This window comes from Calidris pugnax, unplaced genomic scaffold (genome assembly GCF_001431845.1).
Source record: "Calidris pugnax isolate Ruff unplaced genomic scaffold, ASM143184v1 scaffold93, whole genome shotgun sequence".
Classification (NCBI taxonomy): domain Eukaryota; kingdom Metazoa; phylum Chordata; class Aves; order Charadriiformes; family Scolopacidae; genus Calidris; species Calidris pugnax.
This window is the reverse complement of record NW_015090807.1, coordinates 412,886-484,974: the sequence shown is the minus strand read 5'-3', so window position 1 is coordinate 484,974 and position 72,089 is coordinate 412,886. Positions and strand designations below refer to the sequence as shown.

Here is a 72,089-nt window from a genome sequence, read left to right as displayed (position 1 = left end):
AATTAAATAGTCACTGGTCACAATGTTGCTTCGTTTGTTCGCATGACTGCATTATGTAAATTCTTATAGGCTCTATGTACTCCCCACGGTGCTGTTTATCAGGATCAGGATTATAATTTGCTGTCCTTTGTAACAGTAATTTATGATATGATAACATCACTGTTCAGGCAGTTATGTTGGGCTTTTTATGTGGCATTGCTGTCCTGCCCATACCTCAGGCACCGTCTCTCAGGATTTATTGATAATCACATCCAATCTATGGGAGAAACGCAGGAGAGATACTTTTCCCAGCTCTTTTGCCTCCTTTTTCTCCTTTGGGCCAGGTACAAGAGCTTTTGAGAACTTTGAATATCCTTGGGATATTCAAAAATATCTTACTGGTCTTATTGCTATGTTTCCTGAATGCGTTTCAGGTATTGTTTAGGGTTAAACAACTGTGCAGTGATACCACCCAGAGATCTGCCACAAGGCTGTATAATCATGGGTGGCATGGAATGTGGGAGAATATGGGCAGGTATCTAGAGAACTTCTCACCTCCAATGGTCTGGGACCTCACCTCCAAACAGCTACAGGACCCTGATAAAGTAAAAGAATATTTGAAAGGAAAATGCTGTGGCTGTTCCAGAGAGGCACAACTCACTGCACTGGGTTGAGTCCTGGCCAGTGTCTACCAAATACTGCTCAATATCATGCAGCACCCTCAGGGGAAAGAGAAGGAAACCAGAGGGACAGGCACTGCAGCTACTCCAACCTCTGCGGCAGGCACTGGGACTACTCCAACCTCTGTGAGAAGCACTGTGGCTACTCTAACCCTGGTGGCAGGTACCACACCTGAATCAGAAAACCAACCTGTGCCGATATCTATCACCTCTGTAGAGAAGAAGAAGTACATGAAGATATCAGCTCGCTTAGTAAGGGATGACGATGAGCCAGGGTCATCACGAGAACAGGAGAAAGAGGCAGAACCAGAGATAATCACCCGATCCCTATCCCTGAGCAAGCTGCAGGATATGTGAAAAGATTTCAGCTGCCTTCTGGGTGAGCATTTTGTCATCTGGCTGCTCCCATGATGGGATGATGGGGCCAGTAGCTTGGAATTAGATGGTAGGGAAGCCAAGCAGCTGTGATCCCTGTCTAGGGGAGGGGGCACTGACAAGGCAATTGGGAAAATGACCCAAGCTCTCAGCCTCTGGAGGCGAATCCTGTCAGGTGTGAGGGAGAGATGCCACTTCAGTGAAGATGTTGTATGTCGTCCAACTAAGTGGACCACCATGGACAGAGTTATCCAGTAACTGAGGGCAATAGCCATGAAGGAGATGTTTTATTATGACCCAGACAATGCACAGTCACCCGCATGAAGTCCAATGCACAAGGCTTGTATTGCAGAAGTTTGTATGGAGTGCACCATCGTTGTATGCCAACTCATTGGCAGTGATGGAACAGAAAGGCAAAAAGGGACCAGTGGTGGATGGGGAGGGCTGGCTGATTACAGCCATTGAAGAAAATCTCACTTTATCCTTCATCTTGGCTGTGCAGAAACTGTCCCAGAAGGTCCAGCAACTCAAAGAGAATAATGTCCTACTTCCCACCTGTATATGGGCCAGTATCTCAGCTATTAGGACCAAGAGTTTCTCTACTCAAGAGAGAGAATACAGAGGGCACACACCACAAGGCACCCTGTAGTTTTACCTGTGTGACCACGGGGAGGACATGAGGAAATGGGATGGACAACCTACCTCAGTTCTACAGGCATGGGTACATGAGTTGTAAGAACAATCACAAAAAGGAATCCCTCCAGGAAAAGTGCTGCCCAGGCAGGGTACAGGCCACAGTTTGCTTTCACTTGGATGGACATCAAGTACAGCTGGAATTGACCGCCCAAGGGGTGGAAACACAGCCCTACTATTTGCCATGGACTGACCCAGACTGCATGGGAACAGAGTGAAGCTCTAGAACATCTGCAATGCATTGATGACATCATCGTATGGGGCAACACAGCAGAAGTTTTTAAGAAAAGGAATAAAATAGTTCAAATCCTTCTGAAAGCTGGTTTTGCCACAAAATGAAGTAAAGTCAACAGGAGATCCAGTTTTTAGGAATAAAAAGGCAACGTGGATGCTGTTAAATGTCAGTCATATTTCTGATCTAGCAAGTAGACTGTGGGCAGAGGGAACAAGTAGGAAGAAAGAGAGTGGAGGTGAGAAGTGGAATGACATGAGAAGACTGACTGTGTACAGCTGCATTTGCACTCACTATCAAAATTGGTAGGTCAGAGTCCATCACATGGTAGCTGTAATCCATTTCCCTACTGGGAAACACAGCACGAGTCTGAAGCAAGTATAAACCTCATACATATAAGCTACATCATCGTATGGGGCAACACAGCAGAAGTTTTTAAGAAAAGGAATAAAATAGTTCAAATCCTTCTGAAAGCTGGTTTTGCCACAAAATGAAGTAAAGTCAACAGGAGATCCAGTTTTTAGGAATAAAAAGGCAACGTGGATGCTGTTAAATGTCAGTCATATTTCTGATCTAGCAAGTAGACTGTGGGCAGAGGGAACAAGTAGGAAGAAAGAGAGTGGAGGTGAGAAGTGGAATGACATGAGAAGACTGACTGTGTACAGCTGCATTTGCACTCACTATCAAAATTGGTAGGTCAGAGCCCATCACATGGTAGCTGTAATCCATTTCCCTACTGGGAAACACAGCACGAGTCTGAAGCAAGTATAAACCTCATACATATAAGCTAGATGGACAGAAGCAAATTAATGACTCAAAGGTTTCAATTACAGTAAACACAGGCTCCTTGCATCTCTATGCCCACATATGAACATAACTCATTAGTACATAAACGTCATGCTAAGGTTGCTCCTCTAGCTTATTGCCTTAAGGTATCATATTGTGCAAAATATATACATTTAGGTAAAGGCAAGCGTGGTTCAAAGATGGACAGAAGCAAATTAATGACTCAAAGGTTTCAATTACAGTAAACGCAGGCTCCTTGCATCTCTATGCCCACATATGAACATAACTCATTAGTACATAAACGTCATGCTAAGGTTGCTCCTCTAGCTTATTGCCTTAAGGTATCATATTGTGCAAAATATATACATTTAGGTAAAGGCAAGCGTGGTTCATGTTGTCAGTGGCAGTTTCTTGCAGTTAACTGCTGATAGGCTAGCAAGTTTATTTAAAGTCAGTGGGAAAGAAGGAGCTGAGGCCTATAAACCATGTTAAGACTGTATGAACATGTTTTATGAATCATAAATAATTTTCATATTCTGAATCATCTTTGTGAATGGAAAGACGTTTCTTTTCTCCCTTCTAAGAATCATGTTCCTAATTTCCTTGAGAAAGATAAGATTAGTACTCACTATTTAGCCTCATACAGATATTCAGGTAGCCTTTTCATTGGGTTTTATTTTCCTATGATCAGTACATAGTAAAGAGCATCATTTATTGTCATTAGTATTGAGTTTTGTGATCAGTAACAACCCACAACACTTTGCTCTACTTGTGACTGGCACATTCATTGATGTGATTTACAGTAGTTCTTTATGTGGATGGCTCTATCAGGTATACATCTTCTTATCAATAATAACTGGGACAGAGCAAAAAGAATGAAAAAAACCTGACATTCCAGCTAGTTTTCTGCTCTCTGGACAAAAACCTGCCCACCACTCTCACTGTTCACTGGGAAAAAGCAGGTATTTTCAAAAAAAATCACCTTTCAGACTGAGACCAACAAAAGAAGAATACACATCTTGTGTGAGAGGACACCCAGGGTCAGTTTTGGATGCACAGAGCAGAACCCAGTCAGATGCTGCACCATCTGTACAGAAGAAAGTGCCCTTAGATTTAAAGTTCTATTAAAATGCTCAAATGTGCATTCAGCACACATAAATTCATAGTGACAGAGATATTCAGTCAAGTTACCGTGATTCATGTTAATCTTAATCTTCTATATTTTTAGGGTCAGGTATGATCAAAAAAATTAAGGTTTAAAGCTATCACTGTAGATGAATCCATTTTGATCACAGAGCTCCTCTAATGTAATTTGGGCTATGGCTGGGCCATGTGCTAACCCTGAGTATGGGAGAACTGTGTCCTCACAATCCCAGTTGTGGATCAGAACAAATACAACTGAATGTATGGACCAATATACAAGTGGGGTTTCTCCAGACCAACGCTAACGCTGTCAACTGAATTAGTTGGTGGGGCACAAGAGGAGGGCTCTCAGAGTAATTTTCTAGTTTGGGGTTGCTCCACTGCATGAACCAAAGCATGGTAACTGCTGAGGATCAGAAGACTTACTTTGGAAGTGCAGGCCTAATCTGAAGGAAAATATTAATGTAGCTGCACCCTAAAGGATCACAACTCTTACTGCTTCTAAATGAACATCTGAAGGCTGAGCTGAACAAGATTTGTTTTGATCCACACTCTCCAGAAGAAACCTAAATGTCACATGCCATCATCCTTCAAGTTAGGAAATTATGCCCTCAGCTCTTAATAAGAAAATAGTTTTCCAGGTATCAGAAAGGCAAGTGCTGAGTTCTAGCATACAATAAGCAAATCTTACTCAGTGGAGTTCCAAATATGCAGTTGGTTTTCTTTATTACCTTCAGTTTGGACTCTGGCACATGGCTTTGGATATGGCATATAGGATCCTTTCTCAATCAGTTTTGATAATTTTTTTTCCCTAGCATATAGGATCCTTTCTCAATCAGTTTTGAGAATTTTTTGTTCCTAATTTTTTTTTTTCCTTCTGGCAGTAGTCAGCTTAACTCTAGTTTTCCTACATTTTTAAACCTGCCAGGAAAAACAAGAATCTGAGTGCTCCCAAACTTTGTAATTTCTTCCATCACAGAAGGATTTAAAGAACTTTAACTATTAAAGAGGAAACATTCTGTGAATCAAAAACCTCCTTATCCTCATGCAACAACTTGAATATCTAAGAAAATAACAAGTTCCAGCTACTTTCTAGGCGCTTTCATTTTTTAGAGCTTTCGGTGTCAATTATCCTCCCTGGGGCACTCCGTGCCAAAGTTACATGTGTCTACCTTCCTTTTGGACCTGGCAACACTGAGAATTTCTCTGTGAGGAGAGAAGCTTTCTTCCTTTCACTTAGAACCAGCCTTAACTTCTTTATACTTCCCTCAGTGCGGACTATGCCAATTTGATGACATAAGCAAGAAAATATATTCTGACCCGGGACATTTTTCTAATTTGCTTTAATGAAAAGCTCCATGGATTTTACAAGAAAATACATCAAGTGTTTTATTGAGCCCTTTTTTTGGTAAGAATTACTAGAAAAATGTTTTCCTTTTAGAGAACTCCATTCAGCACTGATGAATTTTTTCCTGTTTTTTATGAGATATTTCTATAAACAATTACTGGTTTATACAAGATTATATCTTTAATATTTACCCAAAGTGTGTCAAGCAACAGCTTTCTGAGAGATCTGTCACACTCAAAGAACAGTATCTTCTATTCCAAGGGAGGACTGCTTTATTTAAACATGAACAACCATCGGAAGTATTTCAACAATACTCCTATATTTTCATTATCACAATCATTTTCAAAACACAGCATTTGCTGTTGTTGTGTTCATTTCACACAGGTGAGCCATCATTGTGAAAGTTTTAAAATAAGCCATCAGATCAAATATGATCCAAATGTGAGTTTTCTAAACACAAGCTTTAACAAATGGGAAAATCAGTATAAAAGCTTCTTTAATGTGTTTTTAAATGTCAGTGGGAACAAATGAATATTTTATTACTTGAAAGATGAACTCTTCAGCATTCAGCTAGGATTATGTAACTTTAAATTGCATCTGAGCACAAGTCTTCCACCAGTGCCTAGGCAGTAGAAATAGCCTAACTTGGGAATAAAAAAGACAGACCCTGAATCCCAGAAGCCCAGTATTGCCTGTCACAAGGAAACCACAATCAAAAAGGGTTCAGGAGCTGCAAATGAAGTGGCTTTATAAACAATAAAGTATTTTGGAGAAAGCTCCAGGGTATGGTAAATGTGTCTGAAGAACTAGAAGGCGAATGTCTGGAATAATCAGCCTGCAGCACTTATTAAAAGAAAGTATGTAAGAAACTATGAAATCCAGGCAGAAAGACACAAAGCCTAAATAATGTAACATCTTGGAGAAACTGAAGATAACAGCTCAGGAAAGGACAGAGGATGCTAACGTGTATGGCAAGATTCCATAATCTGGAAACTGGAGTAAATGAAAGTGTAAGAGTTGGTGTTTTGGGTAATCTGGTAAATTTTGCAAAGTGAGGCTGACCCTCTACTAAAGGAAAAAAATCAAATATGATAGCCTTGACTACACTGAGCACTGCAGTATAAAAAGCTAGCCACTAATGCACTAGGAACTAAAAAGGGTGTCAGGACAAGCAAAATGAGTGCCTTGCTATAGGATAAATCCTTGCAGAACCCAAGACCCCAAAACCAAATGCCTTTGATGAAGAATTAGGATATGGACCCACACATAAATTATAAGCAAGATTATCTTGCTGAGAAGAAATAAAACCAAGCACCTTTGACTGGAGGGACACAAAAAAGAGTCATGAAGAGATACTGTGATACCTGGGACAAAGAGTAACTGCAAGTTGATCCAAAAGAATATTAAAGAGGTAGATGAAAGAGAAGATGGGTGAAACCATATGTTGCATCTGACATGTGAAAGCCAAAATGAAAAAAAAAATGTCTGACCATTTCTCAGTCTGGAAAACCTGAAGCCTTGTAACAGAAACTCTAAGTCTTTTGCATTAGAGTAGGACTACAAATACATATTTTCATATTGAAAAGACGGTCCCATATGTATAAACAAAAGGAAGAAGAATAAAAGCAGGTTTTCCATTTACATCTTTTGACAACCTTTGGGTGCATGAAGACTGGAAATAGGCTTTCCTAACTATTCAGGAAAAGTTGAAATTAGTAAAAAATTCTAGAAAGGATCTTTTCTGTAGGAAGAAAAACTTTAAAAGAAATGTGTGAGTAAAGCCATGGAGACTGTTTCAGAAGTCCATATTGAAGATGTGCACTGTGATGGACCTCGGAGTCCCTGTCCCCTGACTGCATAGATAGAAAAGTTAATGAGTGCTGCAGCCTCTTTCTAACATATAGCCCCTGATTTTATTATGTAAACCAAGGCATGAGAGAAAATGACAGAAGTGATGATGTCCAGCCAAGTCACACCCTGGTGTGGAACAGGATAGAGCTAGAGCTCTCATCTGTATTTGTGAGCCCAAAGGCAGTCCCAGACTGACACACAGATGGAAAGACAGAATCGGCCAAACCTTCTGTACGTCCACAAGGCAGCAAGCTTCATCAGTGGTGAAAGCCTAGCACCATTTCTCAGTCCCAATATGACTAAACAGCTAACTCTGTCATCTATTTCTTCTAGATATAAGTCTTATGAGGAGAATAAGTCTTATGAGGAGAGGCTGAGGGAACTGGGGTTATTCAGCCTGGAGAAGAGGAGGCTGAGGGGAGACCTTATTGCTCTCTACAAGTACCTGAAAGGAGGGTGTAGAGAGGTGGGGGTCGGTCTCTTCTCCCAAGTCACAGGCGACAGGACAAGAGGAAATGGCCTCAAGTTGCGCCAGGGGAGGTTCAGGCTGGATATTGGGAAAAATTTTTTCACGGAAAGGGTTCTCAGGCATTGGAATGGGCTGCCCAGGGAGGTGGTTGAGGCCCCATCCCTGGAGGTGTTCAAAAGACGGGTTGCTGTAGTGCTGGGAGTTATGGTTTCGTGATGATGCTCCTTGTTTGTTGTGTGGGTGTCTATTTTTGTCAGTTAGGTTGACGGTTGGACAAGATGATCTTTAAGGTCCCTTCCAACCTAGAAGATTCTGTGATTCTGTGATTCTGTCATATTGAAGAGAATATGTGATTTTGTCCAGAGCACAGGCTTTTGGGACTACTTGTTGATTATTTCTGCTGCAGCATTTACAATTAAAAGATGGTCAAAAGTGTTAGGATTTTTTCAGACTTTTAGAGAAATGGTACTCCTTTGACTGAGTGAAAAATTGTGAAGGGAGATAATTAGGCCAGAGTCCCTTATAAGGTAACTATATGTGTCTATCCCAGAGTACCGAGCTATCAAATAGCCCAGCGTGCTATGCTAACCCCAGAACTGGAATCAGTATCATTGCATCCTCATGGCGCTGCACTCAAACTAATTAGCTGGGCGATGAGAGATAGGGCTTTTTCAGCTTGCCATGTGGTTTATAATATATTATAGCCTAAGCTAAAGGCCTCCACTCTGCTTGCTTCTGGAACATGTGTCTCCTTTAGCCTGCCGGGAGTTTGTCATGCTGCCTCCTGTGGGGTGCAGTAAGGCCCTGAGCAGACACCCCTAGATGACTGGGTAAGGCCTTGGAATGGAAAAAGGCCTCTAAGAGGGAGTGCAAGAAGAGCACGAGGTTGCCTGCACATTCAACTGGAGGCACAGCTCCATTTCATGACATTTCAAAGGCGAAGAAGTAGATAATGATCTGTGTGTAGCTCTCAGCACAGCTGGCTCCTAGTCTCCTCACACACTGGCAAGCGTCTGATGCTGGTAAAAAAGATACCAAGAACTGTCTGTATCCTTATCTTCTCCCTATCAGTGATGTAACAGACAAGCAGAGGTATTTCATGTTACTACATGAAATTTAACTGGAGATCACAAATCCTAAAATGTCTTTACCTGCCACTCCCATAATTTCTGCATGGTATCACCACTGAGTGCCAAAGCTGTGTTGCTCTATCCTGACATAGTTTTATTTTATTTTCAAGGTAACCTTCGCTCTGAATTTTCTTATTTGGTAATACTTGGATTAAGGATTAATTTCAAGACCTCTGTAGTATATTTTGTCCTAAATTACTGTTAGGTGCACTTACCTGCATTGTAATTTAGGGTTTGGAAATTATAGAGCCCTGCAGTGCTGTGATTGTACGTGATCCTTTCTTCACAGTCAGACAGAAGAACTCACCACCTACACACTATGGTAAAGAACAAAATGAAACACCCAAGCTCTATGCTTATAGTGTGTATAGGTTAATTCCAAAACAACTACAGCCCTTTTATCATGCATAAGAATTTATAGAAACAAGAGATCAGTGTAAATTCAAGTAACAGAAGGAGGTGGGGTTGCAGCCCAAGCAGCCAGATTTATCTTTGAAGTTGGTCAAGCCTTGTAATTGGCTCCGCTTTGAGTGGGGGATCGGACCAGATGAGGTCCCTTCCAACTAAAATTCTTCTGTGATTCTACGATTCCAAAAGATTCCAAGAGATTGTAGCACCCAGTCTGGTAAGGTGAGGGGGAGATAAGGGAGTGAGGAAATAAGAACGGGAAACGGAGGTAATGAAAAAAAAAGGTTAGCCTCTTTAAGACAATATGGAGGGTTGATTTATTTCAAATTCTATCTACCGAATGGATTGCAGTACTTCAGACAAAATTAATGGAATGAACTGCTACAGTTATCATTCTTATGATATAGCAGGGAATGTGAAGGTGTTCAGCTAACAGAAATAGTTACACTAAATGCAGTTGATATAATATCAGGGAAACCTGGATTCAATTGAACAAACTCACAGTACAAAAGATTATTTTATGCCGTACTAGTTTTGGCAAAACCCTGTCCTGCATCAAGTAGGAGGGGAAAAAAAAATTAAATTAAATTTCAGCTGTGCCCCAAATGCCAGATCCAGAGTATGGCCAAAGAACAGAGATCCTGACCCGCTGTCGAATGAGTACAACTGTTAAAATGCCTCACAGAAGAAAAACACTCAGTTTGATTTCTTCTACGCTTGAGCTTCAAAGTTCACCAAATCAATCTCAATAAGGTTTGCAAAGGTCTTTGACTTCTAGGCATCTAACTGCTTCAGCTTCTGATTGGAAACCCTGGCTCCCTAAGCAACACATTCAAGTCTAATCCCGCTAGTTAGTCCTGCTACGAACAGAGATAAACGTAATTAACACCCCAAGTGACAGAAAGCTGCCTCTCTCCTTAGGAGAGGGATCAGTTTTCCCCCTTAGGAGGATCCTAGTCAGGAGGAGGGATGTATTTTCTAATCCACAATTGAAACCAATCCTCAGGTGGGAACATCCTACCAAGCTGGCAGCTCATCTGGGCTTCTGCACCCTCAGTCCCATAGTCACAGGAAATTGTGGAAGAGTGTGTATCTTCCATCATTGCTCTGGGTATCCAATTCCTAATCCTATAGAAAACTCTGCAAAGGATATGTCTTTAACTTTCTCCCTGCCACAACCAGCATCAGCAGCTCCCTGTATCAGTACACCTGATTAAATTTGTCTCTAGGGTAAAAAGCCTGGGGCTTCTGGTAGGGTAACAGCAAATGAGCTCAGAGCTGTGGAGGAGTAATATACATTGATGACCTGATCACAAGACCATAGTTCTCTGGGCTATCCCAGCAGCACAGAGTTTGCCCAGGCAGTAGCAACCTGATGGCCAGCAGTCACCACATACCTTGTCTGCACTCAAAGGCCTCACCCAGTAACTATCTCTGGCGTCAACTGAACAAGCAGGAGGTTTTTGACTCACTCTTCTTTCAGTCCAGGCTACAAAAAATAAGGGATCTCAATTCTCTGCTCTCTTTCTGCTCTGAAGATGCCTCTTGCCATTCTGCATTGCCCTGCTACAGGCATCCACAGGAGACTTCACAGGAGACACAGTCTCTTAGATCATCATGCTGGCAATGGCATTGAGGTAATGGGTCACTACTAGGTGGATCATCATCTTCAGAACTTGACTTCACCCATTTCTGTCATCAGATAGTTGAGGCAGAAATAGCTCTGTCACATTTCTTCCTTTACTGAAACCTGTTCTTGAGAACCTGGGCACTGTGGGGTCATAGGAAGCAGAGGAGTGCCCTGTATTTGACAGGCTTGCTTCTCCCAGCTCTGCATATTCCTGTGAGGAAGAGGTGCCTCAGCACTGATTGCTCCAGTCTTCTGATCTTTCCCTGCTGTGCCAAGTTGCAGTAAATATAATGCAACATATCGATCAAAGAATAAAAGATCCAATAAACACCAAAAAACTGCAGACTTTTAACAGTGATTATATGACCGAGGAAGAGATTCTATTTTGTTTCACAGCTGAAAGCACGAAACGGCTTATTTTGTACAGAATAAACATGGGAAATATATTAATTATTTTGAATGTACAAAATCAGAAACACTAAGCTAAAAAGAAATCACTTTGGAGAAAATACCATTGATGGAGGATGCACTGCTTATTTTAACAGTTATTAAACTGCTTAATAGAATGACAGCAAAAATTATGAAGTTATTGTCCTATTGTGAGCAATAAGGCAAGAACTTGTACAGTTTATATCATTATATAGAGAAATGACTGTTCTTGTTCATGTGAGCTAGATGTGGATTGTGTGTAATCAGTCCCTGAGGACAAATTATGAAGTTTATGCAAGACAAGGGTAACTAAAACAGAAATACAAGTGAGAACTGACCATGAATTCAAAGGTAGCAAATCATAGGGTATGTTATCTAATTCCTAAGCAAAAGAAGTTAGCAGACTTCAATATTTCAATATGAAAAACTAATATATAAGATAAAGAGAAAAAGTGAAGCATGACATGAACTGACACAAAAGGAAACAGCCACAAGTAATGTTGATATGTGGATACAGTCTAATGAAATTCACTGATAAAGTGAAGAAACATCATCAACACAAATAATTAATGAATATCAATTAGATTTAATACTAAAAGAGTCTATAGCCAAGGCTAATAGAAATGAGAAGAAATTTCATTTTTATAGAAAAGTGTAGTTTTGTGCTTGGGAACAAATAACAACACTGTGCTAAAACCTCAATAGTTTTACATGACAGAAGAGAAAACCAAGATAAACTCATCAAAGTCACACTTTTTATGAACTGCTGACCTGAGCTAGTTATGAGAAAAACAAATATAAGCTTAAGCTGCTATCAAGAGATCTGTTTTCAGTAGAGGCATGAAAAAATTTTTGCTGTGTAAGATCTCAGTGCAACTTCATCTGGAATACTATATAAAATTATGAATTGAATCTGAAAAAGATATGAAGATGGACTCCTGGAATGATTAAGAAAGAGATTCTCTACACAAGAGAAAGCTTACAGAAAACCAGCCATTCTAGTCCAATAAAATCAAAGCTGAAATGGGATAAGATTGCTCTCTACAAATGTAGCCCTGTGGGAATGGATTATTGGATAAAAAGGCAAGTACTGGCAGAGAAACAAAGGTGAATATTGGTAAATGCATTTAGACTGCAAATTAAAGGACAATTAAAAGAAGGTTAGAAGAAGCAAAGTACAGCTGTGTTAAAAATGGAACACAATCATTTTACAAAGGGACTTCTGTGACCCAGAACCTGTGATAGCTGGGCACCAGGACCATGAGCCCATTAGGCTCTTTTTAGTCCCATGTTTATAACAGGGCTACCTGTCCTATAACTTTGTTCAGCCAGTTTGTTGTCCCTAATTGAGCAACAACTTTCACATCTTTAATATGTGGTTCCTTTCCACAAGTCTATCCTGCATGAAATTTGTTCCTTTACTGAGCTGTTTTGTTTTAGTCATATGATCCAGCCAGCCACATTTCTTAAATGGTATGATGACCTAAGCCTCACACGATCGAGTTGTAAATAAGCCTCCATCCTTCCTCTTAAAGGATCGCTTCACCCTACAGCACTCCTCACAGATAGCAGCCATTCCTAGCAACTCTTCCTTTCACCCTTTCACAGGTTGCTCAGGATACTCAATGTACTAAAATGCGATATGCCAAGATACAATTATATCAGAAAATTTCAGGAACAAAGAGAAAAAATATCAAACACAAATATCACTAATATTGAGCTTATAGGGCTCAGCACGGTAGCCAGTACAGTCAGCCATTCCTAGCAACTCTTCCTTTCACCCACAGGTTTCTCAGGATACTCAATGTACTAAAATGCGATATGCCAAGATACAATTATATCAGAAAATTTCAGGAACAAAGAGAAAAAATATCAAACACAAATATCACTAATATTGAGCTTATAGAGCTCAGCACGGTAGCCAGTACAGTTAAAAGGGATTTCACTGAATTTCACTGAATTTTTAGAGTTGGAAGGGACCGTAGAGATCATCTAGTCCAACTCCCCTGCTAAAGCAGGACCACCCAGAGCTTGTCAGAGCATGTTACTCAGGAGCATCCAGGCGGGGCTTGAAAATCTCCAAAGAAGGGGACTCCACACCCTCCCTGGGCAGCCTGTTCCAGGGCTCCGTCACCCTCACCGTGAAAAAGTTCTTCCTCATATTCAAGTGGAACCCTTTATGTTATGTTTATGTATTTTAATCATTTTTTTCAAAATAAGGAGTATGAAATTGTTTCATACATTGAATCTCACAATGGGTATTTCTGCTGCTTTTAAGTGACACAGCAAGAATGAAAAAGGAAAAATGATTTTTGTGTGTAGTCACGCAGCAAAAGATAAGAATCAGCGAACAGGAACCTTATAAAGTTCAGCAAAGGCAATCACAAAGCCCTGCACTGGGGGGGAATAACCCAATGCACAGACTCGGGACTGAACAGGTAGAAATCAGCTTTGCAGAATAGGCCCTGGGGATCTGGGTGGACAGCACATTGACCACGGACCAGCAACGTGCCCCCATGGTGGACTGCAGCAGGAGGAGAACTGCCAGAAGGTCGAGGGAGTGGATCCTTCCCCTCTGCTCAGCACTGGTGAGACATTTCTGGAGTCCCAATACCGGAGTGAGTCCAGCGAAGGTGGCTGTGAAGGTGATCAAGCAACTGGAGCGTCTGTTCTGTGAGGACAGGCTGAGAGAGCTGGGACTGTTCAGCCTGGAGAAGAGAAGACCCAGGGAGATCTTACTGGTGTGTAAAAGTACCTGGTTGGGGAAGCGAAGAAGATGGAGCCAGACTTTTCTCAGTGGTGTCTCGTGATATGAAAAGAGGCTGCAAACAGAAAGACAGGAAATTCCATTTAAATAAAAAACCCTCTTTTAAAATTATTATTATGAAGGTGGTAAAACACTGTCACAGGCTGCTGAGAGAAGGTAGAGTCTCTTTGGACACTCAAAACCCAACTGCACACAGCCCTGATGAATGTGCTCTAGGTAGTCCTGCTTTGAGCACGGGAGGGGACAAGATAACTTCCAGAGGTCCCTTCCATTCTATGATGTAGCAATTTATTAATCTTTAGTGATTATACATTATAATCCTAACAGTTGCTACCAAAACCCAACCAATTAGCACATTAGCATGGAAAACATACGCAAGATAGCAGAATGCATTCAATTGGAAATAATATATTTGTTACCCATCCAGTTTGTACAATATTTAATATGCATTAACTATATTCAGGATTAAATGTAAAAAACACTCAGAACACTAAATAAATATGTTCAATCAGTTAATTCATTAGAAAAATACAAAAGCGGCACTTGATGAAAACCTGTATTACTTCTTTGGAGAGAAAAAATCAAGTTTCCTCTCATGAGGTGTTTGCTCTGTTTTGAATCCAAAGCTATCTCTAAATATTCTAAGTAGCTTTAAAACACAGCCGAAATAGGTTCCTGGACTTCTGCTAAACTGGTTTAACTAGTTTTGATCATACCCTTATCTTTGAACCATAGTACGTCAAATTAGAAAACAAACAGTTTTAACTGTATTATTTACAATAAATTTACTGCCAGAAATGTGTTACAACAGTACATTTGGTGGAGTTTAAGTTTACTGTGTTCCCAAGATATAATCTTATGGACTAATATAGCTAATGTTAAGGTGAAGATTGAGCAGCTCTCTAGTATGTGACCTGACTGACTGTAACTTACCTCAAGAAACCATTTTTCAGTGCTAGATTTCATATAGTTCATTGCTTGACAAGAAATTAATCTTAACAGAGGTGTCTCAGCATCAGTGGCGTCTTGCAACTTAGATGACATTGCTCAATGGCTGTAAATCTCTTCAGTGGATATTAGTGAAGACGATTGACTCCCAAACTGAGCCAATATTGCCTTTTCTTAATGTTACGCTAAGTATGGCCAGTAGCAGACACTTAAGGAAACAGAACAAAAGAAACAAAGGCAGCGTTTTGCTCTCCTTGATATTCAACTTTTGTCTTCCAGTGCTACTGCGATGTCATAAATAAATGATCAGGAAGCTGCATATGGCATTGTGGTGATGCCTTTATCAGTGTCAAATATTATATTAGAATCACAGTAGCACAGTAGCGCCTTAAACCATATATGGTTCCTGGTCTGTACCACTGATAGCATGAAGTAAAATTCAGACAAAAGAATATGTCACAGATTAGTTAATTGCAAATACTAATCTTACACTCAGTATTCTGGAGCCATTGCTATCTTTTTTTGCTATTTTTTGCTATTGCTGACTTGTGGCTCTATGTAAATAAATAAGTTCATTACAGGAAGTTCCACAGTTTCTGAATGTGATCTCTCTCCTACTTCTTCTGCTATTTTCCTAATTTTTAATTTCTAATCATGTTCCTAATTTTTTAATTTCTAATCATTCTAATCAATGACTCTCATGAGATTCTAGAGTCATCTTAGGCAGGTGGAAATATATTAAAATATGCTGCTGTATCTGCTGCCATATCATTTAGGGACAGTTTCCAGGCTCTGGCCAGAGATGCTGGCAGAATAACCATTTCACAATAGCAATGGGAATCACTTCAACATAACATTTGCTTCATCATGATGTACTTTCCTAAGGTAGGATTTGCATTTGTCCATACTTGAATGTGTGTTACAACCTGGTATTTTCAGCAGAGATCCACCTGGACTTGTGCAAGGCATTTGACACTGTCCCACATGACATCCTGGTCTCTAAATTGGAGAGACATGGATTTGACGGATGGACCGCTCCATGGATAAGAAATTGGCTGCATGGTCACACTCAAAGAGTTGCGGTCAACAGTTCGATGTCCAAGTGGCAACCAGTGATGAGTGGAGTTCCTCAGGGGTCAATACTGCAACCAGTGCTGGTTAACATCTTTGTTGGTGACACAGACAGTGGGATAAGGTGCACTCTCAGAAAGTTTGCCGATGACACCAAGCGGTTGACACGCTGGAGGGAAGGGACTTGGACTGAATTGAGAGATGGGCCTGTGCGAACCTCATGAAGTTTAACAAGACCAAGTGCAAGGTCCTGCACCTGGGACATGGCAATCCCAAGCACAAATACAGGTTGGGCGGAGAATGGCTGGAGAGCAGCCCTGAGGAGAAGGACTTGGGAGTGCTTGTGTCGACCGTGCCACATAGCTTGGTGTTGTCAGCAAACTTGCTGAGGGTGCACGCAACAAATATCAGAGTGGTCAAAGTCCCCCATGATGACCAGAGTCTGTGAACGCAATGCTGCTCCTGTCTGTCTGTAGAAGGCCTCATCCACCTTGTCGCCCTGGTCAAGTGGTCTGTAGCAGACCCCTACTGTAACATCACCTGCCCCTGTGCTCCCTTTAATCCCTTTAATCAGAGACCCATAAGCTCTCTGTTGGGTCTTTGACCCATAAGCTCTCTGTTCAGAAGCTCAACATGAGCCAGCACAGCCCAGAAAGCCAACTGTATCCTGAGCTGCATCAGAAGTGTGGCCAGCAGGTCAAGGGAGGTGATTCTGCTCCTCTACTCCACTCTATTGAGACCCCAGCTGGAGTAGTGCACCCAGCTCTAGGGTCCCCAGCATAAGAAGGACCTGGACCTGTTGGAGCATGGCCAGAGGAAGGGGCTGGAGCATCTCTCCTGTGAAGACAGGTTGAGAGTGTTGGGGTTGTTCAGCCTGGAGAAGGCTCCAGGAAGACCTTATAGTGGCTTTCCAGTACCTAAAAGGGGCCTACAGGAAAGCTGGAGAAGGACTTTTTACAAGGACATGTAGTGATAGGGTAGGGGGTAACGGCTGAAATACAATAACTTAATAAATACAATACAAAAAATGGTCATCATAAATACACCCTTTATAAACACCTGGTGGCTGTTAACGCTTATCAGCATGAGCACAAATTAAATATTACAAGAGTGTGTGTTTGCTGAACAGAAACTGCCTGTGTGCGTATGTCTGGCAGCACAGGAAGTACAATTTTTGTGGACTAATCTTTTCATGAAATGGGTTGCATTTAGCGAGACATAGAAGTGAGCATCCATATAGCCCTCACAAGGAGCTAGCTTGTGGCAAATACATGCCTTAGTTTATGCAAAAATATGAGCAGCTGACTGGAGTAAATATACATGGCTATTGTTTGAATAAAACAATAAAACAGTTCTGTTTCTGAGGTTATGCACAGAGAAACAAAGTTCCTGTATGAACACGGTGTCCCTGTAGCATGGCTGTCATTTCTAGCGATACTTCAGGGTTTTGGTCTGGCACTTGTCCTCTCTCACTTCTGCCAGTAACATTTTTCCAGTATCCAAATCAGGAAGACTGGGGAACCTACTCCAGGCAGTGGATGCAAAATTAAAGATTTCTGTGAGTTGGTCATTAAAAGGCACAAAGTTCTTACAACTGTTGGTCTCGCTTAAAAATGGAGAGACACAATGAAGTTATCTCTGGAAGTCTCCTATGAATGAAATAACTTGCTAGTATTGCTTAGAAACATGGACCAATTTAGACATGAACTGGATCTCTTTTTTCTTTTTCTTGATTGTGAGTATGTAGGCGTTTGTTTCGTACTCTCACAGACGACAAACTAAGATTTGGCATTGCACGAACTTGTAGTTTATTACCTATAGATTTCTACAACCTTGCGTCACACTACCACTTTTTGTTGGGTAATAGAATTTCAAATACTTTTTTTGTTAATATTAGCTAATGCAAGTCCATGTTGGGTTTTTTAATAATTTATTCAGCGTTCCCAGACTAGACCATGTTTGTGTTGATAACTTCTCCGTTTTTTCTGTGATGAAAAATTCACAATGCAACCTTGAATAACCAGTTTGGTAGGTTCTTTGAGAAGCAACACTATATTTCTACATTAACATGCAAATGCATTGTGGTACTATGTCACTATGATATTTTCCTGCTGATAAATACTTTAGGAGGGATAAATTAACTGTGACTTTGAAAGAGTAATCTCAAAAAAGAATCAGATCATTATGTCTCACGGTATGCCTGCAATTTCTGAGGCTCTTGAGATCCTGAAGAAGTTTTACAGCATTGTGAACTCACGCTGTATCATTGTGATACTCTGCTTTATCAAGACATTTTGTCCTAGTGCAGTATAAGACCGATTCAAACAGATAATAGTATGTTGCAACATGTTGATATTTTGACTTCACTGAACAGAAATGTATACCGCACTCATGATCAAGACAAACGGACAACACTGGGCTCTGAATACTCTGTATTTATTTCATGTTCTGATGGCATCTAAAATGATTTTGTGACACGGTGCTCTGCTGTGTTGCCATTAAGTCAGCTTGTGGTAATGCACATATTTGATGTATGATGATGACACGGTGATCTTTTCATCAGAGGTATGGAAGCCATAGAACCCGCAAAAATGAAGAAAATCTGTAATTTTCATGCTGTATTTTGCCACTCAGAAACCATACTGATTAGGTATTTTCAGACTACAGAATACATGCTTTTACGTGTTGCCATTAAGTCAGCTTGTGGTAATGCGCATATTTGATGTATGATGATGGCACGGTGATCTGTTCATCAGAGGTATGGAAGCCATAGAACCTGCAAAAATGAAGAAAATCTGTAATTTTCATGCTGTATTTTGCCACTCAGAAACCATACTGATTAGGTATTTTCAGACTACAGAATACATGCTTTTACATGCACTTTTTATTTTTCATTTTACATAAATTTTACATGTATTTTTCTTGTTTTCCCCTGTTCTGCCAAGAAACTGCGTTTAAAATTCTGATAACAAAACATGCACTTTTTATTTTTCATTTTACATAACTTTTACATGTATTTTGTTTTCCCCTGTTTTGCCAAGAAACTGCATTTAAAATTCTGATAACAAAATTGCTTAATTGTTATTATAAACAACAATTTATATTAAGTGCATCAGTTAATGCACTGTCAGTTCATTATAAATGATCATTAATGAACTTTGACAATCATTGGATGATATGGTATTTATTATAGACAAGGTTTAAAGCCCCACCATTTTTTAGCTCTTTTCAAAAATAAGACTGGGCAAAAGACAACAAAGTAGTAAAGCTTCCCAGCAGGAACATGGGAGATTTGCACAGCCTGAGTTGGTTTTCCTATATGACAGATGATGGGATAATGCTTCAGCTTCAATGAGCGGGTTATTTTCCAAGGAATAGTGTCTTTGAAAAACTGTCCACTAACAATTATGATAACGAGCTTAGAGTTACGTGATTCTAACTCTTCTCTGTCAAGAAGTACTTAGGTACTAGGTTTAACTAGTATGGAGTAGATAAACCATGAGTGTACACATCTAACAATAAGGATAAAATAAGTTATTGAATCTCTGTGGATTATGTGAGCACAGCTCCCATTCTCGTGGCCTGGACCAGGCAGAAGCTATTCTGAAAAAGTAACATGCTCACGCAGTTGCATAAGCAAAGGCTGTGTTTACAATAATTCTCATATACTACTTAATATGCACTGTAATCTGAATAAATATGGGTTGTGCAAGCTTATATAGGGTGTTTCCAGACTTTTGAATGCTCGATATTTTTTTTTAAGCTGATGCGTGTCCATCTGTGCAATATTCAGTTGTGAAACGAATGGCATATGGTGACAGGGCATGGCATAATGGCGCGTTGCTGTGTAGCCCGGCAGTGTTTGGTAACAAACGGTGAGGCAAGTGGGGTGCAATCGTTTTTGTAGCGCAGGTAGGATTTGTATCACTAAGTCGTCAAAGAACATTGACATTGCGCATCCAACGCTGCATGGGGGTCCTCAGGCACCAGGTGTGAAATTCCCCTGCAAACTGGAAGTGCTCTCTGTGGAGGCTGTGGTTGCCTTTTTGCCCATTTCAACTGGAATTGACTGGAATTCGAGGGTCTAGATATTCAACAGAAACCAGTGAAATCCCTGTGGCAATTGATGGGTATCTACCTCAGGTGTCGGTGGCACAAAGCAGCCAAGTCGTGTGTGTCGCCCCCCAACGCCACACACACCACCCCGGCCGGCCTACTCCGGTGGTCGCCTCCGATGCGTGAGGCGGGGAAGCGACGAGCCGCCGGTTGCGTGGGCCGGGAGCCAACGGGGGAGAGGCCTCACAGGCCGGTGTCGGCGGCCGTTAGCGGGGGTCGCGCGCCCCCTCCCGCCCGCCTCTCAGGGCGGGGGAGGTAGGGGCACGCGCGCGCTCCCTAGGCGGCGGCGGCGCCAAACCCCAACCACTCCGCTCCCCCCGCACTATCCGCCTCCACACGGGCCAGCCCCCCCACCCCCCGCCCTTGGGCGGGGCTCCCGGGAGCTGCCAATCCCCGTCCTCCTCGTCCTAAAGAGCGGCACAGGCGGCAGCCAATAGGCGAGCGGGTACCGTCTGCGCAACGGCCAACGGGAACGGCTCTTTCAGGACCGCTTGTCCGAGCCCCTCAGAGCGGCGGGGGACGGCGCGGGCAGCGGGGCAGCCAGGCGCGGCCGGGGGTGCCGCCCGCAGCAGGTTAGCGGCCACCCGGGCTGCGGCGGGGAGCCGGGGGGAGGCCAGGGAGGACTGCGGGCTGAGCGGGTCCATCCCCTCCTGTGAGGTGGGCGCGGAGGGAGCCGGCCGGCGGCGCGCGTTTCCGGGAGGCTGCCGGGGAGGGCGGGCGGCGGGGAGCGCTGAGGTGCGTGGTGGTGGCGGGCAGGCGGCCAGGCCGGAGGCGCGTTGCAAGGCAGGAGGAGCTCTCGGTTGCCAGGATCGATGCTTAGAAAAAGAGCGGGGGAGACCCTTTCGGCTAGGCTGAGAGCCCCGGGGTCCGCGGCGGCCCGCTCCACCTGCCGCTGGGCCCGGAGCCGGAGGGTACCACCCATCTCCCCCTGCTCTCCCGCCCGGCGCTGGATGGGCCTCTCCTGAGCAGCAGTGCGCCGGCTCTTCCTGCCAGGCAGCTCTGCTTCCCCCAGCTCCGGCCGTACCGCCACGGTAGTTCCTCTTTCTCAGAGCCCGTGTCATTGTGGCTAGTGCAAATAGACTTACAGGAAAAGGCCACGAGTTTCTCCCCCGCTTAGAAGAATGTATGGGGAAGAGAGGCGAAACGGCCTGTCTCTTCAAACAGGAGTCTCAGTTCAATGGGTCCATGCGGCAAGAAATAGTAGATGGAGAGCTGTGATAACTCTTAGGGTGTGCAGCAGCCCCTGACTGTGGGTAGAGGCTTGGAGTCCTCATGGGGCAGGAACCGCGTGGATCTACAGAAAGACCGTCTTGAGTGAAGTTTGAAGTGTGGCTAATGGCAGATACGCTGGTAGCACTCTTGTAATTGAAACCAGCTTGAATCCCATGGAAATAGAAACCTTTAATTTCATTTAACCTACCTAAGAGCTTTAGCAACTGAACGTTTTTGATATTTTAATAACTGTTTCAATAATAATTACACCAGAACTGGAGCATGTAGGAGTTCTACTATCTGTGATATCCATTTGTACTGTAGCAAATAGAATTTCTTGACACCCAGCTTCTCCAGTTTGTGTATCACATCTGTGCTTCATAACCATTATTTCAGCAATTTGGAGATCATGTATTAGGTATACATGTTTAGGATCTTTACTCTTCTACCCTGTTTTTATACCCTCCCCTCAAATATAGATCCCTTAAAAATCAGGCATTTCCCCACCCAAAACCTCCCACAACTGTGTATGAAAGACTGACTTTACAGGTTTGATGTTGGTTGGTTTTTTCCTCCTAGCTATTGCAGAACTGCGAAATAATATGTAAATCTAGATCTGTATCTTTTTACTGCAAGTACATAGTCTTTATTTACCTTATGCTGGACTGCAGATCTAATGAAGCTTTACTAGAGACAGTAAAGTCTCTAGTAAACAGTAGAAGCACAGTGGGGCAGTTATTTTCCATTAAATGTGACTATCTAATGTAGAGGGATGTTCTGGACAGAAATATTTTTTTCTTCCTATAGTTCCAAAAAAACCTCAACCTATCCACATCTTAATCATCCTGAGCAGCTAACACTTGTCAGTAAAAAGTTAGCATTGAAGCAAAACTGTAACTTTTATAGTAGCAAAGGATTTCTGTTCATTTGGTATTTAGTGTTCCTTACTTTGAAAATGCACATGATACCTACTAGCCAGATGTGAGCAGAGAATATCACTAAATGTCAGTTTTACAGTGCAGCTCCTGATTCTCCTGTGATCCTGCTTAAGAGAGTCATCTTTGAAAGCTGGAGTAATAGATGTCTTGAAATACCTGTACTGTCATTTCTTCTGTGAATGTGGAATCAGTTCATCCATAGAACCGTAGCTCCTGAGAGGCCTATATGCAGAGGGACCTGTCACCTTCCTGTTTCTGAGTTCTACCTCTTGTAGGAAGTTGCGGTTCCTCACAAGCACGGTGCTTCCACTGCTTGGAGGGAATGTATAACAAACTAAAATTGTTATACAGCAATTTAGAAAGTTTAAGCAAGTGCCAGAAAACGTACTAGGTGTCATTGAGGGCATGGCTGTATCATTGCAGTGACTCCACGTTTGGTTAGTTTCTCCAGCCAGAAATTGTGCTTGTGTTTTGTGTATGTGTTTTGGGTTTTTTGTCACACAACATTCAGTGTTTGAGGAGAGTCTGTGTTCAGTACAATATGCCTGTTACTTGTCTGCAGGAAGCAGAGCTGCTGGGTAACTAAAACAAAAACTTCTGAAAAGGAACCAATATCATCAAAACTTGTGCTTGGTTAATTTGGTTGCCTTGTCTGTAGGTGGAGGACTTACCTCATGTAATCCTTTAATGGTTAGACATTGTTAGTACCTTTATTATGTCTATAGTGTTTCTCCCAGTTGCTAATTCTGAGCCTTGCAGTAATACAGTCCTCCAGCTATGCTTTATTTAGCCTCAGCACTTCTAAAGTTTGGACGCTGCAAACAGTCCTAATAAATACTGTCCCACTGAATAGACTAGATATTCCTATTTGCTTTTTTTCTTCTGAGTGTCTCCAACCCTGGGTTTATTGTGGGACCCTTTTTATAAAACTGTTCTTCTTTGGAAAGCTTTTTCCAAACTTTGTTGAAGAAGGTGTGACCATATTAGATTACTTTCTTCCTTTGGGTGTGATTAGATGGACTGTGCTTAGTAGATCTTGCTAAGCTGCCATTTGGTGTTGGTAGCTACATATTCAGTACATCATGTCAACCTTTACATGTCATGGTTCAGCTTGATCTTTGTAAATTTGTAGGGCTTCTAGAGCAGTAGGTATAATTGATAGATTCAAATAACACATGCATTAATGTAAACAGACCTTAAGGTTGGAGCCCTAAGCATCTCCAGTGATCAATATGTAGTGGAGTAAATACCTCTGTCCTTCTGAGAAGGAAGAGAAGAGGATTCATGCATCCTGTTTAGTTAGTGTTCACTTGTATTTGTCATTTTGTAGGACAAGTAGGCAATCTGTTAGTAGGGTTTGCTTTAACTGTGTGTGTTTAAGCTATTTTTAAAGATAAGGAAGTTGTGAAAATGGGCATTTATTTTTTTGACAGGGTTTTGTTCTACATGTATTGGAAAAAAGGAAGGGCATACTTGTGTGTGGTTTTTGTTTTTGTTTTGCTTTTTTTTTTAAACATGATTAGGCTTCAAATGCAACTTGATAGAGCAGTTGTCAGGTAAACTCATTATTTTTAGGTTTCAGAAGAGTTAGTGGGAATTTCTGCAGGAACATAATAGAAGAAATACCTTTATTTGCATTGGAAAGCCATTGGATAGCACCATGTTAATATGTTATATTTGACTGCAGTTTCAGATAAAGAATTTTGAAATGGTTCACCTAAACATTAAGAAATTAGGTTCTTGTTATAGTTATGGATGACTTAACTGTAGGATTTTAACAAAGGGTTTTAAAATCTTAGGTCTTTTTACAGCTATCACTAGCTGTGACTATACTTACTATGGGTTTGCTTTACTACAGAGGCACTGGAAGTTGGGATTTGGTGAAACATGATCAAGAGTATTTGAGATTTTTCCTATGGACATAGAGTTAGTGAATAGTATTAAACATTCACATAGATCTGTCAAAAAAAAAAAAAAGGCATTTTCCCTGTAAGTCTTCCTTCAACTACCTGAAACTTTTCAGTTGAGAGGAGGTGAGAGGATCAGCAAGGTTGATAACTTTGGATTTTTATTTATGTGGGGTTTTTTTGTAATTGTAAAAGGTATGGGAAAGTATGGAAGGTATCTGGAGGTGTTGGTTCTTAGGACTTCAAATTCATTGTGTAATGTCTGCTGTTAAATGAGACTCAAGCCTTCTGGCTCCATAATAATTTTAAACAAAGGAGGAATAAGAGTTGTGGTTTTTTTGTTCTTGATGAAGTATTCTGGTTGTAAATGCTTTGCTAACAAACTTAATCATACATGCCAAGGCAATTCTAGTAAAAGACTAGCTCAGCTTATCTTGTCCTTCCGATGTTTTGAACCGAGTGTAATTGCAAGTATGCTTTTTGGATAGTTACCTTTGCCCTTTCTGATCAATATGAGGAATGGGTTTTAATTATGTGGATTTGTCTCTTAATGGTGACACTAGACAAACCGATGAGCTGCTCCAGCGTTGTTTGTGTTCCTCCTCCTGCCCCTTTCCCTCTACTTGGTTTTTGGCTTTCTCCTCTCAGTACAATGACAGTATCACAGTAAGGACTGGAGCAGTAATCCTTGTGCTGAGGCTTTTCCTAGTGATAACCTGAACTGGGTATCAGCATACTTGTATGAAGGCTAAATTGATGCCCCTGGCTTATTTTTCTTAATGGCATGAATAAGAATTAAGTGATCTTGTAGCTCTAGCAGTTTATGTAGTAGACAACTGTGAGCATTGCTCTGTTCATTATGTAGGTAGCTTCTTCACACAGGTTTTGTTCTCCTTTCAGGGTTAACTGAAGAGTTGTGATTTATGCAACTACCTTGATAAACACCGAGGCTTTATCTTGTAGTCCTTTCATAACCAAATCACAAGTAAAATTTCTAATGCAGATTTCTAATTAACTTAGATAAAATGATCTGGAACTATGATCCTGTGCAGCAAATCTTGAACCTGCCTCTTGTTTTCTTAAAATGTGTTTGAAAAATCTCTGGAAATAAGTGTTAAACGTGTTTCCAAATAGACTGGAGATGAAGTAGAGTAAATGTTTTTATGTGGTATGTACTTTACTGTCATAACTTAATTTCTGAACTGATATGCCTTCTGTGCAATTTGGAGAAGTGAGGTTAATTCTGTCAAAAGAGATTCCCCTTCAACATGCAATTCAAGACTAAGCTCAAACAGTAACCAATTCAGAAAAACATCAACTTACAGCCTAATAGGGGGATAGTAGAAACCTTTACTTTGTTTTAATTAATTTTCAGGAGAGAGGGGGACTTACTGTAAAATAAATGGAATTACAGTAAATCAAGGGACCACTCCAGTACTTTGTGACTCAAAAAAATTACTCAAAAGTAATTTCAAAGTCATCTGATAGAGAATGCCTTTGAATAAGAGCATAAAGGAATGGAAATTTGTAGTAAAATCAGAATTTTGGCTGACAGACGGTGTGTGAACGTGTGCGTCAGCAGTATCTGTGTAACCTCATGCATCAAATACTTGTAATGACAAAGTTCTGCTGAGATCAAGTCAGCAGTGGCACACATGGAGGTCACGTTCCCCTCAGGAAGACTAAAGGATAAGAAGAGGTTAAAGACCTCATGATTTCAGGCACAGCCCTGGCTTCAAAGTATCTTGCTTTCACAAGCCTGTTTTCAAATGGCAAATGAAATAGTTTCTGGGCTGGGCTGAATTCTACTAATAAATTAATGAGTGGTCATGGGTTAGTTGGTCCAAATTCACTGTCTTCCTACAGGAGCTGAGTAAATGCCGTGCTTGTTTTTTGGCACTGTTGTCTTCAGGGAGGTTACAGAACTACTTTGGTGTCTGGTATCAATCTTGATCTTGGTATCAGAATGCTGGAGTGCTGTTAAATAGTTCATATGCACTATTACTTAAGTCTCGCCTAAATCAATTCAGTAATGCTCCTTACCTTGAATGTATATACTGCCAGAGGTACTATTGTATCCAGGAGGAATGTAACTTGAGGAGCATACAGTCCAGGAAAAAGACTTTCAGTATCTAGCATATTTCTGTAGTTAAGAATAGTGAGGAGCAGAATTGTTTTTTTAAAAGCAAGTCTACCTATTTGTGGACATAAGGCTATCTATACATTTACTTATGTAAACTCTGACATCACAGTATTAATTACTCTAACTGGTATGGTGTTTCAATAGATAAATTACTTAAAGTGGACAAATATCTTAATTGCTAGTAGATTAGACTCTTTTAATGTCTTCAAGAGTGAAGAATATAACTAGTTTGAAATGTCTGTTGTTATTTTTCAGAAATTCTCTAGTATACTGAGTGTCAGCCACAAGTTTGCCATAGTCCACATACAGCTTTGGGTCTTCTGGTGGAATTTATACTGCAGCTGTGACGATGTAGGCATAATCTTTCAGATTAATTTAGTTTTGTTGTGTTTCACTTGTTTGTAGAGATGGTCAATAAAGGTATGTAGGTATACACTGCAGCTACTTGTCTGCAAAGTGTGTAGTGAGACACTTGCTGTCTGGCATACTACCCAGCGTAAGCCAAAGGCTGGCTAGCTAATATTAAATTAGTGGACCCATTTTGATAGTTCTTCAAAACTTAGTTGTTCTAATTAGCTTCCAAGCCTGGCAATGTCTTTTCCAGCTCCTGGAGATGTGTTAAATTGTCTTGGCAGGTTTATCCTGCAGGGGACTGTGGCTTGCAGCTAGTAAAGAAAATGACCTTGCAGAGAGTAGATAAGAATGTTGATGAAGTCCAAAACACAGACAAGCTTGTCTTTCTCCTAGCTGTAGGAAGAATTCCAAATCTTCCAGGTGAGTGTGAAGTTTGGAATAGTTATGCTTTAAGGATATCTCACACCAAAAGCTTTTTATAACGGGAAATATTCTGTTCTATCATTTCAGTCTCTACTAATCTTCTAAAACAGTATCTTTCACAGATAAGGTTTCTCAATGGATATAACCTTGGACCGTGAGGACAAACAAACTGCCATGCTTTGGTGACACGCTAGATAGGTATTGTCCAAATAGGGCAGATCGTTGACCCTTGTGGTGGTTGAAAATGTGGACATTCTGCTGATAACATTCATTGATTTACTTTTTGTGGCAATACGGCACCAAATAAAATGAGACATGGTATCATGATATGACCCAGACTTGTCTTTCTGGCAGTAACCTTGTTTAGATGAGTTAAATATTACTTCCTTTGTTGACTGAATCTCTCTGATTTTTCCAGTTCCTAGATTATTTTTTTTTTTTGGCTCGCTGTAGTATCCTTGCAATGTGGCAATTAAAGCTCTATATGAGGGGCTTCTGTCATGATTTTTGTCTGGTGTGGATGCATGTGTGTATGTTTTTTAAAAATACTTGGTGCATTTAGATTTGATGACTAGATGGAATTAATTTCTTGAATATACATTCAAATAATGTTTCTTCCACTTTTTAGACTTCTTTCTATTGTACTGCTGTTAGTACTAGGTTCAAGTTGTTGGAGGGAAGGGGGAAATCAGTTTGTCAGGCTGTATTTTTGCAGGACTTTGTGAGTAGTTGCTGATGCTTGATACAATGGGAAATACATGTTTTCTATTTCTATTTCCTGTGAGTGATAATCTCAATATGATTGAATCTGGAGAGAGGGTGTTGTTGACCTGATGTTTGCCAGTGATAAACTAGAAAACAGACCATTTAATCTCTAACGAGGACATACATGCACGCTCTTTAAAGTTGCTGGATTTAGCTTTTAAACATTCAGTGGAACTGCAGCAGGTTTTCTTAGTGCTTGGAAAGCAGGTCTTTTAAGTATCTTGTTCTGTGTTTGGACAAATCTGAGAATTTATCTTTTTCCTGTTAAAAACAGAATTTCCTTGTTTTGAGAGTGGGAAACCTGTGTTTGAAGCAATGAGTTAAATATTGCTGCGGTGGCTGTGGAGGCAAACAGAGTTGCCGTTGTTTGCTCCATAATAGCACTTGCTCAGCCTTGGACACTAGCATTTTTTTACAAGATGGGGAATGTTGGCTAGGATCCTGGAGTGTGGGGTGGGATGGTGTGGTGGTTTTGTTTTTTTTACTGAAGTTGTATCCTGGAGTGTGGGGTGGGATGGTGTGGTGTGGTGGTTTTTTGTGTTTTTTTATTTTTACTGAAGTTGCTTAGGAGCTCTTAATTTATCAAAGGACAGCACTCTTCAAATAAGCAGTGTCTTCAAAGTGTCACCGTTGGTTGGGCCCTGAACCTGTGAATTTAGAAGTATCCTGGTGTCAGTTTCCTGTAGCAGCTTAAGGGACACTTCCTCTACCAAAGGCTGTTTATCCCTGCAAGTCACCTGGTAATTTTGATTATCCCAGTTCTACAGCAAGAATCCTTTACACAGTTCTTACTAATACTTTCAGCTGTCAGTTTTCTTTTTTTTCTTCACTGTTATTAGCTCAAAAAAACAGTTACAATACAGGGAATCAGGTATTCCAAAGTGTGCATTGGATGATTTTGTGTTTGATAGGAGTTACCCAGCTGCATGTTTGAAGAGGTAGCTGTTAACAAGTCATTGGAAAATTAGTGAAAATATATATTGCTGGTTAATAGCAGCTATCCAAGCAACGCAACAAGTTCCACTTTAAAACAGGATAAAATGATTGCTGGCACTTAAATATCAACCTTAAAACACAAAATTTGATTTGGCTATATTGTCTTGTAAGGTAGGTATCTTTTTCTGGACCTAATCCAGCCTGTTATGTGTAAATTTCCACTGGGAACTATGTCTATTTCTTAACTGTTTTTTTTGTTGTTGTGGTGGGGTTTTTTTAAACACAGTTACGATGTAGTTCTTCACTAACTTGCTGCCATAAAGAACTTTAAAAGGTAATACAGGTATTATGTTATACCTGTGTGATAAATCCCTCCTGACCTTGAAATTGGGAGTTGCCAGCTATGCTGTGCTACCTGGCATGTGGAGATGCATTCTCAGAGAAGGCAGGGAAAAGTAGGTGGAGAATGGGAACATTCTTTCCTTTTCCAGCAGTTGAGAGAGCCCTTCTTTCTGGTAGGTCAAACATAGGCTGCTGATTTCAGACTTTGTTCGTTCACACCTAAATTCTGTACATATTTTTTTTTTACCCTTAATTCAAATTTGGTGCTTCTAGGCACTTCCTTCACAATCCCGGTATTTATTGCTGTAACTTTGGCAGCAACGTATCCTTCTGTAAATGTCACAAATTCTGTTTTCTGGCTGGAATCTTCTAGAGGAATGGAAGTAGAAGACAAACTTATTGTGGAAAATTGTTATGAATAAAGTTTACCAGAGGCTGATTGTCAGAGAGCAGGGTAAAGGGAAATGGTGTTGAGAGTTTCTCACAGGAAACATTTCTGTTAATCCTTATGGAAAAAAAAAAGTTATCCTGCATAGACTGCAGGCATATAGTTGTTGCTGCCTCTCACTTGTGAACGTGAGCAGTTATGTATGTTCATGTTTGTTTTGTGCTTTTTGTTTTTTAACTGAAACCATTTAATCACTATACTTAATCATAGCTTTGGATCTGGATATTTTGTATGTCTGGTATTCTGCAAGTGTTTCAGGAGAATAATATAATTATATTTTTTTCTGATACCAACCTCATACTCAAAGGACTATGGTCAGAAAAAACTGAGGCAGGAAACTTTCTGATCTATTCTGGCTTCTAGCTTTTTTTATGACCTTAAATATTATCAGATTTCTTGGTTAGCTAAAAAGCTGGACCATAGCAACACAGATACTTCTGCTGGCAGCATTTTTTTCATTGCTCTAGCCTTTAGAGAGACATGTTGTACTGTAGCCCATGTACTGGGTGTTGTAGCAAGGTTGCTGTGTTTATGTAGTCAAAGACTGACTCTGCCCACATGAAGAGGTTTGGAGACTGAGGTTACCGCATTATATGAGTTCTAAAATACTTGCAGAAAGTGCAAAATAAGCCTGTAGTTGTTCACTTCTAACGTACAAAATTTTCTATGTATTTCCTGCTGTGTTCCTGCTTGCAGTAGCTTGCTGTTTCAAAAGAGCTAAGCATGTTTCAAAAGAACTAAGCATGTTTAGAAGTTGTGTTCCTTTATTCTTGGGTAGTAGATGAAGAAAGGCTCTCATCCTGTTCAGGTGTTCAGGGTTGTTAATTCTTCCTTGCTTAAGAAACACTCCATCTGTGTTTAAGGAAACTAATTTTTGGTTTGGTTTTGTTGTTGTTGTGTGGTGGTTTTTTTTAGTGTCGTGGTCTTACAGAATCTGTCCCTTTTGGTCGTTTTTGGTCATAATGGTTTGTGTGTGGATCTGCTAAAGGAGAATATACTTTCAGTACATCAGTTTATTACTTCTATAAGTCTAATTAGAAAGATTGGTAAAGCATGCTGGAATTGTATCCATGTGCTATAGTCTTCTACAGTAGAACTAAACTTTAAGTGTTACGGTAAAGATGCTGGTATATTGGACTTAACAGAATGACTTAAACTTTTCTATAAGTCTAATTAGAAAGATTGGTAAAACATGCTGGAATTGTATCCATATGCTCTGGCCCAAGGCACAGGTGAGTTCTAAAGGTCATGGACCAAAGACCACGTTAGTGTGAGAAACAGCAGTATATTTGTCCTTAGAAATTCTTTTAGTTTCCAATATCTAGAATTTGAAGAGGTTTGGAGACTGAGGTTACCGCATTATATGAGTTCTAAAATACTTGCAGAAAGTGCAAAATAAGCCTGTAGTTGTTCACTTCTAACGTACAAAATTTTCTATGTATTTCCTGCTGTGTTCCTGCTTGCAGTAGCTTGCTGTTTCAAAAGAGCTAAGCATGTTTCGAAGTTGTGTTCCTTTATTCTTGGGTAGTAGATGAAGAAAGGCTCTCATCCTGTTCAGGTGTTCAGGGTTGTTAATTCTTCCTTGCTTAAGAAACACTCCATCTGTGTTTAAGGAAACTAATTTTTGGTTTGGTTTTGTTGTTGTTGTGTGGTGGTTTCTTTTTAGTGTCATGGTCTTACAGAATCTGTCCCTTTTGGTCGTTTTTGGTCATAATGGTTTGTGTGTGGATCTGCTAAAGGAGAATATACTTTCAGTACATCAGTTTATTACTTCTATAAGTCTAATTAGAAAGATTGGTAAAACATGCTGGAATTGTATCCATATGCTCTGGCCCAAGGCACAGGTGAGTTCTAAAGGTCATGGACCAAAGACCACGTTAGTGTGAGAAACAGCAGTATATTTGTCCTTAGAAATTCTTTTAGTTTCCAATATTTAGAATTCAGCATAATTTCCAAGTGGTTGATTAAGGAAGGGGAAAGAAATAATAATTTGTCCTTAGAAATTCTTTTAGTTTCCAATATCTAGAATTCAGCATAATTTCCAAGTGGTTGATTAAGGGAGGGGAAAGAAATAATAATTGTCATAGTTAACTTACTGAAGCAAAACCTGTAACACTCTTGAGCTTTGTGCTGGATTTGAGTAGCAATCCCTTGCCCTTCATTTTATTAGGAGGTATATTTGGCTAACTCAAATCTTTAGTTTGTGTGAGAATTCTAGTCGCTTATTTGGGAGGAAAAAGCCCAATGGAGTTAATTGATGAAAAAGTTGGAAACCTGTGTAATCTGTGAAACTGTATGCTTTTTTTGTAATCAGTATAAACCAGCAGATCTCATGCTAAGCAACTAGCTCTACCTTCTCTCTGGCCTAGCATAATTTATAGGAAGGCTCAGCCCAAGGCTGACAGGAAACTTTGCTGACATAGGCAAAATACCAGGGTCATCAGTTGGCAGATGCCTGGCTCCCTGTCTTCTGTCAACGTATTTGAAGTATCTACTTGTGATTATATTTTGATGATACGACCTTTAGTTTACATGGAACAGCCACTTAGAGTGGTAAAGGGCCATGCACATAGAGGTAAAAATAGACTAAGTTGAACTATTTTGCTAGGCTGAGTGTCTAATTCCTTAAGATGCTGTTAACAGGGGCACTTCACAAGAAGATCCGGGATGACTGTAGTGACCTTGTGGGACTCTCTTGGAATGTGGTGAAAAAACCCATCTTCAAGTACTAGTTGTAGTGGAAAAAAAAAAAAAGGCTGTTAAGCATTTCTTTCAGGTGTGAGATTGAATGTTTGCATCTGGTCTGTTTATTTATATCTTCTGTAAATCTGAACTACTTCAAGTTCTTTAATATACTTCTGTTTTTAACTTTTGTTAAGGTCATAATGGTTTCCATCCCTGAATACTATGAAGGAAAGAACATCCTCCTGACGGGAGCTACAGGCTTCATGGGAAAAGTGCTTCTGGAAAAGCTGCTTAGATCTTGTCCTAAGGTGAAAGCAGTGTATGTATTGGTGAGACACAAAGTAGGGCAGACACCTGAAGCACGAATAGAAGAAATTACCAGCTGTAAGGTATGTGTAACACGCTCTCAGAGTACATTTTTGTCCTTTATAATGTTGCCATTTCATTTCGAGAACAAGTTTGGTTTATCTAAAGCAAAATACTGTTGTTAAATGTTTTTTCATTGTAACAGAAACATAAAATCCAAGACCTGGCAGTGCTTCTCTAGCTGGTTTTCAAGCTGTTAGTCTCTAGTAAAGCCAGTAGTGGAAAATTATCCTGTATTTAATTCAGGAGGAGGATGTTCAGCTGTAATGCTGAACATTACAGCAGAATTGAGAAATAGAGCACCAGAGTTAAAACTTGTTGAGAGAATATATAGTCAAGTGCAAGAAGCCATGTGGACTGAGAGATGCAAGATGGGACTGAGACCCTTCTGTAGATCTCAGGCAAGTCACTTTTTCTCCTAGTGCCTTATTTTCTTTTCTTTAAGATGAGGCTTAGTTCTTCCTTTTTTTTTTTGAATGCGCTCTTGGATCTACCAGTGAGCAAGAATGTGATCTCAACAGGTTGTTTAAATCCTTATGTTTGTAAACATTTTGAATGCGCTCTTGGATCTACCAGTGAGGAAGAATATGTGATCTCAACAACTTGTTTAAATCCTTATGTTTGTAAACGGAACAGAAATTTTTGCCTTAATAGATTCTATTAAGAATTTGTGTTAGTTGTAGATATTACTGTAGACCTGTGACAACAAAGGAAAAGCACTGAAATTCCGTGCTGTGTAATTATCAAAGTGGCTATTTAAATTATTTTCTTTGCATGCTAGGTGGGATACTTTTCCTCCTAAAAAGACTTGTTACCTTGATAATCTGGTGAGCTAGGCTGGACACTCTTACTATATGCAGAATGATCCATTAGTGTTATCCGTCTCTCTACTAGAAAGTATCCCATTTATGACAACAAGGATAAACAAGAAGGGGAAGGTTTCTAGGATGAACTTTGCTGAAGCAGAGTTGGTTTATTTCTATCCAGGTCTTGCCCTTATGGGACATGGCAGTTGGCAGTTTAATTTTTCAGGCTTAGGAAATATGTCGATGCAATGTAGTCTCTACAAAATGTGTCCCTAGAAGATGGTAAAAGGGAATCAATACAAAACTATGAAAGCATTTAGCTAGGAGGGGTAAGTTGTTTAAAATAAGGCAATAAATTGCTACAACTCTGACTAGTTAAGATTACAGCAGGCATAAGGATGGCTGTGTCCCTAGTAAGTTATTTTCTGTAACCATGTTAAAACAGTAACTCATTGCTCAAAAGCATCAGCTTGTAGTGCCATGCAATGTCATAGGATGCAGCAGAATGAGTTGCAGTGGGGTTCTGTCTTAAAATCAAGTTACAGATTCTGTCTACATAAAACCCTGAGTTTGTCACTCCCTGAAACATGGGAAACATCTCCAGAGTAAACTGAGATAAGAACAGAACTTAATCCCCTTTTTGCATACACTATTACTCAAATAAGAAGTGGGGGATATTTGGGCAGCGAGGAGAGTAGCAGTAGGGTGGGCTGACTTAAACTTCAGTAAGACTTAAGGCTCAGTATAACTTTGGGGAAACTCATGTATTGTAAAAAGCTTTTAAATTTGAGTCCAAATTAGACTCCTACTCCTGCTGAGATAACAACGTCCTGGTAAGCAGAGCTAATGCTTGAGGTAGTTCTACATCTTAGTCCCTAGAGTAAGAACATAAATGGATGGGATTTTACATCTAAGCTGAGGTGTAGGTAGGGTCAGATGTTTGTTCTGTGTATTGTATTGTTTAACTGATGTGAATGTAATCAAGATTCCTCCAAAAGACTATAAAAATTTTTAGTAGGATCTGTTGTCTTAATGAGTCCATCCAAATTGTGAAAAATCACAGCTGGACAACTTAAGTGTTCTACAGGTGCTTGGACATTCTGTTTCTTGAGTTTAAAATCTGAACAGGTGAATGTGATAATTAAATTGGGCTGCAAATGGCCAAAACTGTTGAGGTTTCTACTTCCTTTGGACTTCAGGTATCTAATTCCTCTGTTAATTTGCCATGTGCTGTAGGTGTTTGTTCTTGCTGCCCTTTGTGCTGGTGTCAGTGCTAGTATGAGATACGTAGGAATAATGTATGGCTGTTGATGTAAAAAGGGTCAGAACAGAAATAGCCTACAAACTAAAAATACCTAACTGGTTCTTTAAGTGCTTACCGATGGGACTGCTTTTCTCTTGTAATGCATTCCACACATTAATATGGTTAAAAGGTAGTTGGTTCAGTTCCCTGGCAGCAGGTACCATCATTCCAACTAAAACCAGCAAGTTTATTTTCAAAATGATTAGGGATTTCCTGCCCTAAGGTAAGCACTCTTTGCAGAGCAGAATTGCAGAGGCTTTAAATGCTGTCTTGTCAGCTTTGGTCCTTTTAAGGTGAAGCTTCATGTTTGGGAAATCTGTTCAAGACCTCTGACCTAAAAAAAGCTGGAAAAATACCTACCAAAAAAAGGCTTTTTCGGCTGGACCCCCAAGCTGGTATGGTCACACAGCTGTCGGGCTACTTGCTGTTGCCAGTGCAAGAGAAGCAGTGTGAAAATAAAGAGGTTAGGAGAAGGACCAATCTGTTTGGTAGCAGTATGAACTTATATTGCCTTAAAAGTCATGAAACTGTACCTTTAGGTGGCTTAATTTATAGTTGAAAGTTCTCTTTCATTCTGTAAGGAAATGTCTTTTAACTGTTTGCATTTGGTATAACTGCATGTTGGAAGGGGGGAAATAAAGTACTGCTGTGATTTTAATACATTTTAGTTGACTTGTGTTGAAGTGGTTGCTAGGATACTGGCCCCTGTACAATTAAGAAGAGGGGTCTGCTCTGGTGAAACTTTCAAGAGTGCTTTATTCCCACAGTACTATTTTGGTCAGGAAAATCTGCATACTAATGAACGTAAATAAGATGAAGCAGGAATTTTTATCGGTGTGTCTTGAGCCACATGGTTTGAACCCAGTCAGTTATGAGGAGAATATATGATGGAATATAATATGGACGAGATTTTTTCAGTGCAAATAATTGAACACTAATTTGGTAAGAGTTGATCAGATATTCTAACATGGTATGCAGCATTTAACCCTGCCTTTTTTCTTTTAACTAGCCAGAGAACCAATTCTTTTAATCTGGAAAGATCCCCCAAGCTGGCATAATTCCAGGATAGCATTTCTAAAATCACTGCAAATTTTTAAAGCTTCATGAAAGCTTTCTAAACCTAAAATCCAGTATGACTTGTGCAAGTCTGTAAGAATTTGAATAGTTATTATCAAGCTTGGGAAGTGGGCAGAACTGTCTCTTCCCTTCTGTTCAAAGAATAGAGATTATAGCATTTAGACTGCTACTCAAAATGTCTTTGAGTCTTGGTGTCTAATAGAGACCATTCCTTCTTTCTTGACATATTGATGGAGATCTGGTTTTAAGGTTAGGGATAAGTAGTAAAAAAAATTCTTACTGCCTTCCATACAACACATGCAGTACTGCTTTCACTGTGTGGGATAAAGCGTGCACAACTTCATCACTCAATATGTTCATGGGAAGTCAGTAACATGTTGTAATTTTCTAACTTACTCATGATCTTGAGAAATAAGGAGGTATAAGTCCATATAGGCAGAAAATGTAGGGGTTGTCTTCACTCAAATGAAATGTGTGTCTTACCTTCACTGGCTTTTAGTTTGAAATTTTAGGTTTGGTGGTTTTTTTTTTTTGACAGCTCTTTGACAGGCTGAGAGAGGAGCAACCAGACTTCAAAGAAAAAATAATAGTAATTCCGAGTGACCTTACACAGCCTGAACTGGACCTTAGTGAACCAATCAAGGAAGAGCTTATAGAATGCACTAATATTATATTTCATTGTGCTGCTACAGTCAGATTCAATGAAACACTAAGGTGAGTCTAAAACTCTGAACGTACTCTGCTTTGGTAAACCAATGGTACTGAACGGGAGGGGGTAAATGAGATGCCTGCACAGCCTTTCAAATGACCAATGGTACTGAACGGGAGGGGGTAAATGCCTGCACAGCCTTTCACATACTCAGCCTGTCAGGCAATTTCATGCACTCTGTTATTTGTGTGCTTGGTTAATTTCATGATGCCCCTTAAGGTAATAATCTTTTCCCCAAAATTTATGTTAAGCTATTGGGTTTTCGTTTGCTCTTCATAGGAAGATAGATGCATATTATTTAGACCTGCTTTTCCAGAGGTTAGAATTGCACTATTCAACATGGAAGAGTTCATTTTTTTTTTTTCAAAGCTTTAGGTAAAAAGAGAAATCTGTTATTAGCACGTAGAGACTAAATAAATTATTCTTGTAGTTTTGTTATAGGCCCCTCTAGGCTTTGGTGTTTTCTTGGTTTGGATTTTCTGGGTTTTTTGAGGGGGGATGGGTATGTGGTTTGCCTTGTCGCTGTGTTTTGTTTTGGGCTTTTTGGGGGACTTTTTTCTAGCATTTTGGTTTGGTGTTTTGTTTTTTTTAAACTAAATCCCTGTGCCTGAATTTCAAAGTCTTTCTGAAGGGAAGGTGTTGAGTCGACATGGGAACATGCTGCTATTCTGAGTCTTACTAACATCATGTGTTGCTCTGATCTCTGGGATGGGTGGAAAGAATATGAATAAGCTATAGCTATATGTACTGTCCTCACTAGTAATATTAGGGCTTCTTTCCTTATGTGTGAAAGGGAAACTACTTTAGCCTTCCTTGTTGGAATGCACGTTTGCTGAAAAGTTATCCTCTGAAAAACTATGTGGAGAAGGTTTTAGCACTTGCTCTCTACCTGATGAACAAACAGATTAAATACTGCTCAGCTTTCTCCATGTCTTCAGAAAGTCCTTCATTAAGAAGAATAGAGGTTTACATTGGAGGGAGTAGGGAGAAGTAGATTCAGAGAGATGAAAATGGAAAATTGAAAACTTCCATGTTGTACAGAAAATCTATTAAGGAAATGCTAGAGAAAGGAGTACCAGAAGCAAGAAAAGATTGTATTTGCTTTTTGGCAAAAAGAGTGACTGGATTTAGTGCTGAAACAATGGTATAAATATACAATTTGGGTAAATGACTTTCAGGAATAGCTCTAATTTTTATGGGGGGAGAGAGGTAGTAAAGAACCTTGAGGTAAACCACTTCTCAATTCAGATTTTCTTCCAGTTGTTACAAGGGCTGGCACTACCTGAATAAGAACGCTATACTCCTGCCTTTGACTTTCTGAAGGAAGCAGTGAGGAGTGAGAGCAATAGTGGTTTTTCAAAAACAACTAAACAACATAAAACCAAAAAAAACTTGATCGACCAAAAAAATCCCACACCCACTAATTTATTCAGAAGTAACATTTTCCATTGCTGTTAATTGCTGTGGCATAGGAATCCCCCTTTCCTATTTCCCCCAGTGCTTCAGTAATAACATGTGATAAAGCAGCCTTAAACTCAGCACTTATTTGGGGGAACTGAGATTTTTTTTGTTGTTTTTTATGTAACAATAGAGAACATCGGAGTTGTATACAAAATAATCATAGTAGGTGATCAGTAAGTTGTGTTCTGGTGGGATTTGTAGAGAGATACTTATTCTCTTATGGTGTTGCAAAGGACTATTTTAATGAGAAGCAGTGGAGCTGGAGGATGAAAGTGTGGTTATTGGTCGTTCCTCCTCTTTTTCTTTTCCCCCCCCGCCCCTTCGTGTAATCCTGTTGTCCTATTGAGCTTTGTAATATCTGCAAGAAGATGCCAGTTTCCAACTGTAAGCCTTCTGAGTCGTTGACCCAACTCAATTTGAAGTAGGAATTTCAGAGATGCATCTCATGTGGCAGTTAGGTGTTGTGTTGCATTATTTCCTTCACATTATGAGAAATGTTGGATTGGGATTTAGCTTGAGGAGATCAAAGGTATGGTTAATTTCCCACTCTAATAAACAGAGCCTGAGGATGCCAATAAGAACAGGGTAAAACTTGGGGAAAATTATCCTGGACATTGAGGGATGTTCTAGATTAAGGCTGTGGTGCATTGTTCTAAAGAGAAAGTTAGGATGCTGTCCATAGAGCTTTTTTTTCTGGGATATGTGGAGAATTTAGGAGTACTTGATATAGCCATCACTGAGGCATTTAGGAGCAAATTGGCTATTTAATTCTTTCTGCTTGTTTTTTGTCTTGCTTTCTGCTAATCAAATTTCTGTTTAATCAACAGAGATGCTGTTCAGTTGAACGTGATTGCTACACAACAGCTCCTCTACTTGGCACAGCGAATGAAGAATCTGGAAGTCTTTGTGCACGTTTCAACTGCCTATGCATATTGCAATCGAAAACAGATTGAGGAAGTAGTTTATCCGCCTCCTGTTGATCCCAAGAAGCTGATAGATTCTCTTGAGTATGTGTTACGTTTTATGAAGCTACTTCAGTAATCTGTAACCACTTGTTTCCTAGTAATGAAGTACCAAAAAGTGGTTAGGAACCTGAAAGATGAAGAAATTAGCTTATGCTGTGCTATGAGTCTGACAGCATGGTGGGCACTTCCCTTTTCTGGAAAGAAGACGGGCAAAGGTTTTATGGTCACTTTCAGCTGAGCTAGATGTGGAGTTGTACCAAAGGAGCGGGATGCTCATATCTACTCATGATGCCTCCTATATGCTGAGAGTGGCAGGTTTTCAGCTGTATGATGAGCTGGATCAGGAGCTATTAAAAACAAACCAAAAAGAAAACCAAAAGAAAACAGACAATGTTTAACTAAGTTCATGAGTTTACTTACTTTCTACAGTACACTTTATAAAATTGTTCCAAAACACTTTTGGGACTAGGCATATGTTCTGGTGAAAGGTTATTTTTTAAATTTTTTTCCCCTTGGCACCCACTTTCAAATGCTTAGGTTTTATGGTTTAATTTGAAACAAAGCAAGCAGTCAGTATAAACAGTCTTCTGTAAATTGGTGGCAATGTCCTCAAACCAGCCTAACTACATTGCTGCTGTAGAATCTCAAATATAACATTCTTCCTCAAGATCCCTTTCAGAAGGGTTTTATGTGGGTAGTTGACAATTTAAATAGTAGTGTATAATCAAAACGAGTTGTAGGTAGACTCTACTAAACTTGAGTTTTCTGGCCTCTGGATTGGCCTTCAGGTTAAGTAAGAGAAAACCCATAATTTATATTTTGATGAATGTTATTTTAAGAGGCTATGTGGTTTTAAAATTAAGCGCAGTATAAGATGTCAGTAGACATTTATTGTTTGATATGCAAATACTTATGGAAATGTGTTACAACTTCCAGCTGTTCAGAGTAGAAGGAAGTATGTGACATGCTAACTTCTGTGAAAGTTGGTCTTAAATTCTAAAAATCAAGCTGAGTGTACTAGTTTAGGGACAGATACTGGGGCTGTTGCAGAAATGTGGAATAGAGAAGTGAGACTTTCAAATGCTTAGGTTTTATGGTTTAATTTGAAACAAAGCAAGCAGTCAGTATAAACAGTCTTCTGTAAATTGGTGGCAATGTCCTCAAACCAGCCTAACTACATTGCTGCTGTAGAATCTCAAATATAACATTCTTCCTCAAGATCCCTTTCAGAAGGGTTTTATGTGGGTAGTTGACAATTTAAATAGTAGTGTATAATCAAAACGAGTTATAGGTAGGCTCTACTAAACTTGAGTTTGCTGGCCTCTGGATTGGCCTTCAGCTTAAGTAAGAGAAAACCCCTAACATATTTTGATGAATGATATTTTAGGAGGCTATGTGGTTTTAAAGTTAAGCGCAGTATAAGATGTCAGTAGACATTTATTGTTTGATATGCAAATACTTGTGGAAATGTTTTACAACTTCCAGCTGTTCAGAGTAGAAGGAAGTATGTGACATGCTAACTTCTGTGGAAGTTGGTGTTAAATTCTAAAAATCAAGCTGAGTGTACTAGTTTAGGGACAGATACTGGGGCTGTTGCAGAAACATGGAATAGAGAAGTGAGTTTTGAATTATTACCTGATTTAATTCACAGAATTTCTTGTTTATCTGTGATAACGCAGTTTCTAGGGGAATGCTAAGGTTTTGGTGATTTTGGTGTGGTTTTTTTCCTTTACCTTTTAAAATTATCTTATTTTTGCCGCGGTGGTGTTTTGAAGAAGAGACTGGATTTTAATTTTACTTTCCGTGAGTTTTGAATTATTACCTGATTTAATTCACAGAATTTCTTGTTTATCTGTGATAACGCAGTTTCTAGGGGAATGCTAAGGTTTTGGTGATTTTGGTGTGGTTTTTTCCTTTACCTTTTTAAATTTATCTTATTTTTGCTGTGGTGGTGTTTTGAAGAAGAGATTGGATTTTAATTTTACTTTCCAAAGTATTTTTTGATTTATCTGGTTATCCTTTTTGCATACCACTTTTGCATGCACATGCCCTCCCCCAATGAAGCAGCATGTGGTAATTTACACTTGCCTCTTATTTTGTTTCTTTAGGTGGATGGATGATGGCCTAGTGAACGATATTACTCCGAAACTGATAGGCGACAGACCTAATACTTACATATATACAAAAGCCTTAGCTGAATATGTAGTACAACAAGAAGGTGCAAAATTAAACACAGCCATTGTAAGGCCATCTATTGTTGGTGCTAGCTGGAAGGAGCCTTTTCCTGTAAGTCATTAATTTTTCACCCTATTGTCTTGCCTGTAAGCTGTAGGACGTACTGACAGCCTGTTTATCTAGTGACCTTCATAGAGGAAAATCTATTAAGACCATGAAGTTTTGGCTTGGTTGCTTCTGGATAACAGTTCTAATACAAAAGCTGTCAAATACATTCTTCTTACATGTGAAATTTAGGGGTAAATTAATTCTAATCATAGAACAACACACTTGTGTCACAATGGGAGATGCATGTGAAATAAATTGTCAGCTTTTTACTTCATGAGTCTGTGTATATTCATCGATTATTTTTTTTTAAATATTTTTTCCTTCAGGGTGCTTTGGTATGTTGGTATCTGCAAAGGGTGGCTAAGAGAACTGGGGACTGCAGGACATAATAGTCAAACCCCGTAAACTTTGTGGGTGATGGCATAAGTTCTGTGTATTATATTGATATATAGCATATATACTATATGCTTCCTCTTATGTGGGAGATTGGTGATGGAATAGCTTTTCCTGTTTAAGGCTGAATGTATCTTGAGCCCTTAAAATCCATATAATTACTTTGCATACCTTTTTGAGTATGTACAATGTTCATGTCAAGCCAATAAGTATAGAGTATCTAAATAACGCCATTGAAGTTGAGCAAGAATGTCTTCTATTTGAAAATGAAAAAACTAATAATTGATAGCAAAACTACTTATCTGCCTTCTACTAGGTGCTAGAAGCTAGTCTAAAAATACTTTCAACATAAATATATTTTTACAGCTCATGCCCTGCAGTTTATCTACTAGGAATAAACAAGCTAGTACCGCACTTTGAAGGGCCAGTGAATCTACAGGGAGATCTCTTGTTTGAGTCATAGCAACTTATTACCTCACCAGATTTTGCTATGGAAGAACTTCATTTGGAGACATGGAAATTAGTATCTTTCTTGTCTATATTCTTTTCCCTCCATCCCTTACACTTTAGAAGCTTTTCAAATTTTCACTTGAAACTGCTGACTTCAGTATACTCTAACCAAATCCTTTCCCTCCCTCCTGTTCATAATAGGGGTGGATTGATAACTTCAATGGACCTAGTGGTGTCTTCATTGCTGTAAGTAATGAATATACTTAAATTTTTTTCTTCCTTTTGGAAGGCAGCAAAGCTTCATATGTTTTACTGGTGGCTCTTCTGTCTCTTTTTTTTGTTGTTTTGTTCTTTAAGGCAGGAAAAGGAATTCTTCGAACAATGAGAGCTTCCAACAATGCAGTAGCAGATCTTGTGCCAGTAGATGTTGTTGTGAACGCGACACTGGCTGCAGCCTGGTATTCTGGAGTTAATAGGTGACAACAGACAGTACTACATATTTTGAAATTATATTTTGCATTTTAATAAATCAGTCTTATATTGAACTTGACATAGTTTAGTGGTAACTTGGCAGTGCTAGGTGAATGGTTGCACTTGATCATCTTAAAGGTCTCTTCCAGCCAAACAACTCTATCATTCTAATCAGTGTCCTGCTACTCCCCCAGGACAAAGGAATCTAAGGTTCTAACAATGTTAGTCCCTCTGAGTTTAACTTCCTTATGCCAAAGAGGCAGATGTCATCTGCTGATACTGGCTATGCCTGAGAATTACTTCCTGGGTCTTGTTGTAATCAATACTATCTATGGTAACATAGGTGATGCCACCTCTGAAAGAAAAGAAATAGGAGAGTTAAAGAAGGAGAAAAATACTGGAAGATGATATAGAAAGTGAAAAATCTTAATGTAAGACTGATGTTTTCTGCTCTGTGTAAATGATGCTGTTGAGGGAAAGTATACCTTTGGGTATGTCTGTTGCCTGTGTTTTTAAAAGGTTGGTTGTCTTCTAACACTGCTGTCTTTTTTTCTCTGTAGACCAAGAAAAGTCATGGTATATAACTGTACAACAGGTGGCACCAATCCTTTCCGCTGGGGTGAAGTTGGTATGCCATGTTTCCCTTTTTTTTAATAGAAAGTTTAATAGAAAAATAATATCTAATAATAAATCACAGACTGTAATCAGTGGCCATATTTCATTTTTATCATTGAAATTAGTATAATAGCCACACCTCTCAATTTTGCAGCATATTGTGCTTTTTCATTTTCTTCCACTGCTGCAAGGGAAGAGAATTAACACTATCACTGTTCTGTTTTGTTCTTGGGGTTTACGCATTACAACAAATTGATTTTTCTGTTTGATGCTGCCATGACCTAATCTGCAGAGCGTGGGTAGTGTGCAGAGAAAAGCATTGCTCAAAGGAGCAGTAGTTAGTGATGTTGGGTTTTTATGCCAACTTCACTAAAAACATACAGAGCCCACAACTAGATGTTCTGTGCATTTGCATAATTGAGAGGTATGGTAATAGTTTTGCACTTCTATAGCTCTTTATTGTGTTTGGCTTAAGTTAATTGTTGGTTGAGTTGGCTTTTTTAATCTGCAGATAGCTACCTACATGAGACTTCAACTATTCATGTACAGGGAAAAATAATCTTTAAGAAAGCATGGCCAGCTATTTTCAACTCTTAGATGTGCTGACTCAAATGTAACGCACATGCCAAGAGCTTTGTAATAGTTTTTGTTATAAATAGCAATACGAGCAGGATGGCATGTCAAAGCTATTTATTAGCTTTCAATTTTTTGAAAACGTTTTAGAAATAGTGTTAAGATCAGATTATTGTTTTTCTTTCAGTTAACTTTAATACTTAATACTCTTTTATTTCTCTTTACTGCTTTCTCCATGCTTTTTACTTGCTTTTGCCCAATTTTTATGTATCTGCATTTATAAACCTTATGGCTTTAGCGAAACTTGGAAGATTGCTGACTTCATTTATATCCCAGTTTGAATCCAGGTATTGAAATACTGTCTATAAATGAAAGCATAAAGTTACAAGAGATGATTAAAAGGAGTATGAATTTCAGCATAACTTAAGACACTGATCCTGCAGAATTTTCAGGTGTCAGCAGGTGTTTCACATAGAGACCCATCCTAATTGCTTTTTTCTTAATGCTTAAATATGGATAAGTTGTTTAAAAAGTGTCATTTGAAGTACACTTCAGATGCTTGCAAAATCCTCAATCTGTTTTTAGATTATTCTTCACACAAGAGATCAGAATAGCCTTCATGAAATATAGATGACTATTTAAATACATGCTGTATAAACTTAAATTGCTGTGAATTTTTGAAACCAACTACCTTCAAGGTAGGGAAGAGGAACAGAAAGAGAGAAGCTACAACAAAATGGTACAGAAGATGAAGGCTTAAAAGACGTCTTGATTGTAATAACCAGTTCAATAGTATTTTAGGTTAAAAGCTTATGACTTTGTTTTAGTTTCTGTGGATTGTAGAGGAGCTAGGGTGGTTATTTAAGTAACATACTGATGTAAATATTGTACACTGTAATGTACTTTGAAAACCATTGAATTTTACATGGTTATTATCAAAGCTATTACGCAACTTTTCTTTCTCAGAATATCATGTAATTTCCACTTTCAAGAGGAATCCTCTCGAACAGGCCTTCAGACGGCCCAATGTAAATCTAACTTCCAATCACCTTTTATATCATTACTGGATTGCTGTAAGCCATAAGGCCCCAGCATTCCTGTATGATATCTACCTCAGGATTACTGGAAGAAGCCCAAGGTAATGGTGACTAGCTCTGTCTTGTCTGTTCCTCTGACTTTTAAACAAAGCTGTGCTTACACTATGATGTATATTAATTATTTTTTCTTCCCCTGAATGCTTTGTGACTAAAATTCAGCGTTTATTTTTTTCCTGAGAACAGGTGCTTGAATTCAAAGTGACTTTAAACTTTCTAGCAAAAATGAGGATGCTTTTGTTGGATAGTTTGGGGGTTTGAGTAGTCAAGGTAAACAGAATTACAAGATCTAGCTAGTGATGTTTTTTTATTGAATAATAAATATTCAATATATGTTGATCCTTATCTTTTCCTACAGGATACCACATTAATTTGAATTACAGGATAAATCCATTAGAAAGTGCAGTAAGGGACCCTAACTTCCTTTTACAATCCAACCCCCTCCCGCGTCTCTATCAGATTGCAGTCAGCTACACATCTGCGTTTTTGCATGATCTTTTGCTCAGATTGACAGGTCATAAACCATGGTAAGAAGGAGAGAGCTAAAAATATCTTGCTGATCAGGTGGTGGAGACTTGCAAAGAAGACATGGCATGGGCACTATCTAGATTTACTAACTATAAGCAATAACAATCCAATGGCCGTGGTTTGAAGAGATTAACGACTGGCTTGACAATGCTGTCTGAGATGGCTTGGACCAGACTCCTAGTCGGTCGTTAAACTCTAGTGGCTTGCATTAAGATTGTTGTTGCTATTATAAACTGAAAATGGAATGGGAGACGGAGTTAATAACTGTGGGTTATTCCTGATGATACAGCTTGATCTGATAAGTTGGTTTGTATCATCTCAACATTCCATTCAGTTTATAATATTTACACCAGTATCTGATTAACTTCTGAAGTGGTGAAATGGCATAGCTCTACTAAGTAGGCTAAACTAAATTACATAGAAGGAATATAAGATATCACTTAATTTTTTTTTTTTCAGATTTGCCAAGCCATATTAACTTAACTCATTGCCTATGTTATGTTTTCAAAAGTATTTGTCTTTAGACTTTGTAATAGCTCCACTGTCACCACAGTGGATTAACAGAAGTGAGCATTCATTCATTGTCCTGTAGTCTAACTGTCTTACAAGGAGGGGAAAGGTTCTGTAACAGGCTTGGCCCTGGATCAGTAGAAGAAAGCGGTGTTAAGTTGTTTGTAGAAGAAAATGTCTAAACTGCCTTGGATTCTCTTGTTCCAAGCTTACAATAGTGTCATATTCACAGCAACAATAGTGGCAAGAGGCTGTTCCTGTGTAGTAATCTTCTCACTTTAAAAAGATGGCTTCAGATCAAAAGAAGGTATTGAACGTACAAGTTTGTAGCTTTTAGGTTCTTTTGCGATTTTAAGTTATTCTTAATAAAAATTGGTAGGAATTCCCTGACAGACATGAAGACTTCACCACTCGCTAAAAATAGTTAGACTATAAATGCCAATCTACTGTCTTTCAGATGATTGGAAAGTAGTGCTGCCAGAATCTTGTCAGTCTTTAAAAGGCATCTAGTCTTTTAAGTACTTGACCAGTGATACTAAAACAAGGTCCTGAATAATTATGCTATTTAGAGCACTCCTAGTGTTATAAATATATAGTGTTTTATATATATATAACACACTATATATTTTTATATATAAAAATATATATATATATTTTATAACACTTGGTATCCAAAGATGGAATTCAGAACTTTAATCAGTACTAGCATAATTGGTGACACTAAGTAGTATTTTCTAGTCTGTGAAGTATTACTGATATGAGCATTCCCAATTAGTTTAATATCATAGTGGGTGGGTGAGTTTGCACAAGGTTTCCAGTTTGAAGGAAAGAGAGAAGAGTTTCAACTGAAGCAAGCTGTCGTTCTGTCACGAAGGTTACTCAAATGTATGTGAAAGAAAAGCTTTGAAATTTGATAGCCAGCCCACTTATAGGAATATAGTTTTCATTATATAGTGTGTGGTTTTTTAAGCATTTAAAAAAAAATGGGAGTCTGCAATAGGAGCAGTAGAAGCAAGTTTGAAGAACTGCCAGCTGTAGGAGATCAAGTTCAAGACCATCTAAGGAACCTGAAGGGGCACAAGTCCACGGGACCTGCTGCAATCCATCTACCGGTCTAGATGGAACTGGAAGATGAAGTTGCTAAGCCACTTTCTATTATATTTCAAAAGTTGTAGCAGTCTTGTGACGTTCCTGCTGATTGAAAAAGGAGAAACATAACCTCCATTTTCAAAAAGGGAAAAAAGGAAGACCCAGGAAACTACAGGCCAGTCAATCTCAGCTCTGTGCCTAGCGAAATCATGGAGCAGATCCTCCTGGAACCTCTGCTAAGGCATGTGGAAAATAAGGAGGTGATTGGTGACAGCCGACATGGCGTCACCAAGGGCAAGTCATGCCTGACAAATTTGGTGGCCTTTTACAATATTGCCACAGCCTTGTTAGACAAGGGCAGAGCAACAGACGCCATCTACCTGGACTTATGCAAAGTGTTTGACACTGTCCTGCACAACATCCTGGTATCAAAATTGGAAAGTCATGGATTTGAGGGATGGACCACTTGCTGCATAAGGAACTGGGTAGATGGCCACACTTAAAGGGTTGTGGTCAACAGCTTAATGACCAAGTGGTGGCTAGCGATGAGTGGTGTTCCTCAGGGGCTGGTGCTGGGACCAGTGCTGTTTAACATCTTTGTTGGAGACATGGACAGTGGGGTTGCATTCACCCTCAGCAAGTTTGCTGACGACACCAAGCTGTGTGGCACAGTCAACATGCTGGAGGGAAGGGATGCCATCCAGAGGGAACCGGACAAGCTTGAGAGGTGGACTCATGTGAACCTCATGAAGTTCAACCAAGCCAAGTATAAGGTTCTGCACCTGGATTGTGGCAATCCCAGGCACAAACGCAGGTTGAGCAGAGAATGGATTGAGAGCAGCCCTGAAGAGCACCCCCTGACTTGGGAGTGTTGGCGGACAAGAAGCAAAACATGAGCTGGCAATGTGCACTCGAAGCCCAGAAAGCCAACAGCATACTGGGCTGCATCAAAAGAAGCATCGCCAGAAGGTCGAGGGAGGTGATTCTACCCCTCTACTCCACTCTGGTGAGACCCCATATGGAGTACTGTGTCCAGCTTTGGAGTCGTTAACACAGGAAGGTCATGGACCTGTTGAATTGAGTCCAGCAGAGGGCCAGGAAGACGATCAGAGGGTTGGAGCACCTCTCCTATAAGGACAGGCTGAGAGAGCTGGGGTTATTCAGCCTGGAGAGGAGAAGGCTCCAGGGAGACTCCTTAAAGTGACCTTCCAGTACCTAAAGAGGGGCTGTAGGAGAGATGGGGGGGGACATTATCAGGGAGTGTAGTGGTAGGATGAGGTGTAATGGTTTGAAACTGAAAGAGCAGAGATTTAGATCAGATATTAGGAATAAATTCTTTCCTATGAGGATGGTGAGACACTGGCACAGGTTGCCCAGAGAAGCTGTGGATGCCCCATCCCTGGAAGTGTTCAAGGCCAGGCTGGATGGAGCTTTGAGCAACCTGCTCTAGTGGGAGGTGTCCCTGCCCAGGGCAGGGGGATTGGAACTAGGTGATCTTTAAGGTCCCTTCTAACCCCAACAATTCCATGATTTTATAAATATATACACAGATGCAAGCAAAACAAGATGTGTAGTGTTAAATCTGATGGGCTTCATGTGTTGTTTAGTAAGAAACTTGAGACAGATCTTTACTTTTTTTTTTTCTAGTCCTGTGGCTCAAAGTACTTTGAAAGCTGCTTTAACTGATGGGCTGGAGACAGTCGTGGTATAGGGATATGCTATTGCTGATGTGGTCATTCTGTCCAGGCAACAGAATCGTTTTAATTACCAGGTGGCATGTTCTATGAAACTTCTAAAGCCTTGCAAATGTTTTTTGAGATCCTTAAACTCAATACAATGCTGTTCTGAGTAAAGAATGGCTGGCTTCATCTAAAATGTGGCCTTTCGAGCAGTATAGTAAAAATGTGGTAAAATCAGCACAAGAAAACTCAAATAGTGTGCTAACTTGACAGGTCTGTAGCCTGCCCTCTCTATGCTGAGCCTAAATACACTTCTGAGATCTTTATTGCATACAATATAGGAAAAAATAAGTAATGAAATTACTGTGTAGGTTTAACTGTGCTGTTGTCATACTGTGAGAATATTTTACTGCAACTGAATGAGAAATTTTTAACAAGTGGAAGAAACAGATCACGTCTTATGACCCTTCCAAAGTAAAGGATTATGTTTATAATTTTAAAAATCTTCCTGTTCAGGGGGTTTGAAAACTTACCTGTTGAAATCTTTTTGCGATGCAACATAGTTCTTTTGCACCTTGCTTGTGGAAGCAGTATTTTTCATGAGATAGAAATCTTGCTGGTTGAAGGTTCTTGAATGTAACAATTTTCGGATAATATTAACAATTAATGAAAGGGAAGGAATAAATAATGCATATAGTATATCTTCCAGATTTTATAGAAAGAATATGTAAGACAAGGATTGGCATAATGAAGATTCAATACTTTATACTACATACTTAAGACTGTTATAGCATTGTGCAATTGCATAAATAGTGGTGATGATCCGTCGTATCCAAGTTTAAGATAGTGTTGTCAGTAGCTTGCCACATATACTTAGCTGCATAGCAAAACTTAATTAATTGTCTGATTAATATAAGGCATGGTTCTCTCTTGTAACTTTACATAGCGCTTAGCACAACAGAATCATATGTTATTTAGAAACAATTCAGTTTATTTGAAGTTTTAAAGCCTTTAGAAATACACACCCAGCAGATATTTCCAATTACTCTGGAAGAACAAAATGTGGCTTGAAGTATTTAAAGTTGTAATTCAAGGATTACTCAAGCAATTAATTTTTTGTTACTGCTTCTTAGAAAGTTAAAAGGTGGTGTGGTTGATGTGTGTAGGGAGGTGTAAAGGACATAATTTCATATCTATCATTTCCATGTAAAGCTTCTTAAAATTTAACATGAAGCAGCTTTCACATAGTTCCTGTCTTACAAACCAGAAATGAGTAAAGAGTACACTTTTATTGAATAGATGAATATGGTTTTTTCCTCCTGGAAGTACTTAAGGTGTACTCTTAAAGGAACCACGTGAGTAAAGAGTACACTTTTATTGAATAGATTAATAACGTTTTTCCTCCTGGAAGTACTTAAGGTGTAGTCTTAAAGGAACCACAGAGCTGCTGGAAATATAAGAATTCCAGTAGTATATCTTACACTTCAAAATTTACAGCCAAATGAAGATCTTAAAACAAGCTTTCAGATTTGTCTTTTTTATGTATTTTGGAGGAATCTTTTAAAAATACGTGTATAATTAGCTATCTCTAATGCTTATGCAGAGACTTGCAGATTGCCTGTGGATGGTAAATACAGACTGATCCCTCAGTGTATCAGTGTTTTAGCCTGGAGAGAACAGGTTGTGTGTAACACTTCTTCAAAATGCAGTCATAGCCTTAAGTCAGGCCGCTTTCAATTGGCTTATGGATAATTGAATTAACTATTGCTTAAAACTTTTGATTTCTGTGATGTGCTTCTCAGACTCTTGCAATGTATTTTGTGGTGATGGCAGTAATGCCTGTCTAGTAGAGGTGAAATTCTACCTAGTGTCTAGGTGAAAGTCTTGCATACTGTCATGTTGACTTGCTGACTGCTGCTCAAGTTCAGTTCTTTGTGATAATCAGCAGGTGTGACTTTTATCTGTCTTCAGCTTATGAAGGTGTGATTCAGTGCTTGATAACTGACTGGTTATATATGGCCTTGATATTTAATGACTTGTATCCAATGGTTATCTCTGGGAAAACCTGTGGAGTATATATTTCAAAACTATAGGTTGAGAGATAAAGCTCCATTATATGTATTCATGCTTTTTTTTTTTGAGATGTGTGTGTATTCCCATTTGCAGGAGGAATATGGTACCATTAAAGTTATAAAATGTAGTCTGCCAGAGCTACAGAAGTGTCTACTAAATGACACTTATTGCTGTCATCTCTGAATGAGAAGCTGTCATTTAAAAAAAAAGCATAGTTTCACGTTTATTTAGTGCAAACTACCAAACTGTCACCAAGAATGTTGGTCTTCTGCCAAATTTTGTAATTGATCAAGCAGTTGAGAGAATGTGGAGACATTTGATTCTTTTGCCTGATATATCGAGAAACTAACCCTGCAAAGAAAAAACCCCAACAATTTCCTACTGATTTATTGAATCAGCTGGTTCTGTGGCTAGTGACTAAATCCAATTTGAGTTGCAGGGAGGAAAAAAAAATCTGCAGCTGAGGTAGAAGAACTCTTTAGCCTCTTGATTTTTTTTTTAAATATATTTTTTTAAACAGCTATACTCAAAAACCATATCCATAAGCAGAGACAACAAAATTCCCAGCAGAGGTTAGTCTTTGCATTAGTTTAAATTCAGTTTAGTTTTTGTTTACAGAAAGGAGCAAAAAATCAATGTCAGTGGCCAGTAACAAGCTCAAAATCTGCTCTTGTCCAAAGAGATGTTTGTTTGTTCCACTTAGTATTTTGCAGGGGCACAAATTTTCTTAAACTATAGCAGTTTAAGCACTCTAAAACTCGGCTGTTCTTCTAGCTTAACAGAAGAACACAAATTGGGGAGGCACCAAAGGGCAAGTCAACTAAGTTAAATAATCTTAGGACTGTCAGTGGACAGACCTCTGTAAAAAGTTGAAGCACTTAGTGCCAAAAAGGACACAGCACCTATTTTTATCAAGGCCATTTTGATATGAGGTCTTTCTGGCTTATCTGACGGTGAGATCTTTGCTTTCAAAGTTTTGAGTTCTTCTCTAATTTTTTTTTTCACTAACTAATACACTTTTTCTTAATGTTCAGTCTTGTTAGCACATGTTGTGTTTTAGATGCATAGTCTGTATTCATAATTATTTTTCAATCGGAGGAACTATGGCTAAACTCAGCTCCCACTGTTGCCACCTTGCTCAACTGGTGAAACTATAAGCGGGTGTTTGAAAGCATCTAGAAATGTCTACTAATAAAATTAGCTGGTGGTCTAAAATTTGAATATGACTCTGAATTAGTCTGCAGATTGGTTCCTGCAGGTCCCTATCCCAGATTAGATTTAAGGAAAAATATTTGTACTTTTTGTTCTTTAGAGATACTCTACTTTTTCAGCGGTCTCTAAAATTTGTGTTACTCTATTTCATAAGAAGAAAAAGAAGCAATTTTGATATTCTCTTAGATGCTGAGATGCCAGCCATTAGTGGTGGTAGGGGACACTAATGTGATGCAAACTACTTTCTTTAGAAAAGTTTCTGAAACAATGTGCTATGTCCCTTCTACAAGTATGAATGCATCAAGGCATCTTTCAGAGAAAAATCGGTGGTTTTTATTGCTCCTCTAAAGTTTATTGAATAAAACTTCAGAAAGCCATTTCCTGTTATTGCTGGGTTATTCTGCTTTCTTTGCCCTCCCCCCACCCCCAGCCCCTTCTCGCTCCATGCTTAAAATGATTGTGTCCTGCTATAAGGATCAAATTGGGAGCAATTATGCAAGATGGAAATATCTTGAGCACCCAAAGGAGGGATTCAATAGCATTAGGTTATGTGGTACTAGTTAATAATTATTAAAATTGAGTGACTACCTCTAGCACTGTAACACGTGAAACAATTCTCTTGTCCTAAATGTGGGAACTTTGCTTCTGAGAGACTGACTGACTCGCATTTTTGGGGACCACCTCAAACAGTCAGATCAAGAGAAACTTGCCCAAATTGATCCTTATAATTTCTTTGTACTCCAAGTGATGGTTTTGTAGAGTTGCATCCTCTGCATAATAAGGAATGATGGAAGGTATTTCTGCATATTTTGAAGTAGCATAGAACTGATCACCTAACTAGCAGGATCTTCCGCAGTCTGTCTGTATTTTATTAAAATTTTATTATTAAAAATATTTCATTTTCCTGCCCTTTGCTGCAGAAGCAGTAGGGTTAAAAGGCTAAGCCAAGTTTTTCATGATTTTTAAGCCTTGATCTCTTAGTGATCATAATAAACCAATTTTGGTTTATTGCAGAGATCTGATCCTGCACAGTGTGCAGGAAAATCAGGGAAACTTACTCCCCTTAAAATTGTCACATGTTGTCACCATGTTCTGCACTGGGTGATGTGACTCTTTCATCAAGTCAAATAGTTCAGTACAGCTGAATGTTGCAGTGTACTGGAGTAAAAAGTGCTCTGTGTCTCTATTCTAAACCAAGAGTTACCAACAGAAGATGTTTTACTATCTCTTCTTTTTTTAGGGAAGAAACTTACTATTGCATTGGGAAATAGGACAGCTGAAGTCCACTTTAATAATATGCAGAAATGTCCCATTGATCTAGGGTAACATTATTTGGGAACAGAGCAAGATGGGATATGTTCACATGGGGGTGGGGGGTTGGAGGGTAAAAATGTACAATCTTACTGTCTGTGTTTCTTTTTTGAACTAATCTTTACCACTGTAACCTGTCCATGCCTTGGACTGTAGGATGATGAAAACAATAACACGTCTTCATAAGGCTATGACGTTGTTAGAATACTTCACAAGCAAATCTTGGATCTGGAATACTGAAAATATGACTATGCTCATGAACCAGCTAAATGCCGAAGACAAAAAGGCAAGTAGCTGTGTGATGTGGGCATGAAGACTGAAAATGAAATATAAGCTTGCTTTTTTATTTATTACACTTCTAAAACCTCAAATTTCCTTATGCATTTGGAACAGTCTTGTCATCTTTAAAATGTCTTTCCTATTCAAGTGTTTTCCAGAATCTAGCTCTATAGCTAAGTTGAAGAAAAGCTGCCAGACTTCCAAATAAACTGTCTAAAAATAGGAAATAAAATAGCTTTTGGTGGTTCTTGTGAGGAGAGGATTTCTACCCCTTCTTTCCTCTTCTCTCCCCGCAGCAACTTGAGTTCAGGTTTAAAAAATAAACCAAAACAACCCCAGAGCTTTGGACTGTTAGTATTTTCAAATAGCTGAATTTTCAATAATATATGCATAAGAGCTAGTTGAAATAATGATTAAAACTTTATTACATTCTTGCTATGACGATATATTATGGAAAATAAAGTTTAATTGAGAGATTCTGATAACTTACCAGTACTAGAAGACTGTTTAGCATGTGTGTATTTTATATCATGACTAGAATTGCAGATTGACTATTAACTTGCAAACAATGGTAAATTACAAAGACTCACTCTGAGGGATTGTCTTCAAAACTGCAGTGGGTTTGTATTTCATCACACCTTATAACACACCTGCCTTGCTGTTTGGAAGCATGAGCTTGGGGATTTAGTGTATGCATAACAACTTTTAAAGCTGAATACAGTTTTGCTGCACAAAACTGTTTGCTTGGGATCCTATATTGAAAAAATTGAGTTGCAAATTTACCATAGTAACTTTCTTTATTGAGGAAGATACTTACATCTTTCTTTTAAAGATGTAGCTGTACAACTATAGGCACAGGTAAAAGAACTCTGCATTTATCAAATAGTGAACTTGGCACAAAGCAGTGTATTTTGTATAGCATATTAGAATTATGTTGCTTAAAGGGAAATGACATAATAGAAAGTACTTATTTCTAGAGAGGAATTCCTTCTAGACAGATGAAACAGGAAAGCAGTGCACTTGGCAGTGGAAGGAGGAATATTACTGTTGAGGAGGAAAAATAAGGCATGAAATGGTTGAAATTTGGAAGAGATGGTGTGAGAAGCTGGTGGTTGAGTCAGAAATGGATTCTAAATCTGGACCGTTGTTATGATTAAGGACAAGATGATTCCATTTTATCTTTGATGCAAGAATGTTACCTGGCATAAAGGAATTTATTCTTTTCCTTTATTATATATAGCAGCTGAATTTTAAACAACTAACAGTGAAAGCTTTTATTTTATGCAGATGTTTAATTTTGATGTTCGCCAACTACATTGGGCAGAATACATGGAAAATTACTGCATGGGAACAAAGAAATATGTGCTGAATGAAGAAATGTCTGGCCTCCCTGCAGCTAGGAAACACTTGAATAAGTAAGTATAAATTTTTATTTTCCTCTGTTTATATTTTCTGTGTTTTCCTGCCCTTGTCAAGTTTTGCTTTTCCTTGTTGGACGTAATTGTTCTTGATAGCCCTTGTTTAGGTCCTCCAGAATTATTCTGTTCCAGTCCAGTGGTCTGAAGTGTTTTCTAAAGAAATTGTGTGTCGTCTTGTTCTGTTGTTTGCACCTGAGTTGCTCTCAGTATTAATAGTTACAATATTAGTCTGGGATTATGGTTGTAGCTCTGATCACTAGTGTATACTGTAATCCAGGTTTCTGGTTTTACCAAAGTGTCTTTTGGAAGGTAAAATGGCACACAGTAACCCAAGGTCAGAATGGCTTGTTCAGTTGAGTTTTACTAGAACAATAGTTATTTCTTCTGGGAATGTGATCTTTTGAAGCGGGTGAGTAAACAGGCATGGACTCTCCACCTCAGAGCAGGAAGCTTTGATGTTGGTGCTCTAAGAGGAATTTGTTATTCTTTTATCTGTGGCTTAACTCCTCCAGTTTGAATGCATTGTTACTGTCCAGAATTTTACTGGCTCAGTTGCCCTTGTTTTGTTCTTGACTGATTCATAAAGACAGTTGTAGACTTCTTGATTTGTCTCTTCAAAGAGTGAAATAAAAGTGATTAATCTTGTTTTGCAATAGTACTTCACATCTGCTGGCCTGCTGGCATAAAGAGAAGTGGTCTAGGTCATTACTTGTCTCTTGTTCTAAAGACAAGCATTTGCTGTTGTAGAGTGGATTGGCATATGTTATGATCCCAGATATACTTTTGAAAGATAGTAATCTTTGGTGGGATAGCTGAAGAGGTGTCCCTCACTGATTTTGGTTTTTTTAAAGTTAATTTAGACGCTGTTAAAAATGCATAGAATTTATGCAGTTGCCATTCTCTGTACAAAGGATTGTACCAAAAGTAACATGAGAGAGTCTTGTGTTGGAGCAGCATCTGCTTGCCCCTAGCTCTCAGTTCTAAGTGAATTATTTTGCAAGAGGTTTAGGTTCTAACATAAATTTACTATGAAGTATTAGGTTAGTCTTTTCTGTTACCATCTAGCTCTTAACTCTAAGTCTGCTGCTTCAGTATTAACCAGATGTGGCAGCCTAGGGGACCTGGCTACTCTAGGAAACTACTGAGTAGTTGCTTATAAATACTTCAGGGTGGGTGTCAGGAGGATGGGACTGGTCTTTTTTCAGTGGTGCCCAGTGACAGAACGAGGTAGCGGGCACAAACTTGAACATGAGAAGTTCCATCTAAACATGAGGAGGAACTTCTTTACTTTGAGGGTGGCAGAGCACTGGAACAGGGTCCCTGGAGAAGTGGTAGAGTGTCCATTTGGGAGGCATTCAAAACCTGCCTGGACACATTCCTGTGCATCCTGCTCCAGGTGACCCTGCTCTGGCAGGGGGGTTGGACTAGATGATGTCCAGAGGTCCCTTCCAACCCCGTATCATTCTGTGATTCTGTGAGTAGAATTTTTCCTCAAATAAAAAAAAAAAGGGGGCTTTATTTTTGTAATACAGGAATTTAGAGTGTTTTTTCTATAAATAAGATACGTAGAGGCAGGTCTGGCTATAGTAGCATCCAGCTTACCTCTAAAGCAAGATAAGGGCAATGAGTAGTCCCTTAGAAAGAGCTGCCTTTAAAATACAAATTGTCATGATCTACTTAACCAAAGAGACTGCTCTTTTTTTTGGAGAAATCTGAACGTATTCTGGTAGAGTGTTTTTTCTATAAATAAGATACGTAGAGGCAGGTCTGGCTATAGTAGCATCCAGCTTACCTCTAAAGCAAGATAAGGGCAATGAGTAGTCCCTTAGAAAGAGCTGCCTTTAAAATACAAATTGTCATGATCTACTTAACCAAAGAGACTGCTCTTTTTTTGAAGAAATCTGAACGTATTCTGGTCACTGTTTGTCTTGAAGCTTCCATCTTTGTGTGAGAAGATTGCTAAAAGTCACAGTTGCTCTAAAAAGGTCACTGTTTGTCTTGAAGCTTCCATCTTTACGTGTGAGAAGATTGCTAGAAGTCACAGTTGCTCTAAAAGGACACTTAGTTTCTCCTAATATTTAAACAGTTCCCTAAGAAGGAATGAGTTCAAAATTGCAGTGAAGACTTTGGGCTCTGAGGCTGGAAATTCCTATGTTGTTTAGTTTTTTCCTGTCAGCAGCAGTTGGAGTTACTTCTCCATATATTTATATGAAGGTTTAAATACATGGAAGTGAGGAGGGGTGTATCTGGTGATGAACAGATTAACAAATCAAATTCTATGTTAGAAGTTAAGTTTTAGAGTGGTTTTTTTTCCTATAAGTCTTGGTGCCTTGCTTTTTAATTCTTTCTTTTGTTTTTCCTTAGGTTAAGGAATATACGCTATGGCTTCAATACAGTTCTCGTGATCCTGATCTGGCGTATCTTTATTGCAAGATCACAAATGGCAAGAAATATCTGGTACTTTGTGGTTAGTCTGTGTTACAAGTTCCTCTCCTACTTCAGAGCCTCCAGTACTATGAGATACTGAAGAAAAGAATTTAGCATTAGGACATCTATGCATATGGTGGTCTAACTGCACAAAGCCTGTAACATGTAGTCATCTCACACTTTGTAAAAGCATAATTTCATCTTAAATTGGAGTGCAAAATATACGGTATGGTATATGTAATGTTAGTTGTGTATCTTCCTGGAAACAGAAAAAATAAAATGGTCAAGTGCCAGGTTGAATTGGCATCAGACAAGCATTTAAGTACCTTTAACTCGACCTGGGGAAAACACTTTAGACCACTGACCAACATAACTGTGCAATTTGGAACACGTTTGATTAAAATCTGCCTTAATATGATTTTTTTTTTTCTTTTAAGTATTACTCCACATTAAGTAAGATGAATATTGACTTAGGAGTTACTAGTTGCTATAGACCTATTTATTTGAAATTCTTCTAAATTACAAAGGGTATTGCAAGTAGCAAAAGTGTATAAATGATGGTGGATCTCCTGGAAAAAAAAAAAAGTATTTGAGGACTTCTGTTATTTGTCTTTACTTTTTGCCACTTCTTTCCTTCTTATCAAAGTAGGGATGCAGCAATGGTACCTACCTTGCTTTAAAAGAAAAAAGGAAAAAAACAAAACAACCTTTCTTAATTACTGAAAGGCCTTTTGTCCGATCTGGTCTTCAGAATGTGCTTAGTGATTCAGTTCTGTGCTCAAAACTGGCTGCATCCAACTTGCATTTATGTCAGCATGAACAATTTGCTTCTCTGAAAGCAGAATTGATTCTATCATTGAGTAGATAAAAGGAAATGTAACCCTGAGGGGGGCAAAAATAAAGTCACTGACCGTCCTCTGTTTTTTTAATGATTTTTATTGGGAACATAGAGCCAACACTTGATTGTTACACTTCTGACTTCAAAAGGTAAATGTATTTGAAACGAATTTATTATGCTTAGTTGCTATTTATATTACTGGTAACAGTAGTTGGACAAACTATATAGGCTTTCATTAAGAGATATACCTGTTTTTTAATTCTAAGCAATGTTAGCAAATGCTTCATGAATTAATGATTTATTTTTTTTAAATCTCCGAGCTGTGAAATTTGATGCATGGACAACACCAATGTGTAAGCACACCTTCTCCTCCCTGCCCCAGTAAAGCAAGCAGAGCAAGATGCACCTTGCTTCAAAATGAAAGTATGTTACCAATTCTTCCCTTTATCTTTTAACTTAAATTATTAGGTTTAAATCTGAAAAAATTTTTTTCTCTCTGCATGTTACTTCGTTTCAGTAGGGAAAACGTTTGTAAAAACAAGTTTTAAGAAAAGATTGAATCCTTGTTTAAGGCAATACATGAAGATCCCTTTAGATTTCGGTTGCACAGAATTCTATTTGAAAACACTGTAATGTGCCTCTATTGATACTCTGACCAGCACCCTGGCCCAGTGTTTGTTCATTAAAATCAGTTTATACTGACAAATACGTTCTTGAATCTGCTTGGAAAGGCGAATAATGACTTAATTACATAAGATCTACGTTATAATTGCCCTTGGTACTTTTTTGTCCCATTTGAATTAATATGTAAAGAACTTATTTTGCTATTCTTGTGAAAACTCTTACTTTAAGGAGAACACCTTTCGTGCAGGTGTATATCTCACTTTGAAAAGATAACGGCTTCCTTGTTGGAGCTAAATATTCTGTAGTAAGTAGGTAAGCTGTAATTCCTTTTTAAAATGACCTGTGGTGTGTATATATAAAGCTAGTAATGAAAAGCCTAAATGGTCTAGGACCACACCTTGTGTGAGAGACCTCTGACTGTGGCTGAAAATAAATTATCACTCCTGTGATTGAAGATGTTCCCCTTTAACAAATACATTAGGTTTATTACATTTTTAGTTGCCTCCCCAAGTATCTTACTAGACCTGAAAGTATGCTTAAGCATTCCTGCATTGTAGACTTTCTTTCTCAGAGGTGCCTACTATCCAATGACACCCCTTGTCCCATGTTGGCATGTGGCTGAAGTTTGCAAAAGAAAAATACATTGCATTCTGAAAATGATTCTGTGGAGCAATTCACTTAAGAATTTCAGTTGTTTATTACACATGATGCTTTTACTCTTGATCTGTTAACACTGAGAACTATGAAGCCAACAAACTGAATTTTTCTGGTCCAGAACACTGGTTAGAAATCTATTCTTTTGAATAAATGATGAAGAAAACGATTACTTTAAACATAGGGATATTTAAGCTCTACTCTTTCAATGTTTGCCAATTTAGAAATCCAGGTTTTTTCCCTCTTTGGAGACTGTGGTTATGTGCACTATTGGTATCTTACACAAATTCATCAGTCCTCCCATTTAAGTGACATTAGATTCAGTGTCACGTTTGTTACATTAGTTTTGTCACTTCCTGTGGTCAGTCTGTGAAATCTATCTGAAATGACTGGAATTTTTTCCATATCAGAACCCTGTTCTCTTGCAGTTCTTCATGCCAGTGTTTGCACATAATGGATGTGGATCAAACTGTATTTTGATACAGTAAGGTAGACTCGCTGTACTGACTAGCAAGTTACAGGAGGTATTCCAGTTTGTTAAATAGGAAGAATAGCAGGCTGAAACAACATGATCACTTAACAGTTACTGGTATTTCAATTTGGGACCAGGAAAAAAAATTACATTTTCCTGTAATGTTTTTCTCTGCTGTAGGAACAGATGTTTGGAAACAAATGCTAAATCTATGAGCTTTTATAAGACATAAACAGAAATATTGGGTGCCTTTGTTTGTAAACCAAAAATAAACAAATCCCTTGAAAGTGTTGTTACAGTGTTTATTGTATTTTTGCATGGTTTTAGTCTGATTTATGGAAAACAACTGTATAGTATAAATGCCATCTTCATATACACAAACACGCTCTTTGCTTTGTGAGAAACTTTGAAAACCAAATCAATGACTAAGACTGCATTTTAAAAAACAACAGCCACCTTTACAACCACAAAACAAAGAAGCCCACAACTCCACCACCACCATCTGAACCTTCATGGGGTGATATCAGAACACATGATGGGGTATGCTTGGTCATGGTGACTTCCTTGAATGTTAGGTAGTTTTCTCCTCGCTGTTATTGCCTGTTCTTTTGTAGTATTAGTTTCAAATTTACATAAATAGATGGGTGCTTTTTCATAGGATTTAAAAGGGTCCTGTGGTTTTGTAGTAGCTCTCAGATTAACATTTCAAGGAACTGCAAGCAACTACAGCTATTTGTAGCATCTGCATGTTGAGGTGAGGGAGGAGAAGGTTAAGTTAGTGCATCACCAAAATGGCTTGATATTTTCATTTTTTAAACTTAATTTCTTGGAATCTTTAGTTTTCGTGGATTTGTCCTCCTTTTATCAAGAGCATGGTTCTAGAGATCGTGCATGATCTGTAAGCTGGGGTCTGCCAGCTTTAAAACATAACCTTTCCTTTACTACTACTTCAAGCAACTCTGTCCTTCTGTCTGTAGATGACTGCAAGTTAAAGGTTACTTAACCAAACTGTGAGCTGCTTCTCTACCATCTCAAACTAAATTTAACCCTGCTTCCACTTTCAGGATATTTATAAATCCTTTCCTCCTCAATGTTATCTTAGTACTTTCCTTCAGTGCAGAGTTGAGATTCACTTTGGCTTTCCCTGCTCTGCAACAAATATGACTCACTGACAGATAATTAGTAATTATGCAACTGTCTTTTCTGGAATATGGAACAATGACAGCTTTGAGCAGCTTTTATTCTTACTATGAGAAGCAGGAGAAACCGTGACTAATCGGTGAAAGCAAAACTTCCAACACATTAATGCACTGAATAAAACTGGAATCCTTAGAGCTATGGGCTCTAGGTAGGGTGGAGACTTTTTTTTTTTTTACTCTTGATTCAGTTATATCCATTAACTGCAAGTGTAGTGGTTATTACCAGAAGCCTTTAATTTCATTCTAGCTTAAAATTGTTATACCATGGTAGTTCTGTAGCCATTATCACTTCTGAAGAATTAATATCCTGACATGTAGAACCAAGGCCTCTTTTGCTTCTTTATGAGCATATGAAAAACTGAACTATAAACAACATATGATTCTTTGAAATGAAAAAAATGGTTAAAATTTTCTGGGATGAAGAATGAACATAAAATCTTGAATTGCCCTTGCCTCATATGGTAAGAGTTTCCACTACATCCTCTGCGTATGCATTATCTCTAGTATAGAAATAGCAATTCAGTCTACCACCAGGAGTGTCAGAAAGTAGTTGTGGTAGTCTCATTTTGATCAACAAACATTTGATTTACCACTTAAGTGAAAGTAGTTCAGTACTTACCCACTGTTAATTTTTATATATTATATCAGCCTTAATCCAGATTCAAGACAGCATCATAGAGCTGAATATTTTTATCCTTATAGAACTTGGTATCTCATCCTTTACTTCATTCCTGATAAAATTACCCCAGAACTGAATGTCTCGGGACACAAATAGTTGCATTTAATGTTTTTGGTACCTAACTTGGATGGAATTCAATAATCTAAAGTTAGGAGGCTTGATTTTCCTCTATTATATGGTTTTCTCAGTGTGATTCAGAATCATAAGGCAAATGCTTAAAATAAGCAGGAACTTCTCAAAAGCAGTCATGTTGTGGGGTGGGGAGAGAAAGACCAGTGGAAATGAAAGGAAATGGTTAAATTATGGGAGCAGGCTGAATATTGTTAATATTTGTTCTTAGTATATATGTGAAATTGAGGCTGTATTGACACTGAATTGTGTCATGTGGCTTGTGATCTGCATTGTATAGAAAGCTCATGGTCCAAACAAGTAAATCAGACAAGAAGTTAATTTGAATATTAAGTGAGCAAGTCTGTTGTCAGGCACTTCTTACATAATGTACTCTCCTAGGCAAGTGCTCATTCAATTTAAAAGATTCAGTTTGGAGAGGGACAGCAGCTTAAGACAGATTTGGAACATCACTAACAGTGTATGAAAGTTTGTGGAGTCTGGGGAAGATGAGGTTTTCTTTGCAATTTATGGGATAGAAGTCGTGGAAGTTAAGTTATTTACATGGCATAAAGCACTGCAGTGTGTCCCACAAATACATGTTAATCACTCCCATCAACAGACTCCCAATCTGTTCAAATAGGCTTTAAAAATTTTCTCCTACTTCAAGGAGGTAATTAAATTTGAACAAATTACATAGGCTAGAAGAAGAGGACTCGATGGCTACTATCAGACCTTAGCAGGAAGAGTGGAAATTTGCTGATCCACTTGCTGTGCTGTACCGTTTCTTGCTTCATGTTCCTTCAAGGGCTTCTTAAATATGCTTAAGTTGTACTTAAATTACTAGTTAAATATATAATTCTCCAATTGTGTGGTTACTTTTACTTTGAGAGACACTAGTTGTTTTTTTGTTTGCCTGTATCTTTCAAATCCATCGTACCGTTCCTTTTTCATAAAGGCTCTCCCAGTTCAGGTCAGGGACCTGCTATTGGTTGCATAAAGCACATAGTACATACTTCAGAATCTTACACCTCGGGTAAGGATTCAAATCTACTTCAGGCCAGAGCAGATTTTACCCCGGGGCATTCACTTTGTTTACTAGCAGACCATTTGTCTATAATCAGCTACTTAACACAATCTAATGAAGGACTCAATAATCACCTTTTTCCTCTGTATCAAGTTGCAAGAGTGATAATCCAGTAGGCTGCTTGTATGTTTGGGTTTTACGTTTGATCTCCCCTTGCTGGAGGGGCATTTTCAAAAGACCAGAGCTCTGGTAAGATCTAGTGTGTTTGGAATATTTTCTGGTGGGTTAGTTTGCTCTGAGCAAACAAGCTCGTAAAAACTGTTGGCTCCTTTGTTTTCCTTCCCCACCCAGATGCTACCATGGTTCCTCTGCTCTTGCCACCCACTCAACGGCCTGTAGTTGTAGTGGTGAAGCCTCTTGAGAAGGTCGGGTGCTTTTGGTTGTAAACACTTCATTAATGAAGGCACTACAGATAGCAGGGAAAGGGCTGCTTCAGTTTTTTTTAAGAATACTAAATTCTGATTCTTGGAGACAAATGCAAAGCTTCTAATTCTCCTAGTTGTAAACACTTCATTAATGAAGGCACTACTGATATCAGGGAAAGGGCCACTTCAGTTTTTTTAAGAATACTAAATTCTGATTCCTGGAAACAAATGCAAAGCTTCTAATTCTCCTGTGACAGTAGTGTCAGTCTAAATTATGCACTTATAAGGTTACTTAGTGGACACAGCATGACTTAGTCATTTTCAATCCGTGTGTGGTTTTAAGCCACAACTAATCTGTCCTTGTCAGTGACACCTGTGGCTTTCCTCTGTTAAATATTTGATTTGGAAAGAAAAACATATAAGGTAACTTCCAGTCTTTGTGACTCTAATTTAAAACCAAGTTTATCCATTTTTAATAGGAATGTGCTGCGCTCAGCCTAGTAAGTCACCTTTTGGATGAACTAGCTACTTCTGTATTCTATGCGGTTTCTGCATTTCAGAGCAAATGGGTGCTTAGCACCTATATAATTAGTTCAAATATCATGAAATGTGACTTGAAATTCTACAGAATGCTAAGTGGCTGAAGATATTTTAGGGACTTATGCTCCGATAGTATTCTGTGAAGGCTTTCCTTGCAGCAGTCTTCTCTGGTTGAGAGAGAGACAGAGAACAGTTCCTTTTTTTTTTTTTCAAATGTTAAGTGGTCTTAATTTTATACTGGTCTCCACTATTACTGTAGAGAAGAGGAAAGTACCAGTATGAGTTAAACCTCTGGAAACTAGGAACCAGGAAATTCTAGTTACATTTGAATTAATAAGCTAATTAACTAATAAGCTAAAATGTTTTTAATCAGACTTGATAGAAAGAAAAGTACTGGGAAAACTCACAGCCACAGAATATAGAAACAGTTGGTGCTTTTCTCTTCAAGGTAATTTTATAGGTATTAGCACAACCTTTACTTCTATTTGGAACTTTACTGTAACTTTTGTAAGCAAAAAATGCTAGCTAAGACCAGAAAGCAAGTCCAAACAAATCAGCCAGTTCTTCTTGGCACTTCTTTCTTTCTTTGTTTTAGAATTAAATGCTGTAGTCATTCTGCTAGGAACTCTTGGGTTGTGCACTTGTTTGTCTTTTGTTGAAATGTCAGGAGTTGTTACCCTGTGTGCCAGCAGTGACCAGCGTAGCTGGCAGAGAAGCTGAATGAGGAATCTGGAAACAGATGCTCCCTTCACTCATGGTGGCTTTACAGGTGCTTGGCATGCACGTTTAGTAATTAACCTTTTTGTGTCAGACTTCTTTAAGGGTAAGTTGGATATGTGGTGGCATGGTAAGGTAGCTTGCTTGAAAGGGCTATCTCTTCAGGCACTTTAAAAAAAAAAAATCTAGAAAAAGCATGCCAAGTGGAAAGCTGATATCATCTGCATGCTTAAAGTGATACCCTTTCTAAATCCTGAGGCATTGTTGTCACCACATCAGAATGTTTTTTACCTTTTGTGTCAGGTATTAAAACATGACAAGTGAATATAATGACTTGCATCTTGATGAATGATTATAATCTTTAAAGCATGAAATCTGCTTACAGCTCATCTTTCTCTTAGTTCCTCATCCCACCTATGAAACATTGAGGGGCTCCAATTTTAAGGTGGCCTTCTTAGAAACCCAGGTGGGAGAGTTTAGAATGGATGTGTTATTAGCATGTGGTGTTGCAAAACCACACAGGTGTTGCACATATCTGCTTAAGGCTTCGGAGTAGGAGAAGAACAAGCTCACTTGGGCCTCAAGGGATGCTAGAAGAATGAGCTGCCACTAATTTAAGCTGAGAGCATCTGCTGTTGGTCTTCCTGCCCAATTTGTTTCCAGTTCCTTTCATGGACTCTTCAGGGTTGATGGCTGCTGTATCTTCTTGCTCACTCTTCTAGAAGCTTTTGCTTGTTCTCTTCAGTGGCAGTTTCATTGGATTCTGTAGGAAGTTGCTCACGGATGGAGAGGGGACGCAGACTTCAGGTAGGAGAAAAGCACAAAGGAGCAGTTTCCACAAGGGGAGAGCAGAAAAGTCTCCGAGGTTCCTCTGAATAGTGGCTTGTTGGAACTGACCCATGGTGAACTTGCTGCTCTACTTGTTCATCTTTTCTGCATGATCCATGTGTCCCTCTGTGCTGACCTCTAAACACTTGCTGCCAGAGGGACTGCTTCACTGCCTTTCGTTAAAGCATTTGTCCTCAACTGCAGGCCTTTTGCAGCTGTAGTTTTTCTGATCACAGGCAGCAATTTTTCTTTTTTCTGTTGGGGCATATATAATGTGTTAGCAGGCGTTCAAATCTATGTCACAACTTCTGGGTTTTGTAGAACTTCCTGAATGTCCTAGTAAATACATGGCAAATAGCTTCCTTTGTGTAATGCTTTATTCTTTTCAGTACATCAGTACCCTTAGCCTGGGAGGCTAGTGCAGATTCCTAGACATAGCTCACCAGGAAAACATCAATGTGATTTCATGTGCATATAATTAGCCCTCCAACTTGTAAGATTTTATTTTTTTTTAGTCACCAGGAAAACATCAATGTGATTTCATGTGCATATAATTAGCCCTCCAACTTGTAAGATTATTTTTTTTAATGTAAAATGTGTGAAGTGAAAAACTGCAGGTGTTTTTACTTTTTTTTTTTGCTTCCAGCTGTCTGTGATACTATGCTGTCTATTAATCTTTGGATTTTATAGGACTTCTCAAAAGGCATACAGTGCACATGGTTTCTGTTGTCCATTCTTCTGCTTTATTGCTAGATTTATGTTCCCTGGAAATAGTCTTTTTTGACAGAATACTGTTTAGAACAGGTTTACCCACAGCAGATTTGAGTCCTTGTGTTTCTTTGAAGTATTACTTGGTTGCATTAATCATATACGTAGTAATTTGCAGGTATTTTATAATAATTTGAAAAATTTCTGAAGTGTTTAATGTGTACATATTTCATAATCTCCACAAACATGGTCATGTGTATAAAGAGCAATACGTATTGCCAGCCTTTCCTGTTCTCTTCTCGTTTTGTTCATAACTTCTGATTTGTTCTCTCTGTGGCTCCTTTTGGAACTGAGAGAGGAAACAACCATTACTATTTTCAAAACAGAACTGCTTTACAAGAAGGCTAAATATAGAAAGCCTGTGCTAACTTGTGCCATCTGTTGGGTATTTGGCTTGTGTCAAAACTGCACTAGTCCAGGATCTTCTTAAGTCCTTTTGCTGTTTTGATGCCATGGTTTTCATGCTGCCTGTATGAAAGAGTGAAGTTTGGTCTGAGGAGAAGACATGAAGCTAGTCTGGATACAGCATTATTTGAAATGTTTTGAGGCTGCTGACTGATGCTATGCTATAGAATTAAATACTCTTAAGCTTGTGTCTGCTGGTGAGCGTTTCATCCTTATTGCAGAAATTACTTATTCAGATGCATCTAAAGCCTCTGCCCTGCTACCTTTTGAAAGCAAGAAGTACATGTGCATAAAAGAAACAGGAAAGTGGTAAAAAAAGTGTCAAATTTTACACTGCTAGATTAAATAAAACTTGCATGGCTTGTGGTAGTACTTGCACTTGTCTGAAAGAGAGGTGGAAAGGGAGAGTTAAAAAGGAAAGTGGATGATTAATCACTGCTCTTGAAATATTTCTACTGTTACTTTTCTTTAGGGTGGAAAGTATAACTGCTTTAGAGATTGCGTTTTGAAAGTAAACACTCTTACTAACTTACTGCAAACACTGATTTTTGTGCCTGCAGCAACTGGTTATAGTTTAGTGTTAAAATTAATGTAGGATGATGTCTCTCGGGCTTTTTAATTCTGTTCTGTCAAAATGAAGTATCTGAGGAAGGATAAAAGGTACAGAGGATGTAACTTAAATGTTGGTTGTATTGCAGGTTTTAAACAACAGACTCACGTCTTGGAACTAAAGTAAATTGAATACATGTGATGTTAATTGGTAAGCTCTGCTGAGATTTAACTGCATTTAGGTTTTGAACTGTGTGCATTAGTAAGCTTACTAGAAAAGCAACACTTGGTGTTCTGAAGAAGTGACACCATAACTCTCTTTATGTCCTCAGACTGTAACATTATCATAGCAGAGTTTCTGACACTCCTGTTCTTTCACCTCTTTTTTTTTATTTAGCAAAGAATGACTGAAGATTAGCTGTTTGTTGGAAAGTAGGAAACACAGTCCAGATCTCTCTTACCTGGCAATTAACTTCTTTAGGAAAGAGGCTGCCTCAGGACACTTTGTAAGTGGTGCGTGTCTACCAATATAGCATTTTAAAAAAATACTACAGTAAATAATCTATACAGTCAATATTTTTCAAATATGTTGAAGTTTAACACTGTACAAACAATACTGGCTATATCGAATAGAAGATTAAAATACTTGCCCCAACTTAAGTATTTCCAAATAAAAATCATCCTCCCTAAATTACATACTTTGCTTATTTTTTGTGTAAACTCTACAAGCATAAGTATACACACACATACATGTACACAAACGTATTAATGGCTTTTCAATGTCAGTCTTTGTAGCAAAAGCTTAAATACTTGCACTGCAAGGTATACAAGAGGATTTTCACCACTTTACAGAACTGAAAGATTTATGATCTCCGTTTCATCATTATAGGTGTATTAAATGAAGTATGCAGTTTAGAGCCTTACAGTTCTATTTTTGTTGTTAGTTACTCCACATAGAGAAGCTGGTGCCTGCGTTGATAAGTTCTGCTCCAGAACAATTGATCTTTGAATAGAGAGGATTAATGAAGACTGAAAAATGAAAACCCATGTCAACTGTGTTTCTGCAGACATGAAGGTGTGTAGGCTCTAGTTTGTTTACTGTTAGGTTTGAAAGCTTGACGACTGGTAAAAGAACTTGCAGAGAGACGGTATCAGAGTCTTAAAAATCCTCTGTACATGCTTGAGCAGGTACCAATAAATGCAAAGGTGAAAGAGGAGGAGCAAGTTCAGTTGCATTCCGCGAAAAGTTATTCCTCCCAGTTACTAAAACAACCTGGGAGCTTGCAACTGCACGCATTTGAGGGGAAAAAAAAATAATTTTAGTTTTTATTTTTCTACAGCGCTGTAGGACTTGTGTTCTACAGTTAATTTTTAGAGCAAACTTGAATGCACAACTAAGCAGTGGTCGAGTGAAAGTGCCGATACACCATTAATAATGATTTTATTAAATATTGCAGATGCTGTTGCTTCAGTAAGTTTATGGACTGAAATAAACTGACTCATTTGAATAGAGAGAGGAAGCCGAAAGAAGAGGTTTTAAAACAGGGATCTTACAATGAGCTGTTGTTGCAGGCAGACTGTTAGGTAAGGAGTGAGAAGGAGAGTGCATGTTGATGGCAATTATTGTGTGCTCCTGTTTTGGAAACTAACTTGTGCCTTCTGTCAAACACAGCGTTATTACTGCAGGGCTGCTCTTAGCCTGTCCTCTAACTTCCCTTGCGTCATTTAATTGTGGTTAGATGCCTTGAGGCAGATACCTCATCTTTTGTTTCGCACACCTCTTTGTCTCTCCTGTTACCTGGTAATAGTGCACGCTGTCACTGGTGGCCTGCAGAGATGGGAAATACAGGAAATTCTGATGACCAGCTCCAAGTTGTTCAAATTCCCTCAATGTAGCTCAGAGCCACTGTTGTCAGGAGGCTGCTGGTGTTTCCATAGTGAACACTCTGTCTGCAGCATGAAGCCTTTCAGGGTGGAACTGGGCAAACCGGCCAGGCCTGATTTTGCTGATCTCAACTTCAGGAGTGAAAACACGAAGAGAAAAGTGAGTCTTCACAGGGGTTTCAAACAGATATTGCATCAAGGACACTTTGCATGGCAAAAGCAGCTCTTTTTCCAAGGATTATTGCGCACACACTCCCACTCTTGACATTTTGTTGGGTAAGAGGATTATTCTTATCGAGGAGAATTTTCCAGAGAGAGAAAAATGACTAAACAGGCAAAAGATCCAGCTCAGATGCTGTTTGAGGTAGGCTAATTAAAGCTAAACTGCAGCAGATTATTTGATACTCAACAAACTTGAATTCTAAAAGCAGCGTTTATTACTTCCAAGGATCATATGCTCTTTCCTATAGGGAACTTTACACTAGCAAGGACTGCAGTGCTTGCTGGGAAGTTTGGGTGCCAGCAGCAGTCTAGCGATGGCAAAACAGAGCTTCCTCTGGGCTGAGCTGTTCTGCCAAGAAATCAAGATTATTAGCTTCAGCTTGAACTCCAGGAGCTTCAGGTACTGAAGTTGCTGGATGTCCATATGGTCAGAAACACATATGTAAAAGGAAATTATTTTGTTTTTTTTTCTTGTCTGTTTTTAAGGTAATTTAGCCGTTCTGCTATTGTGATATTTGCAATGGCAATTTGCAATATTTATTTGCAATATTAATTGACAGATGAAGTTCTGGTTTCGTTTATTTAATTGTATCACTTAATAGTAGAATTTTGTCCAGCAAACCAGATATTTCAGAGTGAGGAATCTATGAGGGTAACTAAAAAGAAATAATTAAAAATCTCAATTTGAAGAAGTTTTAAGCCAAAGCGTACCCAAATTCTGTTGTCAAGTTTTTTTCCACATTTATGAAATCTAGGTAGTTGCTTTGTGTGTGCCAGCTTTATTTTTAACTTGATCTAGGAAGGAGGAAAACCTTGGCTAAACACAGCTCACAGGTGATAAAGGCTGTGAAAGCACAGAAAATTGGACTCTAACCAGAAGATTCTTGTGCTCAGTGTTGGATACTGGTCCATGGGATAGGCTCTGTGGTACTGCAGGGGTAAACCCTGATTTATGTGCTGTTTGAAAATGACTCACACTGAACACACCTATTAAAGTAACCACCAGTTTCTTGCATGATTCTCTCCTGCCTGGAACAGTGAAAATATTGGAGACTACTTGAATTATTAACTCTTTGTAGTCCTAAATCTGGCATCCTACCTGCACGTTGAGAGAGGGTCTGACACTGCAGAAACCTTTGTTTGCTTTCTTGCTACCTGGGAACAGTTCATGATTCCAAAGATGTATGAGGCCCGTGGAGGAGACCTCTAACATTACAGGTGCAGAAAGAAAATGGCTCCATTCGTCATGGTGGAGAAAAGCATACAAAAGATGCAGAAGCTCCTAAACTGGAGGAGTTGCTTGTTGGTAAGATCTTGAATGCCAAGGGCAGTGCTTCCACTGGTTCACTTATGATCTTAGACCACAGCCCTGTTATGTCTCCAGTTCTCAACACCACAGGTGCTTTCAGTCTCAGAAATCCCTTTTTTTTTTTTTTTTTTTTTGTAGATAACTCTGGAGGTTAAGATGTGCCCCACGGAGGTTTGAAATTTTTTTTTTTTTTTTTTTTTTTGTAGATTACTCTGGCGGTAAAGATGTGCCCTACTGATGTTCTTGGGTTTCAGATTTATCTATTCTACCCCATTTTCTTTCATCCATCTATCCATACACATATGTTACCCCTCAAGATTCATATGTTGGGCTTTTTTGGCATGAAAAGATATCAGAAACTACAGTTTACCCCTGACCTCTGCTCTAGAGAAGGTAGAGAGTTCCTAAATCATGAATTAGTGATGCAACCCCATGCATATTGCATTAGGGCAAGGAATAGTGCAGCAAGTGATGTGTGCTAATTCAATATAAACTAGCACAGTGGCACAAAACTACAGTATTCTGCTGTATTTGTGAACTGCAGTGTTCTGAGGGCTTGACGTGGCACTTTCCTACATAAAAAGGGTTGCATTGTGCACAAAGTTGTGAAAGAAACACTGCTATTCAGTGCGTTTCAGCTGTTTATCTGTAGGGAGTTAGTATTTGCTGTCTAGTTTTGGTTTGGTTTTGTTTTTTCAGAACTGGCCAGAGATGTTGCGTGATCAGCACAGCACTGCTCACAAATACAGGGCTGGCCCCTATTGCAATGAAATATTAAGTCAAGCATGTACAGAATTTGCAGGTGGTTTAGTTCTGTCTCCTGTTTACGTCAACTTAAGAATAAAGGTTCTTCATTTTAATTTAACACTGTCTGTGTTGGTTGAACTTGTGTGTCTTTTTGAGCCACGAATAAACCTACTGATCAGTCTCCTAGTGCCACGGACCGCTATGTTAAAACTTTCCTGCCTAGTTTAGGTGGCCTATACTGCAGTTCTTCGGAGTTGAAAAAGTTTAGCAGCTTCAACTGATGCTGAGTGTGCGGAATATCGTGCATCTGCTGATGAAAGGCAAAAGCCACTTCCTGTTTTTGAGCACAGTGTGGTTTCTGTAGTGTTCTGTGATGGTCATTAAAGGCCTCCCATTTCTGCTTCAAGAGAGTTGGCTGGTGGCATAGTTCAGTTTTCTACCTACTGAAGTTTCACATATGCCCTGGAACTCATTTAAATTCATTTTCTTAAGCTATTAAGGCTCTACTATGATCATTTTGTTGCAATGAGCTGCTGTGAGCTAGCTCCGGCCTGTCATTGCACATGTGATAGTAGTAATCTAAACCCTCAAACTCTGGCAACTTTGCCAAATCTTGCTGAGAGTTGAAATTTATCCCTTCCAAAAGCAAATGTGTGGTGTACATCTATGTTTCTTCTTCACAGTATCCATGATCATATTACTTACATACAACAATGCTTTGTTAGTAGTTCTATTATTTAGCTTTTTCTTTTTGGCTCTTTTTTATTTTGGCCTCTTCTCATCACAGTTATTTT

The 72,089-nt window shown here is 38.9% G+C and overlaps 1 protein-coding gene across 1 annotated transcript; it reads left to right on the top strand.

Annotated features, from left to right (window-relative positions):
- Positions 1-20,537: 20,537 nt before the first annotated feature.
- On the top strand, positions 20,538-60,179 carry FAR1 (fatty acyl CoA reductase 1). The gene is made up of 12 exons (XM_014938324.1): positions 20,538-20,627; positions 32,403-32,597; positions 36,299-36,474; positions 38,758-38,937; positions 41,004-41,181; positions 42,223-42,267; positions 42,379-42,497; positions 43,053-43,120; positions 44,647-44,818; positions 53,333-53,462; positions 54,743-54,870; positions 57,238-60,179. Exons 2-12 carry the CDS (start codon positions 32,409-32,411, stop codon positions 57,398-57,400), a joined length of 1,548 nt encoding a protein of 515 aa, XP_014793810.1. The 5' UTR covers positions 20,538-20,627; positions 32,403-32,408; the 3' UTR covers positions 57,401-60,179.
- Positions 60,180-72,089: the final 11,910 nt, after the last annotated feature.

Excerpts from the sequence above, each read along its gene's own strand:
- FAR1 (XM_014938324.1), top strand. The coding sequence starts at position 32,409 with ATGGTTTCCATCCCTGAATACTATGAAGGAAAGAACATCCTCCTGACG. Across the intron at positions 36,475-38,757 it reads AGATTCAATGAAACACTAAG|AGATGCTGTTCAGTTGAACG; the intron begins GTGAGTCTAAAA and ends TTTAATCAACAG. Across the intron at positions 38,938-41,003 it reads AAGCTGATAGATTCTCTTGA|GTGGATGGATGATGGCCTAG; the intron begins GTATGTGTTACG and ends TTGTTTCTTTAG.